Consider the following 72,089-nt stretch of genomic DNA (forward strand, 5'->3'; position numbering starts at 1 on the left):
ATAATGTCTCCAAATCTTCAAAGCAAATACTATGGCTGCTAATTCCAAATCATGAGTAGGGTACTTCTGTTTGTGTGGTTTCAATTGCCTTGACGCATACGCAATCACCTTGTCGTGCTGCATAAGAACACATCATAATCCTTTGTGTGAAGCATCACTATAAATTACGAAATTCCCTTGATCGTCTGGAAGTGACAAAACAGGTGCCGTGATTAATCGTCGTTTCAATTCCTGAAAACTTTCTTCACACTTGTCGTTCCATATAAACTTTTCATTCTTTCGGGTAAGCTTTGTTAATGGTGTGGCAATCCTCGAGAAATTTTGAATAAATCGACGATAATATCTCGCCCATCCTAGGAAGCTTCTTACCTCGGTGGGTGTTCTCGGTCTTTTTCAATTCGTAATTGCCTCGATCTTTGTCGGGTCCACTTTGATCCCTTCATTAGTAACTATGTGTCCTAAGAACTGAACCTCTTGTAACCAAAACTCACACTTCGAGAATTTAGCATACAACTTATTTTTCCTTAAAATCTCCAAAGTTGTCCTTAAATGTTCCGCATGATCCTCTTCCGTCTTTGAATAGATCAAAATATCGTCTATAAATACAATAACGAACTTGTCCAAATATTCTTTGAAAATTTTGTTCATCAGGTCCATAAATGTTGTTGGGGCGTTGGTCAATCCAAAAGACATTACTAGAAATTCATAATGTCCATCCTTGTTCGAAAAGCGGTCTTTGGTATATCCTCTGACTTGATCTTTAGTTGATGATATCCCGATCTTAAATCGATTTTGGAGAAATACTTGGCTCCCTTCAATTGGTCAAACAGATCATCAATTCTAGGTAACGGATACTTGTTCTTGATCGTAAGCTTATTGAGCTCCCTATAGTCGATACATAGTCTCATGCTTCTATCTTTCTTCTTAACAAATAATACCGGTGCTCCCCACGGGGATACACCGGGTCTGATTACTCCTTTCTCTAACAACTCCTGCAACTGCTTCGCTAGCTCTTTCATCTCAACAGGCACCATTCTGTACGGGGCCTTGGATACTGGTTCTGTTCCAGGTGCTAAGTCGATCGCAAATTCAATTTCTCTATCTGGAGGAAGTCCTGGCAATTCGTCGGGAAATACGTCTGGAAATTCATTCACTACTAGAATATCTTCAAGTTTTGCTAGCTCCTGACTTTTGTCAATCACGTATGTTATAAAATGCTTGCATCCTTGTCGTAATAACTTCTTAGCTTGAATTATTGTTAAGAATTTCTTTACTTGCTTCTGTCCCTTGAACGTTACTATCTTTTCATCAGGCGTCTTCACCATTACCTTCTTGTTTCGACAATCTATCTGGACAACGTGCTCAGATAACCAATCCATCCCTAATATAACGTCAAATTCTCCTAACTTAAATGGTATCAAATCTACACAAAACTTACTACCAGAAATCTCAACCTCACAATTCCCACAAACTTGATTCACAGTTACACATTCTTGATTTGCTAATTCCACAGTCATTATTTCATTTAAATACTCAACTGGACAATTTAACTTACTAACAAAATCTTGTGAAACAAACGATCGAGTTGCTCCCGAATCTATTAACACTTTGGCACATAAAGAATTCACATTGAGCGTACCTGCCACGATATCTGTATCCTGGATAGCATCCTTTACTGACATGTCGAAAACTCTAGCCCTTGGAGTCTCATTTACTGCTGGGGTAGATCCCATGATCCTCAATGCATTACTGACTGGGGCTGATATCTTGCAATCCCTGGCCATATCTCCTGGCTTTCCATATTTGAAGCACGTAAATCCAATGGCTGGAACCTTTACTGCTGGATTTCGGATAGGCTGATCCTTATTTGCTGGCTCTCTAGCTGGCTGATTTTGGCACTCCCTCGAATAGTGCCCTTTCTGGTTGCATTTGAAACATACCACATTCAACTTGTTACAAACTCCTCCATGCTTCTTTCCAGAAACTTGACAATCTGGAAAAGTTAATCTCAATTGATTCGGCTGATTCACATTAGCTGGACGGTTGCCCTGGCCTCCGTCTCCTGCATTTTGTCTCCTGAAATTAAAATTTCTCCCTGGCTGGAACTTGCCCTTCTTAAAGTTTGGAAACTTCCCTGGGTGTAACTGACCCTCACTTCCCTCAACCTTCCTTTTCTTGCTCTCTTTCTCCTTCTGTGACATCTCACTTTCGGTCTCCGCAATCATAGCCTTCTGTACAACCCCTGCATAAGTCTCCAACTCAAAAATAGCTACCTTCCCTCTGATCCATGGCTTCAAGCCTTGATGGAATCTCTTAGCTTTCTTTCTATCAGTATCAACATACGACGGCACATACCTTGACAATTCTTCAAATTTACTCTCATAATCTGCCACCAACATAGTTCCTTGCTTTAACTCTAAAAACTTCAGCTCCATCCGATCTTGAACAAACCGAGGAAAATACTTTTCTAGAAATAATTCCTTAAACCTCTCCCAAGTAATAACATCTGTACCTTCCAATGTCTTCACCATCTCCCACCAGTAGGTGGCCTCATTCTTCAAATAGTAACTTGCAAACTCAACCTTCTCTTCCTCCTTCACTTTCACTAAGGCAAATGCCTTCTCTATTTCTTTTAACCACACATTTGCTTCAATCGGCTCTAGGGAACCCTTGAATTCTGGTGGGTTTACTGCCTGAAAAGTTTTGAAAGTTACCTGGGGATTGGTCTGTCTTTGTTGTTGTGCCAGGTGAACTGTTTGTTGGGCCAAGATTTGGAGAATCTGGGCTATTGCTGGGTCCATGGGTCCTGGGTTCACATTTGGATTTGTATCATCTTGGTTGTTATTGTTGTTGGTTTCTTCATTCTGGGTGTTGGTGCGGGTATTTCTTTTGGGAGGCATTTTCTGTAAAGAATCAATCAACTTATTTAGCTTTTGAATCAATTTTTTACATAAAAGAATAGTTTTGCAAAACAGAAATATCTCTTTTTGAAAACAATTATAACTAAGTAAATTGCATGCTTCTTTACAGAATATATAAACAGTTATGGAAAACAGGGTACATGGTATCACAGGGGTATAACTGGTGCAATAGATAAGGTAAAGTAAAACAGGTGCGATAAAGTAAATGCCAGTGCTGGAAAAGAAAAGGTTCTGATATATAGATCAAAAGTTTTAGGGTAGTACAAGCGTAAAGACGCTTCGAAAGTAAAAGCAAAAAGGGTACAACAACCTACTCACTAGTCAGCATAACTAGTCTATAAATACAACTCAAAAGTCTACTGATACACGCTACACACTACTGTACATACTATATAACCATACAACACTGCTCAGTATCTCCATCTCTAAATCTCTGACTCATAGCAAGTCTGGACCTCCAATCTCCTCAAGCTCCTCTAGAACCCACTTAGCCCACTCCACTAGGAAATCAGGGGTGATGTCCTCATGTGTAGCCTCAGCAATCCTCACTGCAGCTATCCTACGAAATGCCTGTAGCCTCTCTCTGAGTCGCCTCTCACCACTCCCAACCACTCTGGTACGCATGATATGTAGTAACTCCTGAATCTGACCCTGAAGGAATCGCTGCTCCATAAGGAAAGCCTCAAACTGATGATATGGGACAGGATAAGAAGAGAACTGAAAAGGTACTCCTGTAACTGAATGACTAGTAAAGCCTGAATCAGCAGGTAGGGGTCCTCTAACAGGTGGCCTCATGCCTGGAGGTGGAATAGCCTCCAGTGGTACGGGCTGCAACACCGGTGGAGGTAGAATAACCACTACTGGTGGAATAACAGGACGGGGATCCGATACTGGTGCTCCAACTGAAGGCTCTGAGTGATCAGCTGATACAGGAATAAAAGAGTCGGCCATCTCTGCTATCTGAAATTATATCGCAATATAAGAATCTCGAACCACGACGCGAATTATACTACTACTGGTTATACCGTAACACTCAACCTCTCAACGTTCTACCATTTTATTCCTTACTTCTAATCCTAACCCTCTACCCATTCCCGTCAACCTAGGCTTGTGTCAGTGACTTATAACCTGTAGCTCTGATACCAAACCTGTGGCGCCCTCCAAACCCGGGTCAGAAGTTTGGGATCCACACACATACCTTATTTATAACCTGCTTATAACAATACTAAAGATAATAATAATATGCAATGACCCTACTTACCAACTACCACGGATCGCAACAGGTTAAAGTATGCACACAAGCCAAACACACTAATATATTACATACCGATTAAATCCCAACCATTTAAACTCAAACTGAGTATTAAACATATTACAAACTTTTACAATTTACATTACTCCAAAAGAAGCCTACTAGCTCAGCTTCAACAGCCTTAATCCCTAGCTCTCGCACTGGACTGGGGATCCTTGCTACCAACTGGTTCCTTTTTAACTGGAAAGAGTATAAACAACATCGCACAAATGAGCTAACTAGCTCAGCAAGTCACAATGACAGAACTGAGAATAATGATCATCAAGTGAATATGGTTATGATATCAAGTGAACAATGTATTATAATTTAGAATTGGATACTATATTTTTATTTTAAAACCAAGGTTAGGCTGCTGATCAGTCACGCACTAACCCCGAGCAAAGCACACAACACTGCTCTAACTACTGGATGCAAGGCACACATTGGCCTAACTTGACCATTAAATGGTCTGACCACGAATCTGGTCCATAATTTTATAAAAGCAATCCAATTCTAACATAATAACAGAATGAACAATAATAAACAATAATCGGAATCAATAATAACAGTGAGTACTTAACAATGAAAGGGTTTCAACCCGTGCATGGATCAACAAGGTACTTTCAAAGCTTGGATGCTGGGTGATGAAAGAATTGGATAACAAAGGAATCAACGTTTCAGGGTTTCAAGGATTTGGTCTTTCAAAGCATAAGATATCATGGGTTGAGTATATAATAATTCAGTTCAGTGTCTGGTATTTAGTTTGTATGTATTTGTGGAGTAGTATCGTAGATTTGTGGTTCGTGTTTGGGTATACAATAATCAATGGCTTAGAAAGAATATGGTTCATGGCTCAAGAACAATAACTGAAATCAGGGTTTAGGTTTCTGTACTTTAAAGCACTTGCAATGTCAACAAGACTATCAAGAATTACAATATCTCGAGAAAGTTCAGAACACTTGCCTGATATTAGCTTACTATCCTGCACTCGCTTCCAATCACAATCGTCTTACTCCTCAACTACCTGTTTCCCTTTCCTACGTCTTGCCTCTTCTGCTCACATATCATAAACATCTATCAATCATCAACTCATAGGATTCTATTCAACACATACTTCTATTTACCCTTCGTTTTATCCAAATCCGATTAACGGATTGAAAGTTATGCAATAACCAAGTAAATACCGAATATATAGACCGATTGTCAATCAACAAGTCACATATAACACATAATACATCACATAATCAATGACATATCATTTATAAAAAAGTCTCGGGTCATAAATAGGCTTTCTTGTATTTAAAAATGATTTTTAAAATATTTTTCAGAATTAATACGAGTCATTGGATCAATTTCGGGTTAATAAACAGGGTTTGGTTGGCCAATTCTAGCTTCAAAACAATTTTGTAATAATTATTGAGCCTTGGAAATAATTTAGAATAATATTTTAAAGCTCAAAACTATTTTTCGGAATTTTTAAATCATTTTTAAATAATTAAATCTAATTAAATAATAAATTAAAATCAATTAATAATTAATTAAATCAATTAATCAATTAATTTTCGAATTAATTGACCAATTAATCAATTAAAAATTAACTGAAATTAATTAACTAATTAATTCAGATTTATTTTTGAATTAAAAATAATTTTTTTGAAATTAAAATAATAATTTTTGGAATTAAAATAATCATTTTCGGATTTTTTTGAAATTAAAAACAATTTTGAAAATAATTTTTAAAAAGAAATCCGAAATTTGTAAGAATGCAAAACAAAAATCCAGAATTTGTAAAATTCTGGAACTTCATGTACTAACTTGCAAAAACGCCAAAAACAACTTGGATTCAGTAATAATTTGGATCAAGACCGGGTCAAACCGGGTTGGAAATCCTAGTCACCAAGAAAAGAAATGGGTCACGAAGAACCCAGTTTTCGGTGACCGGATAATCCTCCGGCGAAGCCCCGATTTCGACCAAAACGACATGGTTTGATGTAATTCGAGTGGGGTTTTCATTCTAAACCATTTCAGGAGTTCAAATCAAGTAACAGATGGACCAAACAACATCTGGAAATGAAAATCCGGCCAAAAGCTTCAAGAACACCGGCGAAACATTCAAGAGATCGATTCGCACAAACCAGGAACCGTCTGATACATACAGATATATGAATCGTTTGCAAATCTTCTCAGGAACATGATTCAATCATCAAAAACAACCAATAACCCCCAGGGCAGAAACGCCCAATTCTCGATTAAGAACATTCATAACAAATAAATCCTAATTTTCGAATCAGAGAATCAAACACAAAATTAAACACGTTATTGAACTCCAAATCGATCATATGACATACCAAAATGATCAGGAAGAAAATATCTACAACATGCAAGCATCAAATCATCCAAACAATACCTCGAACAGAAATTCACACTTTTAATTCTTAATAATTCAAATATAAAATAGTTTATTAGAAAATAACCTTTGATTCTGGGTTGAAATTGATGGCTGAATCAGATAGGAAATTTTTCAGGCTTCGATTCGAGTATATGCACGCCTTAATCCGATATCGGTAACGCCACCGAATTTGTGTTTGATTACGAAGAACAATTTCTAATTATAGTATTTTCTCTGTAAAAACTCTGTAAATACTGTTTGCAAATGATTTCTAATACGAAATAAAATACGGTAAAAGGCTATTTATATTTACGGAAAATTAGTATCCCGTTGGATCATTCCGGATATAAAACGGTACGTTTATTTATAAAAACTGATCCAAACGGTATCGGTTTTCGGGATAATTATCCAAATTAGTACAATTTGTACTGCGTTATTGGTCTCAGCGCCTGGTTACACGTATTACGAAGTGATAATTGTGATAGTTTAATAAAAAGCTCCCGTTTATCGAAAATACGGATTTTATTTGATTTACTGAAACGAATATTGTATCGAAAATATTGCGCCGGGACCCGCGCAGGATAAACCGTACGCCGGATCGAAAAAGTCGAAACATGGAAAATGCTCGGAATATTACAATTAGGTTAGAAAGGAGTTCTCGGAAGAGTTTCGGGTTCCAAAAACGTAACAACGGTTGACGTCGGTTGGTTCCCGTTTGTATAAAATAGATTTTAAATACTCGGAAAAAGATTTTATAAATTTCATATGATTCTTATAAATTCATAAATCAACATAAAAATAATTAGGAAGATATGACAATTATCTATATTTTATTTTGGACATATAAAAATTAAAATACTCAATTAATATTATTTTTGAATATCCAGGTACAAATAACACTTAACAATTAACTCACAGAATAGATACTGAACACACATAATAATTATTTAATAGCAAAATTAATTACACGATATATCCCGGATATTATACTGTATTTTGAAATATCTCATCAGACTTTTGGTACACAGAGCTTGGTGAGGACTTAGCATTCTTAAAGTGATGATTTGCAGTCTCCTCATAGCAGTTGATAAATAAATATATGTCGATGGCTAGAAATTAGCAGTTGACATGTAATTTCTTCATCAATTGCTAGATTGTACATGTAGACTCCAAGTGTTCACTTGACTATCAACTGCTAAAAATATCCACTGATACAGTTAAAAATTGATTTAATCAATCTCTTAATCATCCTAGTTCTAAACATAAATTTCAGATATGAGTCATAGTCTAAACTTGGCTAATAACTATCAAGTGAGATAATTTATCCATTCATGCATATAAAGATCAACAAATAATAATGAATATAATTATTCATAAGACAAACTTCCAGTTTAAGTGTTATGATTATAATTGTCTAAAAGGAAATTAATATGGTAATCTTGTCATGCCAAACTAACCATTCTGCCATAAATTAGACTTCCATCAAAATTCATAAGATATAAGTTGGCTAGATTTAGCACATATTTATTAGAGGTTGAGATACATTTATCTTCAATTTGAACTCTCCATTTGAATCGTCACCCACTTCTAGACACTTCTTCACGTTCCAAGGATATCGATAATCTCCATCATCGTCGAATTGTAGTCTCGAAAGATTCCACAATAGAAGTTTGCAGCTTTCCGGAGTTCCATCTAGCTCAGCACAACCATCTCGAACGAATGCGCCTATCTTAACTTACTCGTTGGTACTATATCCAATAGTCCAACAGGAACTCGATATGAGCTCAAACGTCCTCACATAGCTATACACACTCCTACACACTCTCATTTCTAGTTTACTATAACTTCAGCTCTGATACCAACCTGTAACGCCCCCAAATCCGGGGTCAGAGGATTTGGTCGTCACTATAAAACTTCAATCCAAATTAACCTGTTAAATCAATAAATAAATGCCAGCGGAAGATAATTATCATAAATGACCCCAAACTAATTCAAGATCTTTTAAGGTTACAGTTCTAGAAACAAGGTATCCAAATTCCACTAATAAATTTTCACTTTCTTTTAAAACTCTTTTCAATAAATTCCAATTCAAAACTAAACCCACTAGTATAACTACGAAATGAAGTATACTAGGCCCAAATAAAATATACAACTATAATATAATATAATATAAACAACTTTATACAATAAAACTTACACTAGCCCGCAAACCCTAGACCAACCACCTTCCAAAAGCTTCTTCTTTGCTTCCTCGAATTACGCGGCTAAACAGCAAGCTAATCCTCACTGGATGTTAAATTTAAAAACAGGAAAGTAAGAGCGAAAGAAATGCTCAGCAAGTTCATTATAATATATATATGGTTGTTTTGACATAGAACCGACATCTGCATTAGAGCAGAACATTTAAAATCATAATTGCTGAATTATAAAATTTTAGTTGAGGAATCCCAGAATTGATTCCTTAATTGTATTCAAAACCATTTTGATATTTTTTAACGAAATACTTCAGCAATACTTTGAATCTTGACGAGGATCAAACTCGTAAAACAGTGTTTACGGAAATATCGTTAACCACAATAACATGAAACAATGATTATGGATTGAATCATAAACTTTATTCAAAACCGAACTCTTCAAATTAATACTTATTTTGCTGTCATATCAAATTAGATATCAATATGAACTTTGATGCTCACAACATTCCATACTAAAGTCAACATCATTCATCTATACTAATACCACATTTGATATTTAACAACAACGTGAGTATCAGCATAAATTAGAATCTAAATTAAAACTGCATTTTACCATTATTCCAAAACAGAAATAGTTGACAAATCCTTCCTTATAAGATTATCAAAAGTAATATAATAATATCGATTGGAACCAAATTATGCACTATGCTGTTACTGATGATCAGTCATGAAACAACACCGGTATCCCGCAACCATACCGTTAATATAGGTACTACCCGTATCCCGAAGACATACGGTACGGTACCTATAGGGCACCAGAAAAGGCATAACAAGCCTTTTAAGATATTACACTTCCGTATTACACTTCTGTATAATAGCTCACGCTGGACCGGTGCTTCGGCCTCTTACGCAATCAGTAACCATTCAATCTCAAAACCTTTTATTGAAAAGGGGTCATAATACTCGACACCCGAAATAATTTTATTCCCCCATTCACTTGGGCAGGAATACTTGCAACAAAATCATTTTTCTCAAAACCCAAAACATTTGTAAATCTATTCTGAACATAGAATAGCAGAGGGTACTTGCATAAACAGAATTATTTAATTCAGCGATATATAAAACATTTATCTATCTTGAACTGAGAATAGGAAAAGCAATACTTGCATGATAAGATTTTAAATAAATATCACTTGAACAATAAGTGATGATAGGGATACTTGCCTTTGGGTTTTAGCAGTTAGTCACACTCGCAAAGACGCATCTATTATGACATTCTGTCTCAAAATATCACCGTCCTTCTTTTCAACACTTTACTGATATGTTGCTCCTGCGATTGCTAGAAGCCAGATATCCAATTCCATTCCATCTCACTCTTTATCCAACATCTTGTCCTGATCAACTCGTATGATCTGCATCTATAATTAAAATATATAACTTTAATTGTCTAAACGATAATCACTCGACGAATTACGCATCAAAAGCCTATCGTCTACCCATACAATAGCCCACACATAAATAAAACAGATAAACACAAGACTCTTGATCCATATACACATAATGCACATAGCACATAAGCACATAACTCACGTATCACATAATTCATATCACATATAACTCGGTTCATCAAAACGGTCAACTCGGTACATTTAAAATTGAAATCAGGTCAAAAATATGATTTATCGATCAAAAATCGACTCAAAATGATTCGTAAAACAAGCGACCTTTCGAAACAAAAGAATTCGGGTCTCGAAAGTATTTTTATTGAAAGCAAAATATTTTTCTGAGTCTGTACGCGTTCGTTTCGTATTAAACGGACGAACGGTTGATTTTCTACGAATAAAATACGAATAATTCAATTAATAATAGTATTAATTGCATATTTAATACTCTATAGATATTTTTAAAAGCCCAAAATAATTATTAGGAATTATTTGGCTTAATATTAAATAATTATATTTTATTTAACCATTTATAAATAAATTTAATTGATTAAATGAATTAATCAATCAATCAAATCCATAAATAATTAACTAAAATAAATTATAAATAATTAAATCAAAATTGATTTTTTTTGAAAATAATAAAAGAAAATAATTTTTGGAATTAAAATAATTCAGTTAACTATTTAAAATAATTAACTAAACTAATTTTTGAATTTAAAAACAATTTTTGGAATTTCAAATGAATTTTGAATTATTTTCTGAAAATAATTCCCAGAAACATGTTTTGGAAAGGGGGTCATCTTCTTTGATGGATCAAACAGGATATTGAAGCAGGAAGATGACCGAAAAACTTTGAAGAACTTGTCGGAATCCGGCAACCTTCAATCAGATCCGGCGAGCCTCGTTTTGGTCAAAAACGAGTGCTGACACCACGGTTTTCAATCGTCTTCGATCTACAATTCAACCAGCAGCAACAATAACACAAAAATCATCTCATATCATCCCTGTAGCTCCGAATCAGGCCACCATCACCATTAAAACCGACATGGAGCTCAAGAACTCCGGCGAAATCGCGAAACAAGTCAAAACTCCACCAAATCTTGCAATTTATATATCAAAACGAAGCTAAAATCATGTATAATCTATTCCTATCATCATAATCATCCAACAATTATCATAAAAACTAGAAAATCGAAAAATAAAAACTAACAAAACCAAAAACTCGACTATAGCCCTCCGGCAATAGAACGAACACAAAAATGGTATGAATCGACTCTAAATAACATGTTAAAGCTAATCCTAACATCAAAAACAACCAAAAACTCCTGAAAATCAAGAACCCAATTCGTACTAAAATGATGAACTACGTTTTTTGAGCATTACTCCACCTGAGTTGATGATTCTGGTATCAAAATAACGGGCTCGAAGAGAGCTTCGATTCGACTACTAGATCGTCAAAAAACGGAGCAACGGATCTCCAGATATCGCAAGATTAAGATCAAGAATGGATTGAAACCTCCAAGAACAAGTTCTTGTTTTGTTTTTAATAAAAATAAAAATGAAATAAAAGAATAAATGGGCTATTTATATTTTCTGAAAAATAAATACCCCAAAATCAATTTAGGGTGTTTTTATTCCCTAATTAAAATAATTAAGTCCTAAAATTATAATTACGGGGAATAATTTTAAAAACAGTAAAATGTAAAATTCGTATCAAAATTCCCCAAAAATTGGGAATATTTCAAAATTTTAGAAATACTGGGTATTTGAAATACGATTGATTTTATAAAAATAAAAACACGAATTTTGTAGGGTTTGACGTCCCGGTGGGGTCCTGGTTCATTAATTTTCGAAAAATAAAAACGATACTTAATTTAACCGAAAAACTCGAACACGTATAAAATACATTCACACACATAAAATGAGATAAAACGAGTAACGCTAATAAACACGTATCCAAATTACGGATTGATTCATATAAATACATCTTAACCACGTAACGAGTATCCTATTGGATCATATCGGATCCAAAAATAGGTTACTTAGCCGCTAAGTAAATGTAAAACGATACAATTTAATACCAGAATTGAATAATTATCAACACCGAGCTTTTTATAAAACACCATATACGAAAATAATGTAAAAATATCTCTTCTCTCGAGAATACAGGTTTTATTGATTACCGAAATAACTATCGTATCGAAAATCTTGCGTCGGGCCGCGCACGGGTCAAACCGTAATCTGGATTGAAAAGGTCAAAACACGGGAAATGTCTGGAATTACCAGATTAGGTTAGGAAGGAGTTTTCGGAAGAGTTTCGGGTTGTAAAAACGCAAAAACGGTTGAAGTCGGATGATTCCCGGCTTTATAAAATAATTTTGGTAATTATTCAGAAAATAATTAATAATACATAACTCATTATAAAATCATATAACACTCCAAAATTACCAGAAAAATATCACAATTATCTATATTTTATTCTAGACATATAAAAATTCAAATATTCAAATAATGTCACATCTAAACACCCATACATCAATTTCACTTATCAGATAATTCACCAAAATTCACATAAAATCACATAAATAATTCCAAATAATAATAATAATATTTGAAAATATGGGATATTACAATCTACCCATCTTATAAGGATTCCGTCCTCGGAATCAGCAGAAGAAAGCACTAAGGGTTTTCTAACCAACTTCCCAATCTTGCATATGCAACTTTTCCCAAATTTCCGATAACACTGCAATTCCCTATACCCAAACAGTTACCACGAGAGTTTCACTCTGCAACATTGTTTCATCCACATCCTTTGACCAATTTCTCAATAGAATCATTTTTACTGATTGCGAGAAAGAAGAATAGAAAGAAAGATGGAGAGAAAGAGAAAGGAAAAGAAAGAGAGATGGGGTTAAATAGAGAGAAAAATAAAGAAATAGACTGACTTCGTTATACGCCATTGATATTCTAATTGCATTGCAATCCCACTGTTGCTCTTGATAATCCCATCACATAACCCTGCTTTGACTTGACCAGGATAACTCAGCTTAACTTGATTGGCATACCTTCGAATGTTTGGATTGATAAAATCATGGAATTTCAAAAAGAAAAGAATCTGATGCCATAACGGGACCAAAATCTGAATTTGAGAAAAAGTATTGTTGAAATAAGAGAATAACTGAGAGATCAATATGATCAAATGAACTTGGTATTGCGTGCCCAAATTAAGACACTACTAAAGGTTGTTAACCTTCATGTATTCACAACACACACAAGTGATGGCGTCCCATCCAACCCCTATCACACAGACAGGTATACCTTGTGTCCCCTACAATTAGGGTTGTTCATCTCAGTCAGAATAAAAGAATATCAACGGAATTGAAAATCAAATGAATAAAACTGAAAAGATTTCAAAGATGATATTTCTGAAGGAAATGAAATCCAGAGAACAAAAATTCTGACACCAAATGAGCAAGTGGTGTCACATTACCAGGAAACTACCCACCAAATAAGAAAAGTGGAATTAATTATCATAACTTGACAGAGCTATCAAAACCTGAAAAATAGGCTTCATGACAGCCTCTGGCACATTTAAAACACAATTATGATTGAAAATGAGTGTTAGGGAATATATCCTCTAACAATTACTTCTTTTGAGAGATGTCAAAAGGAATTATAGAAAGAGAAGGTATTGCCAAAGTCTTAATATTTATCTTCAATTTGAACTCTCCATTTGAATCGTCACCCACTTCTAGACACTTCTTCACGTTCCAAGGATATCGATAATCTCCATCGTCGTCGAATTGTAGTCTCGAAAGATTCCACAATAGAAGTTTGCAGCTTTCCGGAGTTCCATCCAGCTCAGCACAACCATCTCGAACGAATGCGCCTATCTTAACTTACTCGTTGGTACTATATCCAATAGTCCAACAGGAACTCGATATGAGCTCAAACGTCCTCACATAGCTATACACACTCCTACACACTCTCGTTTCTAGTTTACTATAACCTCAGCTCTGATACCAACCTGTAACGCCCCCAAATCCGGGGTCAGAGGATTTGGTCGTCACTATAAAACTTCAATCCAAATTAATCTGTTAAATCAATAAATAAATGCCAGCGGAAGATAATTATCATAATTGACCCCAAACTACTCCAAGATCTTTTAAGGTTACAGTTCTAGAAACAAGGTATCCAAATTCCACCAATCAATTTTCACTTTCTTTTAAAACTCTTTTCAATAAATTCCAATTCAAAACTAAACCCACTAGTATAACTACGAAATGAAGTATACTAGGCCCAAATAAAATATACAACTATAATATAATATAATATAAACAACTTTATACAATAAAACTTACACTAGCCCGCAAACCCTGGACCAACCACCTTCCAAAAGCTTCTTCTTTGCTTCCTCGAATTACGCGGCTAAACAGCAAGCTAATCCTCACTGGAGGTTAAATTTAAAAACAGGTAAGTATGAGCGAAAGAAATGCTCAGCAAGTTCATTATAATATATATATGGTTATTTTGACATAAAACCGACATCTGCATTAGAGCAGAACATTTAAAATCATAATTGCTGAATTATAAAATTTTAGTTGAGGAATCCCAGAATTGATTCCTTAATTGTATTCAAAACCATTTTGATATTTTTGAGTGAAATGCTTCAGCAATACTTTGAATCTTGACAAGGATCAAACTCGTAAAACAGTGTTTACGGAAATATCGTAAACCACAATAACATGAAACAATGATTATGGATTGAATCATAAACTTTATTCAAAACCGAACTCTTCAAATTAATACTTATTTTGTTGTCATATCAAATTAGATATCAATATGAACTTTGATGCTCACAACATTCCATACTGAAGTCAACATCATTCATCTATACTAATACCACCTTTGATATTTAACAACAACGTGAGTATCAGCATAAATTAGAATCTAAATTAAAACTGCATTTTACCATTATTCCAAAACAGAAATAGTTGATAAATCCTTCCTTATAAGATTATCAAAAGTAATATAATAATATCGATTGGAACCAAATTAAGAACTATGCTGTTCCTGATGAACAGTCATGAAACAACACCGGTATCCCGCAGCCATACCGTTAATATAGGTACTACCTGTATCTCGTAGACATACGGTACCTATAGGGCGCCAGAAAAGGCATAACAAGCCTTTTAAGATATTATACTTCCGTATTACACTTCTGTATAATAGCTCACGCTGGACCGGTGCTTCGGCCTCTTACGTAATCAGTAACCATTCAATCTCAAAACCTTTTATTGAAAAGGGGTCATAATACTCGACACCCGAAATAATTTTATTCCCCCATTCACTTGGGCAGGAATACTTGCAACAAAATCATTTTTCTCAAAACCCAAAACATTTGTAAATCTATTATGAACATAGAATAGCAGAGGGTACTTGCATAAACAGAATTATTTAATTCAGCAATATATAAAACATTTATCTATCTTGAACTGAGAATAGGAAAAGCAATACTTGCATGATAAGATTTTAAATAAATATCACTTGAACAATAAGTGATGATAGGGATACTTGCCTTTGGGTTTTAGCAGTTAGTCACACTCGCACAGACGCATCTATTATGACATTCTGTCTCAAAATATCACCGTCTTTCTTTTCAACACTTTACTGATATGTTGCTCCTGCGATTGCTAGAAGCCAGATATCCAATTCCATTCCATCTCACTCTTTATCCAACAGCTTGTCCTGATCAACTCGAATGATCCGCATCTATAATTAAAATATATAACTTTAATTGTCTAAACGATAATCACTCGACGAACTACGCATGAAAAGCCTATCGTCTACCCATACAATAGCCCACACATAAATAAAACAGATAAACACAAGACTCTTGATCCATATACACATAATGCACATAGCACATAAGCACATAACTCACGTATCACATAATTCATATCACATATGACTCGGTTCATCAAAAGGGTCGACTCGGTACATTTAAAACTGAAATCAGGTCAAAAATATGATTTATCGATCAAAAATTGACTCAAAATGATTCGTAAAACAAGCGACTTTCGAAACAAAAGAATTCGGGTCTCGAAAGTATTTTTATTGAAAACGGAATATTTTTCTGAGTCTGTACGCGTTCGTTTCGTATTAAACGGACGAACGGTTGATTTTCTACGAATAAAATACGAATAATTCAATTAATAATAGTATTAATTGCATATTTAATACTCTATAGATATTTTTAAAAGCCCAAAATAATTATTAGGAATTATTTGGCTTAATATTAAATAATTATATTTTATTTAACCATTTATAAATAAAATTAATTGATTAAATGAATTAATCAATCAATCAAATCCATAAATAATTAACTAAAATAAATTACAAATAATTAAATCAAATTTGAATTTTTTTGAAAATAATAAAAGAAAATAATTTTTGGAATTAAAATAATTCAGTTAGCTATTTAAAATAATTAACTAAATTAATTTTTGAATTTAAAAACAAATTTTGGAATTTCAAATGAATTTTGAATTATTTTCTGAAAATAATTCCCAGAAACATGTTTTGGAAAGGGGGTCATCTTCTTTGATGGATCAAACAGGATATTGAAGGAGGAAGATGACCGGAAAACTTTGAAGAACTTGTCGGAATCCGGCAACCTTCAACCAAATCCGGCGAGCCTCGTTTTGGTCAAAAACGAGTGCTGACACCACGGTTTTTAATCGTCTTCGATCTACAATTCAACTAGCAGCAACAATAACACAAAAATCATCTCATATCATCCCTGTAACTCCGAATCAGGCCACCATCACCATTAAAACTGACATGGAGCTCAAGAACTCCGGCGAAATCGCGAAACAAGTCAAAACTCCACCAAATCTTGCAATTTATATATCAAAACGAAGCTAAAATCATGTATAATATATTCCTATCATCATAATCATCCAACAATTATCATAAAAACTAGAAAATCGAAAAATAAAAACTAACAAAACCAAAAACTCGACTATAGCCCTCCGGCAATAGAACGAACACAAAAATGGTATGAATCGACTCTAAATAACATGTTAAAGCTAATCCTAACATCAAAAACAACCAAAAACTCCTGAAAATCAAGAACCCAATTCGTACTATAATGATGAACTACGTTTTTTGAGCATTACTCCACCTGAGTTGATGATTCTGGTATCAAAATAACGGGCTCGAAGAGAGCTTCGATTCGACTACTAGATCGTCAAAAACGGAGCAACGGATCTCCAGATATCGCAAGATTAAGATCAAGAATGGATTGAAACCTCCAAGAACAAGTTCTTGATTTTTCTTTTTAATAAAAATAAAAATGAAATAAAAGAATAAATGGGCTATTTATATTTTCTGAAAAATAAATACCCCAAAATCAATTTAGGGTGTTTTTATTCCCTAATTAAAATAATTAAGTCCCAAAATTATAATTACGGGGAATAATTTTAAAAACAGTAAAATGTAAAATTCGTATCAAAATTCCCCAAAAATTGGGAATATTTCAAAATTTTAGAAATACTGGGTATTTGAAATACGATTGATTTTATAAAAATAAAAACACGAATTTTGTAGGGTTTGACGTCCCAGTGGGGTCCTGGTTCATTAATTTTCGAAAAATAAAAACGATACTTAATTTAACCGAAAAACTCGAACACGTATAAAATACATTCACACACATAAAATGAGATAAAACGAGTAACGCTAATAAACACGTATCCAAATTACGGATTGATTCATATAAATGCATCTTAACCACGTAACGAGTATCCTATTGGATCATATCGGATCCAAAAATAGGTTACTTAGCCGCTACGTAAATGTAAAACGATACAATTTAATACCAGAATTGAATAATTATCAACACCGAGCTTTTTATAAAACACCATATACGAAAATAATGTAAAAATATCTCTTCTCTCGAGACAGGTTTTATTGATTACCGAAATAAATATCGTATCGAAAATCTTGCGCCGGGCCGCGCACGGGTCAAACCGTAATCCGGATTGAAAAAGTCAAAACACGGAAAATGTCTGGAATTACCAGATTAGGTTAGGAAGGAGTTTTCGGAAGAGTTTCGGGTTGTAAAAACGCAAAAACGGTTGAAGTCGGATGATTCCCGGCTTTATAAAATAATTTTGGTAATTATTCAGAAAATAATTAATAATACATAACTCATTATAAAATCATATAACACTCCAAAATTACCAGAAAAATATCACAATTATCTATATTCTATTCTAGACATATAAAAATTCAAATATTCAAATAATGTCACATCTAAACACCCATACATCAATTTCACTTATCAGATAATTCACCAAAATTCACATAAAATCACATAAATAATTCCAAATAATAATAATAATATTTGAAAATATGGGATATTACAATTGGGGAGACCAGTCAAGCACATTCAAGTGCCGGTTATTTGCAAGAAGAACAAGGGTTTGAGGCCATGCTACATGACAGTAACCTGGTCAAATCCCCTCCAATTCAAATGGAGGTTTCCATTACTAGTGAACAACCTACTATCACAACCACAGTTTCTACTGTGAGTTCAGCTGTGATTTCAATCACGGGGTTACCTACCACCTCTCAACCCTCCACCTCAAACCAAACAGACATCCCTTCTACCTCCAACCCCACTCAACAACCTTCTCACCTCATCCCACAATGGCCGCATGATGCTCAAACTCATCCAATTCTAATGAATGACATCCTTGTGGACCAACTATCCGACCTTGCAAACATTACCCAACAACTACTCACAATTGACATGTCCAATTAAGATTATCAGGCTATCATGTTGTCATATAAAACAGATGTTGAAGAACAACAACAAAATATTGAAGCTGAACAAGATGGGAATGTGGATGCTTGGTTATTTAAGGATTTCAGCTTGAAAATGGATGAGGTCTTGGCTAGATTCAGAGAATATTATGTCACCATCCTAGGAAGAAATGCCAAGACTCTCAGTCCACAGAAAGTTTATGATGCTATTACAGAAATCTACAAGGCACAGCTCAAGGCTTTTCACCTTATTGGTAAAGAACTACAACAGACACTGAATAGTCATCAAGACAGAATCAAGAGATTGGTGAAAGACAAATTGAACGACCTTGTTCCAACTCAAGTAGAAATTAAGAATAAGTTCAACAAATTTGCTGAGCAAATGGCCAGGTTTGGTGTGACTAGTATGGAGCAAAGCATCAAGAATTTAAACCAATCATTTCTGGCTCTTCATAAAGTTGTCCAAAATTAAATCACTAACAACAATGACACAAGAGTCAAATTGGACCAACTCCACCAAGCCATATATGAACCCTCAACATTATTGATGTAGTGAATCAAGAAATTTGTACAAGACACATTTGGTGCTCCTCTCTCTTCAAGCTCACAACAACTAGTCTCCACCTCAACAAATCTCCAAATCCAGTCTCTACAACAACAGGTCTCTAATCCTCAAGCCTCTAATGATTCACTCACAGCTCAGGTCACAGCTCTCACTACTCTAGTGCATAGTCAACAAAATGACATAAGGACCCTAGTAGACTCCCACAAACATCTATAAATACAAAATTATGTCTTTTTGGGAGCTATTATGGGTGCCTTGAATATTCCACTACTTGCCTTGCCTGAAGCTGTTAGGCCATAAATTCCAAGAGAACCCGACACCTAGAGCTCTCTAAGAAGCCAATAAAATCAAATCGAGTTTGTCCCAATGCAGAGATATTCGATGTCATAGAGAAGTCTGATGTCAACAATTTTTTGGTGATGGATTTGTTCATTTGTGGGATTTGCAATGTACGTGTGTTGATGAATACATCGGGGGTGTATGTGTTTAGGGATACTATTATACTTACAACTGGTATAATGAGTCTATTTAAAAAAACTAAACATATTCACTACTATAGCACTTCATTACCGTTGTATTAGTATTTAAAGATAAATAAAAATTAAAAAATGACTTAAAATCCATTATCATTTATAGCGCTTTCTAAAATCTAAACCGCTATTTAAGTTTTATAAAAAAATATTAAAATTTACTTAAAATACGCTATCTTGCATAACCCGTGCCGAAACGCTATCTAAGTTGTTAATTCTATAGCGTTCCTTGGTAAGCGCTATAACAGTATTTTCCATCTATTTTATAATTATTTTTTAGTATATTATAATAACGTGCATAACATTTTTTGAAAAATGCTATGTAAGCATCTATCTTCAATAATGCATTGAAAAAATGCTAAAAAATGTTATGTAAGCAGCTATCTTCGATAACGCATAGAAAAAATGCTATGTGAGTTACATTTCCCAAGTTCAATTTTGTAGTAGTGTTCTATTCTAATTTTTTTGATCTATTTTTCGTTAAGACTAGGGTTAACCATGAACCAAGTTGTTTGCGAACAAACTCGAGTTCGACTCATTAAATGCTCATTCGGCCTGGATCGTTCAAAAACTCGATCTCAACCTCGAACACATAAACGTGTTCATTAGGTAAAGTGAGCTTGAGCCGAGTTTTAGTATGTTCGGCTCGAACTCGTTAGGCTCGAGCCCGTTCGTTAAAAGCTCGAAAATTATATAACTTCTACCACTTACCTTAAATAGATATATAGATATACAAAAAGAGATAACGAGAGATAAAGACATGAGCTAGTTAACAGATCTTTAATACAACATGCCCAAATAAAAAAAATGTATATTCTAAATCTGCAAACAAATCTGGAAGCTTTGCTGCTGCAACTTATCATTAATCACAATCAACCTTCTCTTTGTCTTAAACGATAAATATGCATACATGATTTAAGCTTCTACATACATAATTATTTGAGCCGTTAACGATCTGCTCGATTAGGGATCGAGCTCTAATCAACTTGTATTTGTTCGTGAACAAGCTCATGTTCGGCTCGTTTGTTAACGAGCTCGAGCTCGAACACGTTTTTATGGTCGGTAAGGAAGCTCGCCTCAGTTCGGTTCGTTAAAAAAATTTAAAGCTCGACTCATCTATGTCAAAACTTGGTTGGGCTCGGTTCGTAACTCAAGACTATACCAGTATTATAAGCGTTATACGTACAGAATCGTGCTCTAATGGAATAACAAATAATGTGTTTTTTGGGATTTAATTATAACCACAATTTTATGTTTTCATCTTAATCTCCCACCATTCAATGGCCTTTTTTAAATCTTTACCTTTCGATATTTTTTATTTCTTGCACATTTGAGCATTGTCTGTAAATTACAAATATTGAATTAACCATCAAATAAGGCCAACCCAATATATAGAGGATGTGGTTGGATTGGATATATATTTTCGGACGAACGGGTATAATTTTTTATGATGAACTAATTACTTTAAACTGTTAGTGTTTGTGCCCTAGAGACAATACTATGTTGCTTTAGTTTAAGATATTTGTATTATTAAAATTTATGTTCTATCGATTATTCTTTTTATAATTTATTAATTCCTAATTTACTGTGATATAAATTATAGATTAATAAATGTCCTTGGAATATGATACGAATTATATATCTCTGAGTACGTGACTTAGAAATGAGATAATGAGAATAGTATCAATATTCCTAAAGGTCCCTGATCGAGCATTATTATTAAGGGACAATAATAATGCATTAAGACTGGTGTGTTTGTTGACGGATGATCACATCTCATTGATCATAGGTATAGTGATACTAAAGTAAAAAACATAGGCATATGTAAATGTACATGATGCTGGACATACCCGATGTGAGATTCTACATGTCTGTTGTATCATAAGTAATTCTCACAGTGATAATGATGTAATGGTCATTAGACCTGGAGTCATTATATTTCTACACGAGAATTAATATACATTGATTCTATTAAAAGTTATCCTTGACTGAGTAATGATAAAAGTGGACATTGGGTATATTATGAATAGTATGAGAAATATAAATTCTCTAGATGGAATTTAACCCTCCTATTTTAGGAGTGATATTATTGGCCTCTTGTGTGAGCTAGACTATGAAATGCGTGGCCACGCTCAAATATTGATTTGATATGATAGTCTACTCATTGATCAAGGAAACTTGGATTAAACTATAACGAGGATGACACATTACATGCCGCTAGTTTAATCTATAATATTTGGTTTAAGAGATTATATTATATTGTACATTATTCACGAAAGGTTTTATCGATCACCCATTTAATTATTATTACTTGGGTAGCAATGATGTATTACTAGATGCCGCTCATTGTTTACGATTTTAAATTAGATTTAAAATTCGTTGTCAACGTAATAATAACCTATAGGATCACACACAAAGAATACATGAAGGATTTTATAATTTAAATTGGGTTTAAATTATATTAAAGTAGTTCGAATTATTTATAATATTAATTAAGTATGACTTAATTAATTAGATAAATAATGATATTCGAATTTACTAATATCAATTATGAAATTCAGTTGTTAAATAATTAAGTGTGACTTAATTATTATATAAATAAGAATTTCGAATTAATAATAACTCCTAATTAGTTAAGAGTTGTAATTCATTTTCTACTCTCTATATAATATCTCTTGTGTGGACGATTTTGTGTGCAAGACTTTTACCAAAAACCCTACCCACCAAGAGAGAAGATTGAGAGAGCAAGAAGAAATGAGTTTGTGCTAGTACACATCTAATCCTTGAGTTCAAGCATTCATGTGGATACCGATAGAGCGTAGATCGCGAGAGCAGGATGCGTGGTGATTTAACAATTTTTGTATCTCCATTATTTAACCAATTTGTAAGGCTTCTTAAGGTAAACAATTTGATCTACGAATTAAATATATGTTTTTCGCATGGATCCTGCGGCGGATTTCAAACATTCTGTTTTTTCACGTTTTTAATTAATGTTTCCATTGTGTTTATGTGCTCGAAACCCTTTAATGGCATCAGAGCTACTTGTGAAAAGTGTTAAATTCATTTATGTGTTTACTGGTTTTATGATGATAACATGTATACAATATTACATGATTGTTATGTATGCGATTTTGTATGTTTTACATGTTGTTATGTTTATATATACGTATGTATGTATATGTTTTGAATATATGATATTAATGAGAGTTGTATGATCATATGTTGATTATATAATCTGTATATACACTAATATATACAAGTTTTGTGTTTGTTCTTATTATATGAATCGTATTTGATACGATTCTGAATCGGATGCAGCGGATTTGCTGAAATCTTTGTTTGGTGTCTGATTTTGGCGAACGAATACGCTATTTCATATGGAATCGGAGAGAGTACATTTGTAATCAGTTTTTATCAGTTAATATAAAAACTGTTGATTCTGTTGAAGCATTGTCGAATTGATTATATTAATTGTATTCCCCCCCCCTCTACAGTTGATTAAGGGCCTAACAATTTATATCAGAGCTTGTTGTTAACGCACAAATAGTTTAAGATATGAAAATCAATCTACAATGGGAGACAAAGAAGAAGAACCACAGAATCCAAAACCACCAACCCCAGCCACATCATGGATAAGCAGCAACATGAGTAGGTATGAAGCAATCAAGGTGCCTATCTTGAAGATACATGAATATTTGTTAGGAATATGTTGTGAACTTGATGATAAGTTAAACAAAACACCTTAGTAGATTTAAATTAGTGAATTTTGTAGCACTCGACGGATGATCAAATATAGTCCCGACGGATGACAATTTGACATCTACGTGAGTAGCTTATGTAATAAATAAGTATTGTAGCACATTTCTGCAAACACTTTTTGTAAATTTTGTAAGAGTATATGAGTCATATTGACTACTAGTGGATATGCAGAATAGGTTAATTAATTGTAAATATGAGATGTCTTGTAATTCTATATAAGTGAAATGGAGTCAAGTGACATATAATTACTCGACAGATGATCAGCATAGCACTCGACGGATGATCAACAAAGCTACCCGACGGATGACAGATCAAATTCAAATATTTGTTGACAGTGACAACACAGTCACATGTATTGAGTGTTTGCAAAAGGAATGTGGCAGCCTGTTTAGCAGTAAATTAAGAACAAAGAAGCATTACCATTTCCATGTAATTGTGAAGATATTCAAAGATGCTAGAATAAAGTATTGAAGCAGCATGGAGTTAGAGTAGATATGTTTTGTTTTATTATCTTGTCTTATTATCATGTAAACTTGGTGATATATAAACCAAGTGTAGCTAGTAGAACAACAACAACTAAGCAAACACATTTAAAGAGAGATAGAAAATGATGTACTTGTTAAGAATTTCACTGTAGTTTGTTTGTTCTACTTGTAAACAGCTGTGAGCTATTCAAGCTTCACAGGGTTCTCATTCGATATATATATATATATATATATATATATATATATATATATATATATATATATGGTGGATACTTTCAAATCCACCAGAAAGTTTTAAAATCTTGTGTATTTATTACTTTGTGTTTTGATTTATATAACTATTTCATTCCGCAATCTGCAAATCAAACACTTATATATTTATCAAGTTAGAACTGTTTTAAAATCTTGAAAAAATAGCCAGAATTATATTCAACCCCCCCCCTTCTGTAATTCTTGTTGTATTGTTAGGGAATAACAATATCCAATATGAAAAGTCAGGATGACCATGTGTTTGGAAGCCACAGATCCTAAATATCTAAACAGGATCTATGATGGTCCTCATAAACCAATGAAAGTAGTTGTTTTTCTTGCAGGGGAACCAGAGAAGATGATAGATAAAGACATGAATGAATTTACTCCTGACTGATCTGTAAGGCATTTGACGTCGTCTAGGCGCTGTAATCTGCGATTTAATGTTATCATATTAAATTTCGAATTTTCTGATTTTTTCCATATTTGATTTTTATGATTAGATCATGATGGGTATGATATGTTAAGATCAGATTATGTGTTCTAACATGTTCTTATGTGTTAATTGAGCATGGTGGATGGTTATGGCTTATGACCTTAGGTTAATGGTTTTGGTTTTTATAAATAGGGCTTGCATGTCGTTCGATCTTTAAATTATTAAATCTCGAATGTAACTCGAGTTCTTCTTGTCAGTTAATTAGAATAGTTTTTTATTTCATTCTCGTAATGTACACGAAGACATGAAGATTTGAAGATCAAGGAAGGGTAATCCCACATGGAGGCCATCCAAGGAAGCAATACAAGAAAGAAGACATGTAATAGTTAGCCTGTATTTATTTTCCACCTTAGATTGACTTAGATATTTGTCATTAGCTTGATAAAGATCACATAGGATGAAGCCATAACCAACCACATTTAATTTATCACACTTTACATATATATGCTCATATGATGAATGTATGTGTAAAGTAGTTTATAAAGATGCATGTTTAATTAAATTAAGGATGTATGTATTAGATACGACACCCATGCCATGCTTGCTAAACAAGATAAAATATGTAACGACTCAAGATTTTAAAATAAATGAACGATTATGAGATTCTCGTGTTCATGAAACACGGAATAAAATACAAATTTTCTTTGTTTCTGACATGGGGCGATTTTGTCAAAAGTGAATTCATTGAACTTGTAAGGTTGTGGGTTTTAAGCGAGACCGTTGTGACTCCCTCACTACTGGAAATCAAACCATTGACGGATATTGATTTGAAGTAGTTTATTCAAGGAAAAATTGAGAATCTCTTTATGATGGGATCATGATCGTTTTAAAATTAACAAAACCCTAAAGTTAATATTAAGTTGATCAGATGCCTTCCAATGAGTCCAATACATTAACCCCTAGATTGACAAGGAGTGGGTTCACCACAGCGAAGTACCCCCATCTATCGTGGGAGATGTGTTGTTGATACTTTTTGACTATTGGGTTTGATTAACTAAGTTACCATAATAGAATTGTGAACTTAGAGGCATAGAGTTACCACCATGATAACCATACCATTGTTGCATAAGTGCATTGATTGAAATTAACCTAAATCAGTCTCTGTGGGAATGAATTAGAAATAATTCTATATTACTTGCGATCGCGTATACTTGCGTGAATATTAGCGCGTGTTTTCGTCCTAACACTTAACCAATATCATAAAGATAGGTTATATCGAAAATGACGATATACTTTAATTGCCACAATATTGATCAAGGTCGAAAATACTTGCACAATCAGAAGTAAACATTTTGATAAGTAAAATATTTAACTATTCCGAAAGTAAAAATAGTGGAGGAGTACTTGCCTCTGGTTATTAGAAATTGCACATGCTCGCAATAACACATTGTCTCAAACCTCCATATCACAACATAAGAAGCTTATGTTTCAATGATCCTTGTGTCCGCCGCTTCTGCCATTTCCCGATATACAGTACAATCCAACTTTACTTCTGATCACGTATTGCCTTGATTGTCTTGATGGACCCACATCTATAATTAAAAGATACCACTTTAATCGTCTACACAATACTTACTCGAATAACTGCTCGTCTAAAACTATATTGTCTACCCATACGATAGCCAATACATGAAAAAACAATTAAACATAATGATCTTGACCAACTTCAGCACATAATTCACATAGCAAGTAAACACATAATTCACGTATCACATAACTCGGTTTTTTAAACAGTTCAGTTTGATATATTTAACACCAAAATCACACCAATATACGACCTTACGGTCAATAGGCGACTCAGAAACGTTCACAAATTGAGCGACCTTTCGATATAAAAGAATTTATGCCTCCAAAGTATTTTTAATAGAAGTGAAATATTTTTCCGAGTCTAGACTCGTTCGTTTCGTATTAAACGAATGAACAATCTATTTATTACGAATAAAATGAGAATAACTCAATTAATAATTATATTAATTGATTATTCAATACCTTTATATATTATTAAAAGCTCGAAATAATTTTTAAACATTATTTGGCTTAAATATATATACTTAGATTTCATTTAACTATTTATAAATAATATTAATTGACTAAATGAATGAATTAATTAATTAAATCATAAATAATTAATAAAAATAAATAATTAAATCGAATTATGATTTTAAAAATAATAATAGAAAATAATTTTCAGGAATTAAATCATTCAATTAATGATTTAAATTAACTAATTAAATTAAATTAAAAATTAAAAATCATTTTTTCTTTTAGAAATTAAAAACAATTTTTGAATTTTTTTAAAAGAAAATCCCAAACACTAGGGGTCCGTTTGGGAAATCTTAAAATAAGTAACTTATGACTTAAATGAAATAAGTGAATAATAAGTGATAAGTTGACAAATGCTTATAAGCTATACAATTGTTTGGATAATTTAACTTATAAGTTAATTTTTTTATTTAAATGAACTAAAATAAATAATTTTTAAATATATTATCTTAATTCTTATATTTTAAGTTTGATTAACATTTAAAAAAATATATTTTAAAACTAAAATTGATAAAATAAATGAAAACGAAAATAAGTTGAGAAAAAGTACGTCATTACTAACATTCAACTTATCAGCTTATAAGTTATAAATTCAACTTATAAATTGGGTCGACAAACACTCATCAATAAGTTGTTGCGGGCTTATAAACCAATAAGCTGGCTTATAAGATTCGCCAAACAGGCACTAGGTTTGAATTGGGGTTAGGGTTTTAGAAGATTAAACTCGGGTCGGGAATTTAAACCCATCAGGTCGAAAGATGGGTAATCGGTTTACCAAGAACTCCATGAACAAGCCGGAAAATAGCAGATTCGACGAGTTCTCCGAGTTCCGGCGAACTCCGTTTGGCCCCAAAATCACTCAGACCCTTCCGTTTCTCAACACCAACACACTCGACACTCATCCAGCAATCCAGAACATGCCATATCACCTGCTACATACGCCGAAATAGAAGTTTCCTGATCGGGAACTCCATTAACATCGACGAGGACCTCAAAGTCCGGTCCAGCCGCGTTTTTACTCGCTTTTAAACCAAAACTCACGATTTATATATAAAAATGAAGCTTATAATACATATAATCAAATCCCTATATTCATATCAATAATTAATCAACGACAAGAACAGAAAATTGAATCAAAATTTTAACTTATTAAATCGAACTCGAACTAGTTATCTTCGTAATAAAATGAAACGATTAAATACTTGAATCGACTCTAAATCAACTCAGAAAGCCGTATCAATCATCAAAACATTTGAAACTCAACATGTATGAAAACCCCAATTCGAAGGTAGAACCCTAAAATCGAATTTAGAAGTTTATCACTCAATCAATGATTTTGAGGGTTGTATTTGATAGAGCACTTTGAAAAGTTCGATTTGGCTACTCAAGCTTTGAAAACAGAGATCAAAATCACATAAAAAGATTGGATTGACACCAAGAACACAAACCCTAATTCTCTGAAAATATTTGAAATTTTGGATAATTATGAATAATAAGAATCTAGTTTCTACTATTTATATTTTAAGAAAAATAACACCCCTGAAATTAGCTAAGTGTATTTTTACTCCCTTATTAAATAATTAGCCCCAAAAATAATAATTATGGGGAATAATTTTTAAAATTAATATTTTCAAATTAATACAATATTTATGTCAAAATTCCCCAAAAATAATGAATGTTTCAAAAAACTAATGGATCTTTGAAATATTCATGATTTTATAAAAATAAAAACATGAATTTTGTGGGCTTTGACGTCCCGATTGGGTCCCGATCCATTAATCATTTACGAAATGAAAACATTTCCTAAATTTTAAATAAACCCCGAAAATAAATATATAATATGCAGATGCCCGCAATATGAGACAAAAAATATAACACATAATAAACTCTATTAAACATGCGTCCAGATAACGTATAATCGCAAATAAATGCATTTAAACACGTAACAATTACCCGCAAATATTCTGGTCCTTAAAGGACCACATATAATATCTACTGCAGGTTAAATCAAAGCAAAAAACAATTAAAAGTAATATGTCACATAATATTTTATTTAACATGTAACTAATTAGTCGTTAAATACGAGTTTTGAGTATTTTCACAACTCACCCTATACTAGGGTGAACTCGGGCAAAATACCAAATAAAATTTCTCCCGCTAGTAAAATATCCACGCGATCCCTAAAATTTCAAAATACACTCAAATTACCGATATTGATAGAACAATCAACTTTTAATAAAACTTTCAAAAATAATAAATTTAAGTAAATATTTTTGGAAAATCGACAGGGATCGATACAACACTACCAATTAGCACATTAAGCCATAAAAAGACACAACCTCATTATCAGAATAAAATATCCACAATTTATTACTTCTAAATCAGAAAATTACATAAACATATTCAAACAATAATAATAATTTCTAAAAATTCGGGATATTACATTTTTAGTTTTATTTTAATTTATAACTTATTATATCATTATAAATCTTATCTTTAATATCTTATTTTAAAATTTTGGTTTGAATTTATTTTTGCGTCATATAATTTTTTTTGCTGTATTATTATGTCGAAATGTTATTATATTTAAATTTTATTAATTATTCACTATAATTAAAATGATTATGATAACTTTTGTTGTAAAAGTATGATTATGAATATATTGTGTAATTAGTGTTTTTATATTGTGTTTATAGCTGTGTAGACCTTCCGTCTCATCAAATTATAATATTAAACCCGACAATCAAACCATATCATATTATTTGTTTTACTCCAACTAGATTTAAATTTTATTAATTATTCACTATTATTAAAATGATTATGATAATTTTTATTGTGAAAGTATGATTTTGAATATGTTGTGCAATAAGTGTTTTATACTGTGTTGATAGTTGTGTAAGCTTTCATTCTATTCTAATTATAATATTAACCCTGACGATCAAATTGTTCCATATTATCTCCTTTACTTCAATTATATATAGTATATAACTTATATTGAATAATTATATTATTATAGATAAAAAGTGATTATTTAAAATATAAATAAATAATATTTAAAACATTAATAAAAAATCCCGAATAAAGTCCGGTCCGGGTAGGCCCGCGAACCTAAAATGGGTCTCATATTTTAAGAAAATTTTGTCCGGTCCGGTTCGCTTCCATCCGGAGATCAAAAGAGGGGATGGAGATCCCTGATTTATGAGGATTTCGATACTCGTTTGTGTTTTATCACATCATGGATTTGCAGAAAGTGGTGGATGGTGGTTTATGGTCATTTGAACAGGTAATGCTGGTGGTACATCAGTTGACGGATCCCGAGGACCCTCATATGGTCACATTACAAGATGCGGAGATCTGAGTTCAAGTATATGACATCCCTGGAGGTTTTTTTATCAGAGAATATTCTTAAGTCAGTTGGATCTTCAATTGAAAGATATGTTAAATCGGATCCAGGGAATTTTAATGGAGCATCGAAACCTTATATTACGGTTCGAGTGGCCATGGACGTTGATAAACCAATTAAACGGAAGATGAAAATCAAACAGGTGGGTGATGAATGGAGTTGTATCAACTTTAAATATAAAAGATTGAGTGTATTCTATTTTATCGGTGGCATAATTGGGCACTCTGAATGTGAGTGTAATGTGGTATATGCTTATTTGTAAAAATACTGCTAGAGCATATGGTCTTTGGCTGCGTGCACCAAATAAGACAGCAAGCATGAATGTGGGTTCCAGATGGTTAAGAAATGTCAATGATGGAATAAATGTCTGGGAAGCATGAACTATCAGACGGGTTCCAAAATTGGGCAGGATAGTGGTGATGGTCGGAGTTCAGCGAAATTCATGAATATTGATGGAGTTATTTGTGACGTTAACATTGAGAGTGATATGATTAGTTTTAAAATGCGTAAAACGAGGGTCGTTGATTTTGAAGATGATACTTAGAAACAGTTGATAATATTCACGGGAGGAAATGATGGAGGAAAGGAAATAGTTGAGACAGAGTCAAAGAGAAAATGCATAGAAGGGATTTCAACAGGAGATTTATCAGGAGGAAATAATTATAACTTGGAGCCTCAATAAATAAGTGGACCAAAAAATGAAAAAAATGGTGGCTTCAGGACTCCAGGCCCACCAGAAATTACGAGTCTATTATGTTGGAACTGTCGTGGGCTGACCAACCCACGAGCAGTTCAATTTCTGAAAGAAATCAACAAACAGTTTAGGCCCGGTCTTATTTTCTTGTGTGAAAATTTAGTAAAAAGAAAAGATTATTGAGAAAATAATATGTAAAGAATTAGGTTTTGCTAATAATTTTTTGGTGGATGCTCAAGAGCATGAGGGTGGATTAGCTTTCTTCTGGAAAAATGAAGGTAATGTAGAAATCAAGTCGAGTTCATTGAACTTTATTGATTTTGAGGTTTCTAATGATCAATTAGGTCGATGGCGCTAAACGGGGTTTTATGGCTACCCTGAGAAGAGTAGAAGAGTGGAGTTGTCGAATTTACTAAAGGAATTGGCTCAAAGATTGATACTATCATGATGTATAATGGGTGATTTTAATGATATAGTGGAATTAAGTGAGAAAATAGGGGGTCGTCATCATCCTGGAGCTTTGATAGGAGATTTCTATCAGGCTTTGGAGGTATATGATTTATCTGATTTGGGTTTGGTTGGAGAGAAGTACACCTGAGAGCGTTTTAGGGGCTTTGACAAATGGATCCAGGAAAGGTTGGATAGGGGATGACAAATACGTAATGGCGGCAGTGGTTCCCTACAGCTGAAGTTGTTGTTTTGGAGGTAACTACTTCTGATCACTTTCCAAATCATCTCTTTAAATCATCAAGTATATAGAGTTTGTGAAAGAATATTTCGTTTTGAGAATGCGTGGTTTAAAGAAAGTTATGCCGGAACATAGTTCGTGATTATTGGAGTATATGATGGGTTAATAATATTGTGGATAAGATGGTTAGGTGTAGTGCTAGACTAAAGGAATGAGGGGTGGTATGTTAAAAGAAATGAGATTGCCGATACAAAATTGTCGAGAGAGCTTAAAAAATTTAGGCCTCGTAGAGATACAGAGGGCGTCTTGAGGTATAATAGAGTTCGGTGAGAGTTTTTACAATTACTAGAGAAATAAGAGATTTAGTGGAAGTAGAGGGCGAATCATTTTTGGCTAAGTGAAGGGGATAAAAATTCACATTTTTTTCACAAGTTTGCTTTGGCTGGGAAGGAACAAAACAATATAAAGAAAATAATGGATGCGAATGGAGATTGGAAAGAGATGGGTGATGAAATAAATAAGGTTATTTCAGAGTATTTTACAAACTTTTTTCATGCAGGAGATGTTAATGAGGGTTTGACGGAACGTGAGAGAATTCATGTTGTGTCTGAAGATCAGAATACAAAGCTTATGATGCCGGTGCTAGTCGAGGAGGTCAAGGCAGCAGTTATTGTAATGTATCCTGATAAATCCCGGGTATTGATAAATTAAATCATGTCTTCTTCCAGACAGACATATTGGGATATTGTACATGAGGATGCAACTCGGTTTTGTCAAGTATTTGTGGAGTCGGGAGAATTACCGAGAGGTTTGAACCGTACGTTAATATGTATAATTATAAAAGTTGAGCAACCAAATCGGACCTTAGACCAATATCTTTAAGCTATGTTCTTATGAGGATCTTGTCAAAGGTGATGACTAATCGGTTAAAGCTTTGTTTTAAATTAATTATCTCTGAGAGTCAAAGTGCTTTTATTGAAGGTTGATTGCTAACAGGTAATGTTATGATATCATTTAAAATAAATCATTATATCCATAAGAAAACACAAGGGAAAAAATGGAGTTGCTGGATTGAAAGTAGATATATCCAGGGCTTATGATCGCTTAAAGTGGAATTTTTTGAAACGAATGCTAAATAAATTTGGTTTCAATCAGATTTGTTTCATGGGACTGATGTCACTTGTTACTAAAATGTCATACAGTTTTATGCAAAATGGAAAGATTTTTGGCGAGGTTATACCATAGAGGGGGATTAGAAAAAGAGGCCCAATCTCTCCTTTTTTGTATATTCTATGGCGGAAGGATTGTCTGCGATCATCAAGAAATTATAAGCAAAATGGCTTGGATCATGGTTGTAAAGTTGCACAGGGAGCTCCAAGTGTGTCACACCTTTTGTTTGCAGCTGATGTATACTTCTTCTCCAGAGCGACACAAACAGAAGCCTGAACTATGAAGTCAATCCTAAACATGTATGAGACAATATCGGGCCAGGCTATAAATTATACTAAGTATAATATTGTGTTTAGCCCGAATACTATGGACATAGAGAGAAGAATGGTGTGTGATAGTTTGGAGGTGGGGGAAGCTAGCAGGCCAGTAAAATACCTTGGCATGCCAATATATGTAGGTAGAAACAAAAATGAGGTGTTTGGATTGTTAACTGATAAGGCCCGACATAAATTGCAGAGTTGGTTGAATAAGGAGCTCTCAAAAGAAGGTAAACTCACTCTCTTGAAATCAGCTACACAATCGGTGCCAAATTTTTGGATGTCCTTGTTTTAAATTCTAAAGGGTGTATGTGAAGAAATAGAGAGGTTGATGAAAGGATTTTGGTGGGGGAGGGGAGCCAATGGTAAGGGTATTAGTTGGATGGTGTGGGACAAGCTTTGTGCTCCAAAGGCTTGTAGAGGCGCGGGTGTTAAAGACCTTAAGAAGTTCAACACTTCAATGTTAGCAAAACAGGGGTGGAGGATTTTGAATAATATTAATCCCCTGGTGATCGCAATAATGAAGACACGATACTTTTCCAATACTGATTACCTGAATGTATAATTAGAAACTAATCCTAGTTATGTATGGCGTAGTTTGTTGAGTGCTCATGATGCAATTAAAATGGGGTATCATAGGAAAATTAGTGATGGTGAAAGTACGAGTGCATGGGATGTTCAGTTGCTCTCAGATCTAGAAAACGGGTTTATGACTACGGAAATGCCACAACAATTTCAGCATAGTACAACGGCAGGTCTTATGATTACAGATGGGAAAGGATGGGATCATGATGGTATACAGGATGTCTGCAATAATATGGATTTTGATCTCATAAAGCGTATTCCAATCCGAACAGCGAGGACAAGAGATTTATGATTTTGGATAAGGGATGAGAAGTGCCTGTTTACGGTTAAAAGTTGTTATAGAGGGTTGAAAGGGGAATTTGAGACTGGGAATACGAGATTTTGGAATCGGCTATGAAATTTAAAGGTGCTAGGCAAAGTAAAAAATTCCTTTGGAGACTTTGTAGGGGTTGTTTGCCGACAACAAGTGCTTTGGCCATGAAACATGTGGATATCCATATTATCTGTCCTTGGTGTCATAGTGGAGTTAAGTTCGAATGCGATTTTTGCACGCACTATGTGGCAATGCTCCGAGGTGAAGCCATGGATTCAGATCTTACCAGGTGCTTCGATTTTTGACCTTTTTATGCACTGTTTCTCTATTTGTCATTAAATAAGTATGTGCTAATTGAGATGATTTGTTGGAGTTTGTGGAATAGAAGAAATAAGTGAGTGTGGGATAAGGTAAATAGGTCGGTGTTGGTGTATATGCAGCAGGTTGTAACTTGTTAAATGTCTGGAAGGAAGCTCAAAAACTAACAAACATAGTGACGAACCAAAGAAGAACAGTGTCGACAAGAGGTGGACTAAACCTCATACGAAACTCTTTAAGGTGAATTGTAATGCGTTTGAGTTGGTTAATGGATGAGTCGACATTGGATGTATTATTCATGATTCACATAGGTCGTTTGTTGCAGTAAGATCAATAATAGAAAGTTGTCTCATCAATAAGGTGAATTGTGATGCGTTTGAGTTGGTTAATGGATGTGTCGACATTGGTGTATTATTCATGATTCACATAGGTCGTTTGTTGCAGTAAGGTGCTCGCGTATTAATGAAAATTGGCAGACAAGGGAGGCTGAAGCTATCAGCCTTAAAGAAACATTATGTTGGGTTAAAGCACTGGGATTAAAACGATGTATATTTGAGATAGATTCAAAAGTGGTGGCTATGGCTTGCAAGAAGAATGAAGGCAAAGCTTATTTTCATACTTTAGTTAATGAATGTACTCCGAAATTTATGCACTTTGTATGTGCTAGTAGATTTTATGTATAGGTCTGAGAATTGTGTGGCTCACTTGTTTGCGAATACTGCACAATTTATGTTAGGGTTTTGAAGACATGTCATTATTTTGAATTTTCTTTATCATGTATTCCGAACTGATATTTGTTAAGTAATGCAAGTACGAGTTATTTCAAATAAAAACACGACGCTTCGTTTCTCCAAGACCGGTAACTTTTCCTTTGCTACCGAAGCATTCGATAGAAAAAACATAAAATTAAAAATTTCAAATCAAAGTCGCTTTTGTTGTAATATAGTGATTGCCATGCATGTGGTCAATGAATCAAATAGTAGGGCTATGATTTATAGGAGTAGAATTTGTGTATGCATTTAATGTTCTTGGCTTCTTGCAAATTCACATTGGCTATAAATAGCCACACTCGGTAATGAAGAAAGATGCACCCGAGCTTTCTTTCTATGCTCAGCTTCTTACCTCCTTCTGTTAAATTTAGTAGCTCTCCGGTTGTTCTTTTATAGCTAGGATATTACAATACGTTATCAGCACGAAGCCCTGCCGGAACTAAGAAGGTATAATTTTATTTAAATGTACATATATATGAGTAGACGTGGTTACACCCTCTACTAATATTTTAACTACATATGGCCGGAGCACCGCCTATTTACGGTACCATATAATTTTGGGTAATACCGAAATATAGTGGGAACCTTGATTTATAAATTGCCTGCCTATCGGATAATAATTCTTTTGTGCCTAACTAACTTATGCAGGATTTTCCACTTAAATATATTATTGGTTGGAGATAACCTGTATACGCAGACGTCCGTATGGCGGGTGAAAATCCATTTGTCATTTTATATATAGATCTATTTATAATATCGATGATAATAATGATGTACACATTTATTATTGCTTACTTGTTAACGCACCAGATTCAGTAGGATTGTATGTAATATTTATATTGAAAATTTAAGTTAATAATTTTGGTGTTAAATTCAGATTAAAATGACAAATCTTACAAACTTGTCGTTCGTTGCATTGGACATTTCTGGGGAGAATTATCTATCGTGGGTACAAGATGTAAAGTTGTATTTGGATTCAAAGAAATTAGGCAACACAATAAAGGCAGAAAACACATCCACAATTGAAGAAAATTTTACCTCTATTATTTTCCTTCGACACCACATGCATGAAGATCTAAAATCTGAGTACCTAGAAGTCGAGGATCCCTTTATTTTATGGGAAAATCTAAAGGATAGGTTCGATCATCAGAAACTAGTTTATCTACCTGCAGCTGAAAATGATTGGGCTAATCTAAGGGTTCAAGATTTTAAGAGTGTTCGGGCATATAGCTCAGCACTATTCAAAATAAGTTCTAGGCTCATTATGTGTGGTGAGATTGTTACTGAGAAAAGAAAGATCGACAAAACATTATCCACTTTTCATCCCAATAATATCAACTTAGCCGAGATGTACAGGGAGCGCAAGTTTACCAAGTTTGGGGATCTCCTTTCAACCCTCCTTGTTGCCGAGCAGAATCATGAATTGGTGATTAAGAATCATCAATCCCGTCCAACGGGATCTGCCCCTTTACCAGAAGTAAATAACACGACATTCCAGCAGAATGTACGTGGAAAAGGGCATAGAGGTGGACGAGGCCATGGTCGCTACCGTGGACGAGGCCGTGGTCGTGGGCATTTTCGTCCTTATTATAGCTTTGGTCACCAGAAGTGGCAACCTGAAACACAGAGCAAAAGAAAGGCACCACAAGGAGGGAAAACTAACAATTTATATCACAAGTGTGGAATGGAAGGGCATTGGTCACGTAATTGTTATATCCCACAACATCTTGTTGATTTATATCAGTCATCTAAAAGATCAAAAGGGAAAATGGTGGAAACCAATTTCGCCAACAACTTAGATGATTCTCTTATAATATCAACCGGGGGAATAAGCGTTAATGGTCCTAATGAGACTAACGAAACTCCCATGTGGGAGGCTGAGGATTAGTTTTCATAAAATTATTAGTAACCGGAGGAATGAGCATTAATGGTCCGAATTACTATAGTTACTAGTGCGTACTGTGTGCTTTATTTTATCTATGTAATGTGTTATGTTCTTATCAAATAAATCATGTATCTTAATTATATACAGAATGGATTCTGAAGATATATGCATTGCTGATTGTGGTACAACTCATACGATTCTACAAAATAAAAAATACTTTACCCATATAACCAAAACTGAAGCTCAAGTTGGAACGATTTCTGGCGTATCTAATATAATCGAAGGTTTTGGAAAAGCTAGTTTCGTCTTACCTAATGGTACACACATACATATTCCAAATGCATTATTTTCTAGTAAGTCCACTAGAAATCTTCTTAGTTTTAAGGATATCAGATTTAACAATTTTCACATCGAAACCACTTCTGAGGCTGGTAAAGAATATCTCCTTATTACTTCTGCTAATTCTAGCAACAAAAAAATCTTAGAAAAGTTTCAGTCACTTTCCTCAGGATTATATATGATGAAAATCAGAACCATTGAGTCACACAATGTCATTGCTTCCAAACTCATAGATCCAAAATCATTTACCCTTTGGCATGAAAGATTAGGTCATCCTGGAGTCTCTATGATGCGTCGTATTATAGAGAATTCTACCGGACATCCTCTTAGAGATCTTAAAGTTCTTTCTAAAAATGACCTTCCATGTTCGGCATGTTCTTTAGGAAAATTGATTACTCGGCCATCTCCTACTAAAGTTAAGCTTGAAAGTCCAAGTTTTCTAGAAAGGATACAGGGCGACATATGTGGACCGATCCACCCATCATCTGGTCCATTTAGGTACTTCATGGTACTAATAGATGCCTCAACTAGATGGTCTCATGTTTGTCTTCTCTCAACTCGTAATGATGCTTTTGCAAAATTACTTGCCCAGATAATCAAGTTGCGAGCTCAATTCCCAGACCATTGTATTAAGTCAATTCGTTTAGATAATGCCGGTGAGTTCACATCTGCAACCTTTGTTGACTATTGCATGTCTGTAGGAATTCCAGTTGAGCACCCAGTTCCTCATGTACATACACAAAATGGGTTAGCCGAGTCCTTTATCAAAAGACTTCAACTTATTGCAAGACCGTTGTTTTTGAAAGCCAAATTACCTACATCTATTTGGGGTCATGCAATACTTCATGCTGCTAATCTTATAAGGATTAGACCAACTGCCTATAATCAACATTCTCCACTACAGATGGTACTTGGTCAAATCCCTAATATTTCTCATTTCAAAATCTTCGGAAGTGCTGTATATGTACCGATTGCTCCACCACAGAGATCGAAGATGGGAGCTCAAAGAAGAATAGGTATCTATGTTGGTTTTGATTCAACATCTATAATTAGATATCTTGAACCACTAACTGGAGACTTATTTACTGCACGATACGCAGATTGTCATTTTGACGAATCTTTGTTTCCTCCCTTAGGGGGAGATAAACATGTGAATAAGATTAATCCTGACATAACATGGAATACATCGGGGTTACATTTTCTAGATCCACGTACCGGTAAATGCGAACTTGAAGTTAAAAGAATCATACATATGCAAAATATCGCAAACCAAATGCCTGACGCATTTAACGATTCTAGAAATGTAATTAAATCTCATATACCTGCAGTAAATACTCCAGCTAGAGTAGATATACCAATTCAAAAATCAAGTACAAATGAATTGGTTACAGATTCAAAGCCACGCCTGAAGCGTGGTAGACCGGTCGGTGCGAAAGATGTTGCACCAAGAAAAAGAAAGACAAAGAAAATTGCCCCTGAAGTGGCACATGCTCCAGAAGAAGCAAATACCCCCGAAGTGGTATTATCTCCTGAAGAGATTCCCGTCCCTGAAGATTCGGGATTAAACAATCATGAAATTTCAATAAATTATGTGCATGATATGAAATTATGGGATCGAAGTAAAGCCATAATCGATGATGTATTTGTGTATTCAGCGGCATTGGATGTCGACATAAATTCTGATCCTGAACCACAAAGTGTGGATGAATGCCGTCAAAGAAAAGACTGGCTAAAATGGAAAGACGCAATTCAAACAGAATTAAATTCATTGCGCAAAAGAGAAGTATTTGGACCTGTTGTCCAAACACCAATCGGTGTGAACCCTGTTGGGAATAAATGGGTATTCATAAGAAAAAGAAATGAAAAGAATGAAATTGTGAGATATAAAGCCCGACTTGTAGCACAAGGGTTTTCTCAAAGGCCTGACATTGATTATCATGAGACATACTCGCTAGTAATGGATGGAATTACTTTTCGTTTTATATTAGGTATGGCATCTAAAGAAAAATTAGAAACACGTCTTATGGACGTTGTTACTGCATACCTATATGGATCACTCGATAGTGATATTTTTATGAAAATCCCAGAAGGATTAAAAATGGATGAGTTCAAGAAACCTCGTCATATATACTCCATTAAACTTCAACGATCATTGTATGGATTGAAACAATCTGGTCGTATGTGGTATAACAGACTTAGTCGTTATTTATAAAAGAATGGGTATATTAGTAATCAAATTTGTCCATGTGTTTTTATCAAAAAATCACAATTTGGTTTTGTGATTATTGCTGTATATGTGGATGATTTAAACCTTGTAGGAACAGCTACAGAGGTTGATGAAGCTGTCATATATCTAAAGACAGAGTTTGAAATGAAAGATCTTGGGAAGACAAAATATTGTCTTGGTATACAAGTCGAGCACTTGTCATCAGGAATTTTCCTCCACCAATCTACATATACAGAAAAGGTTTTGAGCAGATTTTACATGGATAAATCTCATCCGTTGACTACTTCAATTGTGGTTAGATCTTTAGAACCAGATAAAGATCCATTTCGACCACGAGAAGATGATGAAAAAGTTCTTGGTCCTGAAATCCCATATCTTGAAGCAATTGGTGCACTTATGTATCTTGCGAATAATACAAGGCCAGATATTGCCTTTGCTGTCAATTTATTGGCTAGATTTAGCTCTGCTCCGATGGCCAGACATTGGAATGGGATCAAGCATATATTTCGTTATCTTCGTGGAACCGTTGATTTTGGGTTATTCTTTCCAGAAAACTCGACATCTCAGTTGATTGGATATGCAGACGCTGGATATCTGTCAGATCCTCATTTTGGAAAATCACAAACTGGATATGTATTCACATATTGCGGTACAAGCCATTTCATGGAAATCCACGAAGCAAACTACAGTGGCAACCTCAACAAATCACTCAGAACTAATTGCAATTCACGAAGCCAGTAGAGAATGTGTTTGGTTGCGATCTATTATCAAGAACATTCAAGAATCATGTGGATTGCCGGACATCACGAGAAGTCCTACTGTTATGTTTGAGGATAACACTGCATGCATTGATCAACTCAAAGAGGGATACATCAAAGGAGACAGGACGAAGCACATTTCACCAAAATTCTTCTATACTCATGAGCTTCTAAAGAATGGAGAAATTGATGTACAACAAATTCAATCATGTGACAACCTTGCAGATTTATTCACAAAATCATTACCAAATTCAACCTTTGCAAAGCTGCGACATAACATTGGAATGCGTCGACTCAAGAATATGCTGCAACAAAATTTCAGTGATTGATGTTTTCTTCCAAGGGGAGATTGTACTCTTTCTCCTTCGTTAAAGTTTTTATCCCACTGGGTTTTTCTTTGACAAGGTTTTAACGAGGCAATTGATGATCCACACTATCATGACAATCAAAGGGGAGTGTTGTAATATAGTGATTGCCATGCATGTGGTCAATGAATCAAATAGTAGGGCTATGATTTATAGGAGTAGAATTTGTGTATGCATTTAATGTTCTTGGCTTCTTGCAAATTCACATTGGCTATAAATAGCCACACTCGGTAATGAAGAAAGATGCACCCGAGCTTTCTTTCTATGCTCAGTTTCTTACCTCCTTCTGTTAAATTTAGTAGCTCTCCGGTTGTTCTTTTATAGCTAGGATATTACAATAGCTTTTTTAAGATAAACAAATATACCATTTTACAATCTCTCCGCCAAACCTCACCTCTTTATTTTCACACATCTACTCACCCCCTCGTATACATACAAAAACACACCACCGAGTACCTAGCGCTCTCAAACAGATCTCTCTCTCCCCCCCCTCAGAGAGAGTGCGCGAGACTTCGAACAGATCTCACAGCATTGCAGTCGCCAATCCAGTTCTGATCTCAACTACTCGCCGTCGCCGCCATGGCCACCGCAAACGCGCCGATCACCATGAAGGAAACCCTAACCGTGAGTCCCTCTCTACAATTTCACTCTCTTTCAGCGTTTCTTACTCAATTCATTACTCAGTTGCATCATTTTATTGTTCATTGAACTCATTCTGCACATTCCATACTGTATTGTATGTGTATATGTCGTAGTGTATGTATGCATATTTCGAGTTCTCGTAGTTGAAGCGTTTTTGTTACTTACTAGTGCTTGACTTAGAAGTGTTATTGACTTGTTGTATTGTTTATGAACTGATTGTACACATTTTTAGATATATATATATATATATATATGTGTGTGTGTGTGTATATGTGTGTTTTGTTGTAGTTGAAGTGTTTCTGTTACTTAATAGTACCCGACCTAACATTGCGATTTATCATTATTGTGTAATTGGTTTTGGATCTGTAATGTAGGTTAGTAGCCTGTATTTAGAGTTAAAAATAGTGATATGTGTTTATAGTGGCGACAAAGTGTTTTGGGGTTTTGACCTGTAGTTTAGTTGTTATAAGGGTATGTGCCATAATGTATTTATATATGTATATTTATGTTTTGTTGCAATTATTGTAGTTGACGTGTTTTTGTAAGGAGTACCTGAATGAGAAGTATGCTTAATTTTTTTTGTGTAATAATGTGATTGGTTTTGGATCTGTAATGTAGGTTCTTATTTTGGAGTTTAAGCAATTTTGTTTGTGAATTTGACTTTGAAATGATGGTTTGTTTGGGGGTTTTGAACTGTAATATTGTCGTGACTAGTTTTTCTGGGTTGGTTGTTTTGCAGCTTCCAAGTATAGGGATTAATCAGCAATTCATTACGTTTACAAATGTTACTATGGAATCAGAGAAGTATATATGTGTTCGTGAGACGTCTCCTCAAAACAGTGTTGTGATTGTTGATATGAGCATGCCAATGCAGCCTTTGAGGAGGCCTATTACTGCAGATTCGGCGCTCATGAATCCAGATTCTAGGATTCTTGCTCTTAAAGGTATATTGATTAACCAGATGTTTTATGATTGATTTCTTGTGTATACATGTAAATTTTGTGTGTATTGCGTGATTCTAAATTTATGTTATTTGCCTTAGATGTGGTTGGAAATGTTTTCTGTTATTTATTTGGCAAGGTCTTAAGGAGTAATGAGAATTGAGAAGTGATATGAACCAAGGATTTTGTTGGTTGACGTGTGATTAACCAGAGGAGCATATGTTATATGTTGATCCCATTATATTATAATCTAAATAATAGCTGCTATTTTTTTGTAGCTTCACTTCCTGGAACTAATCAGGACCACTTGCAAATATTTAATATTGAATTGAAAGCAAAAATAAAGTCATATCAAATGCCTGAGCAGGTGCGCTTCTTTCCTTTACAAATATCTCCTCTTTGCAGCTATAGCAGGTAGCTGATACTTGTTGCTTTTTCCAGGTTTCCTTTTGGAAGTGGATTACCCCAAAGTTGTTGGGTTTAGTAACTCAAGCATCAGTGTACCATTGGTCTATTGAAGGTAAGTTGCCTATTCTTTTGCCTGAAGCCTCAAGTCCATGAATACCAATTTAAGTTATTTCTACAAGCTCTTGATTTGATTTTATCTGTTCATATATTGATTTTATTGTAGGCGAATCTGAACCTGTCAAAATGTTTGATAGAACTGCTAACTTAGTAAACACTCAGATTATCAATTATAGATGTGATCCTTCAGAGAAGTGGTTGGTTTTGATTGGAATTGCTCCTGGCTCACCAGAGGTAGGCACTTTCTTCTGTTCGGTGGTGCTTGTTTACGTATAATGACTATATATGCACACAATTATCTGGCTGGAATCAGTGTACCTTTTTCATTAATTTTGTATTCGGGTTGGTGTAAACCGTGTTGCAAGTTTTAATGTTATATTAATGATATGCATCTTAAGTCAACAGTTACGATGATATCTGTAGTATTCTGGCATAATATTTATGTTCTGCATCTATATTTGTTGTCCTAGTTAATTGTGTTTGTTTGATCAAATTCCATAACATATTTTATACTGCATACATTGTATCTTATTTCACTAGTCTGTTGAAATTTGGTTTATGAACAACTATTTTTGTATGTTTATAGAAGCCCCAATTGGTCAAGGGAAACATGCAACTATTTTCTGTGGATCAACAGCGTAGTCAAGCTCTTGAAGCACATGCTGCATCATTTGCCTCATTTAAGGTGTGTTTGATTTGTGATCTGCATATAAATTGTTGCTATTATAAATGGTAAATTACCGTATACCACTCTTGAACAATTTTTTTACGATAGTTTCTGCATCATATTAGGTTTCGGGTAATGAGAATCCATCAATTCTTATATCTTTTGCAACAAAAAGTATTAACGCGGGGCAGGTGACATCGAAGTTACATGTCATTGAACTTGGTGCCCAGCCAGGTTTGTTTGCACATCACATATCTATTTATACTTTTATTTTTGTCTCCTTGATTCTGTTCCATCTGTTCATGTCAGTGCCATATGGGAGGAAATAACAAACAGCCCAGTTTTTTGTGAATCAGTTTTTTCTTTTTACATATTTTTCCTTATATAGCTACTTGGCTACCGGATCATATTCATGTTCATTTGTCTTTTTTTCCTTCTATGTGTGTATGTAGGGAAAGTAGCTTTTACGAAGAAACAAGCAGATCTCTTCTTCCCTCCTGAATTTTCTGATGACTTTCCCGTGGCCATGCAGGTCTGTAGTATGGAATTGCCTCTTATAAAGTGTATTTTGGGCTCTTTGCTTACTTTACATTCGGTTTTTTATTTGGCAGATATCCCATAGATATAGCTTGATCTATGTGATCACCAAGCTTGGACTTCTCTTCGTTTATGATCTTGAAACAGCTACAGCTGTCTATAGAAACAGGATTAGTCCAGATCCAATTTTTTTAACGTCTGAAGCATCATCCGTTGGGGGCTTCTATGCCATCAACCGAAGAGGTCAAGTGCTGCTAGCCACTGTAAATGAATCAACTATCGTGCCTTTTGTTAGTGGTCAGGTAAGTTTCTGAGCTTCATTTTCATCAATTTGTGATAATTACTTGTCCCTGACCTATCTTGATTACCCTTGCAGTTGAACAATCTTGAGCTAGCTGTGAATCTTGCCAAAAGAGGGAACTTACCGGGTGCAGAGAATCTGGTAAAATAGTTCCAGTTTTATTCTGTAGTTCCTATATTTTGGAAAAAAGATGTCAATTTTTGAATGCCAAGTATTATCTTTAGTGGTAGGAAGTAGTTTTGGGTGATTCTTTAATGGGTTTAATGCATACTGAAGCTAAGCATGTTTTGGTCCCCCGTTGTTCTGTGTGTGGCTGGTTGGTACTGTTATTTCAATGCACACCTCAATCGTAGTTGATAAGATAATAAATAGTATTATATTTTAAAGTGAGCCTATAAAGGTACATCAGAGAAATGGAAGATTGAATTTGGCTTGGTAATTGCTTGTTCCGTCTCTATTTATTGCTAGTTGCCACGGATTAGCAATAGATAAGCCGATAATGTTAACATTAATAGTAAGTTATATAAGTCCGCTTTTGCAAAATTTATGTGAGCATTAAACATATTATTGTATGAAGACAGTCGTTGGATGTCACACTACTCTGAAACACCTCTATTTTGTGGTAACTTGTAGTCCTATCCCATTGTTTTTGACTTCCCCTTGAATTTTGTCAGCTTGTTCTTGCGCACATTGTTTGGCATGAGATACGGACTTTTAACTTTCATGTTGATTATAATACCCACATCATATAGAGTTGGTCATTACTTGTATGCATCCTGAAATAAGTTCCGTTGTTGTGTATGTCTCAGGTTGTTCAGCGTTTCCAAGAGTTGTTTGCTCAAACTAAATATAAAGAGGCTGCTGAACTTGCTGCTGAATCTCCTCAGGGCATCCTACGTACCTCTGACACAATTGCCAAATTTCAGGTATTATTTGTTTGTATTTTCATTAATCCAAGTGACTGAATTTTTCTCTGGCACTACTAGCAGCTTAGGAACATGTAATAAATTAACTCATGCTCCTTTGGTTCCTGATAATTACGTTAACTTGCTTTCCTTTTGGCTGATTGTACTATATCAAGCTCAAAATTATCAGTATATGATATATCTTACACAGTAAGCTACAGCGTGAATAAACAATACCTCACTAGTGTAGGTGTCAGTATTCGTAAAATTTTGATCTTCTATATTTGTAAAACTAAGACAGCATAACAAATTCTGTTATGTTATTGAAATAGGAATGTGAAGTATGGGTTGTATCAGTTTAGTAGTAATTTTCAAAATAATATCGTTTGCCTATTTTCCGTAAACTACAGATATAGTTTAGCAGCATCCCTGGATGTTTTCCTTCAATTCCAATAAATGATTTCAAGGTGTTGATATCATCAATTATTTGATTACTTTAGGCTTTTGGATATGTTTTTCTTTTTCACTTTAATTCTTAAATCATTAATGGTGTCATGTCGACACTTGCAATTGCTTGCATGAATATCCTTAAAGTGTCTTGAGCGGAAGGGTACGCACCATGGCCTTGACACAGTGTAATAGCCACGATGATGGTGAATTTCTCCTTTTAATCTTCAATTAAAGAAACAAATACTATATTCCGTTTGAACACCAATTGAATTGTTCATTACAAAATCGGATAATATTAGGGTACTTTGATACAGAAGATGAATGTAATTAGCTGCATCATCTGGATAGCAGCGGTAATTTGGCAATAGAACAAAAATAAGTGTAGGTAATTTGGCATAACAAATTCTGTTATGTTATTGAAATAGGAATGTGAAGTATGGGTTGTATCAGTTTAGTAGTAATTTTCAAAATAATATCATTTGCATATTTTCCGTAAACTACAGATATAGTTTAGCAGCATCCCTGGATGTTTTCCTTCAATTCCAATAAATGATTTCAAGGTGTTGATATCATCAATTATTTGATTACTTTAGGCTTTTGGATAGGTTTTTCTTTTTCACTTTAATTCTTAGATCATTAATGGTGTCATGTCGACACTTGCAATTGCTTGCATGAATATCCTTAAAGTGTCTTGAGCGGAAGGGTACACACCATGGCCTTGACACAGTGTAATAGCCACGATGATGGTGAATTTCTCCTTTTAATCTTCAATTAAAGAAACAAATACTATATTCCGTTTGAACACCAATTGAATTGTTCATTACAAAATCGGATAATATTAGGGTACTTTGATACAGAAGATGAATGTAATTAGCTGCATCATCTGGATAGCAGCGGTAATTTGGCAATAGAACAAAAATAAGTGTAGGTAATTTGGCATAACAAATTCTGTTATGTTATTGAAATAGGAATGTGAAGTATGGGTTGTATCAGTTTAGTAGTAATTTTCAAAATAATATCGTTTGCATATTTTCCGTAAACTACAGATATAGTTTAGCAGCATCCCTGGATGTTTTCCTTCAATTCCAATAAATGATTTCAAGGTGTTGATATCATCAATTATTTGATTACTTTAGGCTTTTGGATAGGTTTTTCTTTTTCACTTTAATTCTTAGATCATTAATGGTGTCATGTCGACACTTGCAATTGCTTGCATGAATATCCTTAAAGTGTCTTGAGCGGAAGGGTACGCACCATGGCCTTGACACAGTGTAATAGCCACGATGATGGTGAATTTCTCCTTTTAATCTTCAATTAAAGAAACAAATACTATATTCCGTTTGAACACCAATTGAATTGTTCATTACAAAATCGGATAATATTAGGGTACTTTGATACAGAAGATGAATGTAATTAGCTGCATCATCTGGATAGCAGCTGTAATTTGGCAATAGAACAAAAATAAGTGTAGGCGGTTGTTTTATTAACAACTCTTATTTTTTTTTTTTAATTTCTTTGATCACTATTTCTGTTGTTTATTGCGAAGATGTGCTGTTGGTTGCATTGTGTTTGACATACTGCCAAACAACTAGGCCAACAGTTAACCCCATTTTTACACTTTTACTTCTGTAAGAGTTTATGGTGCCATTGGCTTTTCAGTTAAAGCACCAATGTATGTATTTTTTGGACGTCACTTTGCAGCTTAGTGAGAAGCCACACATGCTCTATATTGGCCAGTTTGCAGACTACAATACTGGCCATATCTTAATTATTCCTTTGTACTAATTAATTTTCTTAATTATTCCTAAAAATGCATTTTCATTGAAAAGAAAAAATTGCCTAGATGATAATTAGTACATTGTAATTAGTACGTTGCAACTTCTTGAATGGAAGAGATGCAGGTCAACATCCAACTGTTTCTTGTGTGTTCTGCAGACTGTTCCTGTTCAAGCTGGACAAACTCCGCCCTTGTTGCAGTACTTTGGAACTCTTTTAACTAGGGGAAAGCTCAATGCTTTTGAGTCATTAGAATTATCCAGACTGGTTGTGAACCAGAACAAGAAGAATCTTTTGGAGAATTGGTTGGCTGAAGACAAGCTGGAATGCACTGAGGAACTTGGAGACCTTGTGAAGGTGAGGCTTGATGCCTAAAACATTATGAATATTTATAAATCTATATATGCTAGTCATGGTATTAGCTTAGCATATTACATTTGACAAATTTTATGTTTTCTCTTAGACTGTGGACAATGATCTCGCTTTAAAAATCTATATTAAAGCCAGAGCAACTCCGAAGGTAGTAGCAGCTTTTGCTGAACGACGGGAGTTTGACAAAATTTTAATATACTCAAAGCAGGTTTGTGACCTTTAATGTAGTGGACTGTGGCACTAAGTAATATAGTGCCGATCTACTTATTGTATATATATGCTTTTTAAAGAGAAAAGTTCATTTCCCCGAGATTCTAATTATCCGAAACCAACTCTTTTCTTCCCCAGGTCGGATATACCCCTGATTATCTGTTTCTTCTGCAAACAATTCTTCGGTCGGATCCTCAGGTAGGCTGTAGGAAAATAATGTTTATGAAGCTGAAGCATGTGCAAAACGTTCTCAGATAATTGTACATTGTTGTTTTATCGTCATCCTCAACTCAAGTATATTAAATCAGTACTCTGATATATTATATATTTTTTTAATATATATATCCTCAACCATATTTCCTTTAATTTTGGGAAAGTTTATGTTATAAATTTAGCTTGCTTAATATAATTTAATTGTAGTATGCTCCCCGGGAGACTTTGAATATATTCTTTCGCTGCAATTCACTTCGTTGTAGGGAGCTGTTAATTTTGCGCTCATGATGTCTCAAATGGAGGGAGGCTGTCCAGTTGATTACAACACCATAACTGACCTTTTTCTCCAGGTTCCTACAATTAGTGTCTTTCTCCTTGATAAACATACATTTGATGTTTCTATATTTAAAAAAAGAGACGTCTCCCTTGAAACATGGAATATGCAAGATCAGTATTTCACAAATCATTAATTCTCTTGCCCCTTTATGTTCTATTTCTTTCAGAGGAACTTAATAAGAGAAGCCACAGCTTTTCTGTTGGACGTCCTGAAGCCCAACTTGCCGGAACATGCTTTCCTGCAAACTAAGGTTGTGCTTTTATAATTGATTGATACTAACGAATTCGTGAAGTGAGATCCTAATAAACATCATGGATTTTTTTAATGTATACAGGTTTTGGAAATTAATCTTGTAACGTTCCCGAATGTTGCGGATGCTATTCTAGCGAATGGCATGTTTAGTCATTATGACCGTCCGCGCATTGCTCAACTTTGTGAAAAAGCTGGTCTTTATGTTCGAGCTCTTCAGGTATTCTCCCAGTTCCAACTTTTAGTGAATTTTAGAGGAATTCTATTTTAGAAATTGATGCTCAATCTAACATGTTGCCTACTTGCAGCACTATGCTGAGTTGCCTGACATCAAACGCGTCATTGTGAATACTCATGCAATCGAGCCACAGGTCCTCTTTTCTTACCATGTGCTTTAACTAAAAGCATTGTGTATTCCGTGTCTAAATATTCATTTTCCCATTTCAGTCTCTAGTGGAATTCTTTGGAACTCTATCTAAGGAATGGGCTTTGGAGTGCATGAAGGACCTGTTACTTGTTAACCTGAGAGGCAACCTTCAAATTATTGTCCAGGTATCAGATTCTGACATGCTGTCATTTGATATGGTTAAAAATAGGCATATTTTATTTTGGTGTTCTAATCCTTAGATTTTATGCCAGACTCGATATTAAGTAGGAAACCATGCCTTTGAGTCGTCAGTTTCCCTTTAATTTTAGTAACCAAAACTATTATTTTTGCTAAGTTAATAACCAAAACTAGTCATATGCTTAATTGCAGGTCGCCAAAGAATATTCTGAGCAGTTGGGGGTCGATTCATGCATAAAAATATTTGAGCAGTTTAAGTCTTATGAAGGATTATACTTCTTCCTGGGATCATACTTAAGTTCCAGGTACAAGTCTCCCATATATATATGTATATGTATATATGTATTCTCCTGTATAAGATTCTGCCTTCTGAAGTTTGGTACTCATCATTATTTTATGCTTGCAGCGAGGATCCTGACATTCACTTCAAGTATATAGAGGCAGCTGCCAAGACTGGACAGATCAAGGAGGTGGAGCGTGTGACAAGGGAATCAAATTTTTATGATGCTGAAAAGACCAAGAACTTTTTAATGGAAGCCAAGCTTCCAGACGCACGACCACTAATTAATGTGTGTGACCGCTTTGGTTTTGTTCCAGATCTTACCCACTACCTGTATACCAGCAACATGCTTAGATATATTGAGGGCTATGTGCAAAAGGTATGACGTAGTTGTGACTTGTGAGCCTCACAGTTTTCCTAGAATTACTTGTTGATATGATGTTTGGACTAATTCGTAATCAATTCTGTTATTAGGTCAACCCTGGTAATGCTCCATTAGTTGTCGGGCAGCTGCTAGATGATGAATGTCCTGAAGATTTTATCAAGGGGCTTATCCTATCTGTACGTTCCCTACTTCCTGTTGAGCCCCTGGTGGAGGAGTGTGAGAAAAGGTATTAATTTTTAGTAAAATCAGGATTATGGTCTGGGTTTTCATTTTATGGGGTGAAAGTTTCCACGCCCCCATCTCCCAACAGCCCAATTTTACTCTCCTAAGATTTGATTGCTTTTTTCGTATCTAGAGGGCAGTCTTTGTGGTTTTTTAGTACATCTACTCGTATCCTCACATGTTAGTTGTGCTTCCAGGAATCGGCTGCGGTTACTTACCCAGTTTTTGGAGCATCTTGTGAGTGAAGGGAGTCAAGATGTACATGTGCACAATGCTTTGGGAAAGATAATAATTGATAGCAACAACAATCCTGAGCACTTCCTGACTACCAATCCGTATTACGATTCACGTGTTGTTGGTAAATATTGTGAGAAGCGTGATCCCACACTTGCTGTGGTTGCGTACCGTAGAGGGCAATGTGATGATGAACTGGTTAATTGTACAAACAAGAACTCTTTATTCAAGCTTCAGGCCAGGTTTGCAACATTAGTTATTTAGTTTTTGTTACGTCATTATAATAATTAATTATAGAGGTACAAACTTAAACACTTGTGGTCTTGTTTTAGGTATGTGGTTGAAAGGATGGATGGTGATCTCTGGGATAAAGTTCTTAATCCTGAAAATGAATATAGGCGACAACTTATTGATCAAGTTGTTTCTACTGCCTTGCCTGAAAGCAAGAGCCCTGAGCAAGTTTCTGCAGCTGTTAAAGCTTTCATGACTGCTGATCTCCCTCATGAACTAATTGAGCTTCTCGAGAAGATTGTGCTCCAAAACTCTGCATTCAGTGGGAACTTTAATCTGCAAAACTTGCTTATCTTAACGGCAATCAAGGCTGATACATCTAGAGTAATGGATTACATTAATAGACTAGATAACTTTGATGGACCTGCAGTTGGTGAGGTGGCTGTGGAAGCCCAATTGTATGAAGAGGCTTTTGCGATATTCAAAAAGTTCAACCTTAATGTCCAGGCTGTTAATGTTTTACTGGATAATATCCAAGAAATTGCTCGCGCAGTGGAGTTTGCATTCCGTGTTGAAGAAGATGCTGTTTGGAGCCAGGTGGCTAAAGCTCAACTTAGAGAGGGATTGGTAAGCGATGCCATTGAATCATTCATTCGTGCTGATGATGCAACTCAGTTCCTGGATGTTATACATGCTGCTGAGGGTGGGGATGTATATCATGACTTGGTTAGATACCTTCTAATGGTTAGGCAGAAGACAAAGGAGCCTAAGGTAGACAGTGAACTCATTTACGCGTATGCGAAAATTGATAGGCTTAGTGATATTGAAGAATTTATTCTTATGCCCAATGTTGCTAATCTGCATAATGTCGGTGACCGCTTATATGATGAAGCTTTATATGAGGCAGCAAAGATCATTTATGCTTTCATTTCTAATTGGGCGAAATTAGCTGTCACCCTTGTTAAGCTAAAACAATATCAAGGTGCTGTTGATGCTGCTAGAAAAGCAAATAGCGCCAAGACATGGAAGGAGGTTTGTTTTGCCTGTGTTGATGCTGAGGAGTTCCGCCTGGCACAGATTTGTGGACTCAACATTATTGTACAGGTAACTTTATTAGTTGATGTTAATTCCTATTAGAAAGTAGAAGCCGTGAATTTACCATCTATCTCAATTCCTTAGTTTGGGAAATGAAATCGCAGAAGAAATTGTTGAATTCCATATATTGTTAAATCTCTCACTTTATCGAAATTGTTCTGGGGCAAACTTCCTTGGACTGGCAATTTACTGTTTTTTGTTGATTTATTGTTTATAACTTAGTATAGAATGCTGAATAGCAAAGGTATATTGGTTTTGTTTGGATTTGCTATGATTGTCGGATGTCAAGTTTTTTTGGTTCACCTCTGTAATTAGGCCCTGCTAAAGCCCATTTCCATTATTGGTGGCAGTAAAAAGTTCACGTGTACAAAGATTAATTATTCCTTCAAATTTTCAGCTATGATACATTGTCTGATTTGTTTCATGCTATTGGTAGGTGGATGACCTGGAAGAAGTCAGTGAATATTATCAGAACAGAGGATGCTTTGATGAGTTAATTTCTCTTATGGAGAGTGGTTTAGGTTTGGAAAGGGCACATATGGGAATCTTTACAGAGTTGGGTGTGCTGTATGCTAGATATCGTTATGAGAAGCTCATGGAACATATCAAACTCTTTTCGACCCGTTTGAACATCCCCAAGCTAATTCGTGCATGTGATGAACAACAGCACTGGAAGGAACTAGTCTATCTGTACATTCAATATGATGAGTTTGACAATGCTGCTACAACTGTCATGAATCATTCCCCAGATGCTTGGGATCACATGCAATTCAAAGATATTGCTGTCAAAGTGGCCAATGTGGAGCTTTATTACAAGGCCGTGCACTTTTACTTGCAAGAGCATCCTGATCTTATTAACGATGTTCTCAATGTTCTTGCACTTAGAGTGGACCATACTCGTGTGGTAGACATAATGAGGAAGGTACACACTTAATTTTCTCTTAATTATGCCCCCCAAAAAAAACAAAAAAGAAAAAGAAATATGCGTCCCTCCTCTTAGTAATATATTTCATTTATGGGCTTCAGGCTGGTTACCTGCATCTTGTGAAGCCGTACATGGTTGCAGTTCAGAGCAATGATGTATCCGCAGTGAACGACGCTCTACATGAGATCTATGTTGAGGAGGAAGATTACGATAGGTTGCGTGAATCAATTGATTTACATGATAACTTTGACCAGATTGGCCTTGCACAGAAGGTGAGGTTTTATGAGTTTCATCCTTGTTTAGTTTTCTTCTATTACAGCCTAATGTATGGAAATCTGTGATTATATTTGCGTGCAGATTGAGAAACACGAGCTTCTTGAAATGAGACGTGTAGCTGCTTATATTTACAAAAAGGCTGGGAGATGGAAGCAATCAATTGCACTGTCTAAAAATGATAATCTTTACAAGGATGCCATGGAGACTGCTTCACAATCTGGTGATCGTGAGCTTGCCGAGGATTTGCTTGTTTATTTCATTGAGCAGGTGATTATAAAGAAATGAAATTGTATATGTTTTCACTTGAAACCTCTAGAGGCTCAGATCTCACACTGGATCCTTTTGTCATTCACATTGTTATTTCATAATTCGAAAACCCAATATAAATATGTTCGAAGATGCGAGTTACCGGTTGAAGCCTTGAACATGCTGCATGTTTTTAGTAGAAAAAGATTAGAACATATTATACTTGAAGAGGGCAGACAATTTGAAGATACTGTCATGATTATAAGTGATACTTGTCCATGGTTAATTAGTCATTTTTTTTTGCTTTTACAGGGAAAGAAGGAATGCTTTGCTTCGTGCCTTTTCGTCTGTTATGATTTGATTCGAGCAGATGTTGCTCTTGAGCTGGCATGGATGAACAATATGATCGACTTTGCCTTTCCATATCTGTTGCAGGTGCTTAACTTTCTTGATGTCCCTGTTATTGATGATTGTGTTGATGGTTAAATAGAAGAAACTTATGGGAAATAGTGTTTGAGTAATAGCCTTGTAAAACTTAAAAGAGTATCTGTTAATATTTCATAATAGATTAACTTTTGATATGTTTGGTTTCTTAGTTTTTCCTTCTTACTCCCTTTTCCATTTGCCTAACCTGAGTGTTGGATGCTGACATCTTGACCCTAAATAATATATGGGCTAAGTTGACATTGTGGGGTTAACCTAGTTGTAACTAATAGCTTGGTGGTGGTCACGGCACTGTTTAATAATATCAAACTTAAAACGCTGGCTTTCTAGGATGAAGCTTAACCTGGTGGCCTGTTGATCTAACATTTATCTCAATTCTTAGTTTTTGATGGGCAATCTGACTCTGTTCCTCAAATGCAGTTCATTCGTGAGTATACAAGCAAAGTTGATGAGCTGATCAAGGACAAGATAGAAGCAGCAAAGGAGATGAAAGCTAAAGAGAATGAAGATAATGATGTAATTAAACAACAGGTAATTTTCATTTTTGTAAATAGAAAGCAAGTCCAATGCAATGCTATAAGTGGTGCCATTTCTATAATTTGAAACCAAATATCAAAAATTTCAACTCCAAAGGGGTTCTATACTGGATGCAAATATGCATTGCATCCTTGGTTCTAAATTTGAAACCAAGGATGCATTTATGCATCTAGCCATGTCATCAAACTACTACAAATGAGATGCATGTTGTTGTGCTTTAAATGAAACTTAAGGGAAAGTGACAAAATTTAGGTAAATTAGGAAATATCTGGTGTCAAAATGCATCCAGCATTGGAGTTGTAGTTTTATTTTAGAACCAAAAAGTTTTATTTTAGCACCAAAAAATACTTTTTGGTGTCAAATTATAGCAATAGCTATAGCTATTTTGCATGTTGCATTGGACTTGTGCTTAGCAATTTTTTTCTAAAATTTTGGCCAAAAAGGAAAAAAAAGAGCTCTTGATTCATCAAGCCGCTGAATTATTCTTGAGAAATGCTAGAGCTCCCAATTCCCAAAACATTTTCCAAAAAGGTTATCAAATGACTATGTGTCAATCAGCTACTGGTTATTTTTTCATAAATATAATGACCTCGTGTGTAATTCGGGAACATTTTTGGGATCTATATAAGGACCCCTAGCACTCCTCCTTAACTTTTTACCTGTATTACTCTGTATTTGAAACATGGAACTTCTGATTTTACGTGAATTGTGTGCAAGTTAGATTTATTTGAATTGCCAGTTCTGCTCATAATTCAAAATTTGAAGCTTGTTATATGATTTTTAATTGTTTTTGCTGCAGAACATGTATGCTCAGCTGTTGCCTCTTGCTTTACCTGCACCACCGGGTATGGGAGGAGCTGGGTTGAGTGGGCATGGTATGGGAGGCTACGGTCCCCCACAACCACCACCTATGGGTGGAATGGGGATGCCTGCAATGCCCCCCTTCGGCATGCCACCAATGAGCTACTGATTTTTAGTCATATAAGATGGTGAAAATGTGCACAGATTAGATGTTTATTGACAAAGCGGTAAACTAAATGTTCTGTTCATTTTGGTGCTTAGTAGAGGTGTTCACCTAAAGATATAATACTTTCTCCATGCAGATATTATATAATAGGCTAAAGGGAAGGTGTCCTGAAATAATGTCATTCTAGTTTTGGATGCCATGATGTCCATATACGTAGAACTGTAGAAGTATAACTTGAGTAGCAGAGGCAGATTTTGGTAGCTTATAGGCTTAACTTCATGATAATCTTGTGTTGTATCAAAAGGACCAGGCCTATACAATATGCAGAATTGTACTGATTTCAAGTATTTTTAAGATGATTAGTGTAGTGACTTGTTACAGGACGAGCTGTTGACCATGTTTCTTCTATGTGCTGTGCCAGAATAGTAAGTATTATATTACACTTTAAAGCTGAACCTTTCCCTTCGTATTTTGTTGTACTGGAGTGTCTTTTAATTATTAATTTGTCTAGTCCAAAATTTGGAAAACTGTTTCTCCTAGCATGTTGGACACTTAGTCCAGCATGGTAAAATTGAATCATTTATTGATACTGATCCAGTTTTGAAGTAGCTTTAAACTAAGTCTAAATATCGGTACGCTGAGAATAAAGAGTATGCATGTAATGCACCGTTGTATAAGATTAGTACACGATTTTATCAAACTGATTTAACTGAATTCTGTATTTTGTATTTGGTTTTATTTTCAGAAACGGAATGAATGTAAAGTGAAACCAATTTAAAACTACAACCCCCCTGTCATTAACTAAAACCCTGAAAATCGATCTACAACAGAAGTACCATTATCAGAAAAGCGATTCGCATCTTGAAGCTGCAACCTACAACTACAGAAAAACAGATGGGTATAATAGCAGGAATCGGGGTATTATTACCATTCCCATTTTATTACTATCTCTGGAACAATATACAGAAATGGGTTGATTTATGTGCCAAATCAGGGAAAGACCCTTCAAGAGCATGGGCCGTTTCGGTTCGGTTTTAGGGTAAAACCGGAACCGGAACCATAGATCCCCGGTTTCTAAAATCGAAAGCCGCAACCACCGGTTCGGGTTCGGTTTCGGTTTCGGTTTCAAAACCCCGGTTCGGTTTGTAACGGTTCGGTTTCGGTTTTAAAACCGGATGAAAATAAAAAACAAACCTCATCACGGGAAAGGGAAGCGGAAAGAACCTTCCAATAACATGAATGAAGCTGGTAGTTTTGTCTATTAATAATTTTCATTATCATTCTCACTTTACTGGGACATTGCATTGATTTGATAAATAGTTTAACTTAAACGTCAATATAAATCATGGTCATATGTGGTTTATTTTAATTTCATCTCTTATGCGTGTATAGTCTTTCTGCCTCTTTTCTTGTAAATTGTAATTTTCGTATATAGTATTATAATATTATGTTACAGTATAATCACTTTTTAAATACCTCTAGGTACCTACACTGCATCACTCACTAGCTTGCAACTTACAACAACAATAATAATAATAATAATAATAATAATAATAATAATAATAACAACAAGAAGTATTAATTTTAAGAATACATATAAATTATATAAATTATATATTTATTTATTTATTTTAATAATCGGTTCGGTTCGGTTTTAGTCGGTTCGGTTTTAACCTATAACCGGAACCTGAACCGAAAGTCTCGGTTTTTAAAAATTAAAAACCGCAACCGCCGGTTTGGTTTCGGTTTCGGTTTTTTCGGTTCGGTTTTGGCCGGTTTCGGTTCGGTTTCGGTTTTTTGATCGCCCCTTCAACTGTCATGGCTTCCGTGTCTCATTTCTGGAAGCTTCTTCAGTTTATTGCTGTCTTCTCTGTCACTACTCTTTCTTGGCCCCCTCTTTATTTCTGGTCTCTCTTTTTGTTTGGTCAGTTGCTCAACTTCCGAAATTTGTTTGATGGCCAGCGTGCGGTTATTCAGAGGTTTCCCGGTTCAGAACAAATCCAAGAGTGTACTAGCAAATACCCTATAAATATTATAAAATATAATGTCCTAGTGATTTAAGACAAAATTTTTGCACATTAAATCCAACAACATGTCTTATTTTTATGCCTTATTATTAAAATAATAATATATTTAAATAATAATTGGAGGGAAAATGAAAAATATGAGAAGGAATTGATGTTCAGAAAAGGAGGAAAACAAATATTTTATTGATAGAAATTATATAGGGCATCCAAAGTGGTACCTTATAAATAAGGCACATCATTGTTATCGTAGTGTTTTAAGACACCACTGAGACATTGTTGGAACACTCAATTATTCAAAATGTCTCAAAACTTAGTTTATGACACTCTTGGACTTGCTCTAAGGTCGTTTGACACAAGTTTTTACTTGGTCATCCATTTATGCACTAGATGTTAACTTCCTGCATCAACCCTTGAACCCCAAACTAAACAAATTCAAATCTCCCAAAGTTTCTGAAAATTCGGACCCTAATTTCTCCAGCCCTAATTCAAAATTACTTGAACAGAGAAACTACACCAGGATTTGCTATCGTCGATTTTGAAGTGCATGAGATTCATGGTTCATTTTTCAATCTTCAAAACAATTATCTTCTTCCCCATAACAGTTATTTCCAGGTATTTGAAATATGTTAATTATATTTGGCATTAGGTAAGCATTAGGTAAACCATATGTGAATAATACCACATGTTCAAACCTATTTTTTAATTTATGCCATCAACTTTTATTATTTTATTTTTTAGTTAAAATTTTACACTTTTTATATACTGTGCACCTACAGACACAAGCCGGCTTATTTCGGAAACAACCTCTTCATTCTCATGAATGAGGGGGCTGCGTACATCTTACTCTTCCGGACCCTGCGAAAGCGAGATAAACCGGGTATGTTTGGTTTGTTTTGGAATAAATTAAAATGTTGTAGTATCTAAGTAAGTCGTGTCATTGGAGATTCGTGATTTCATTCGTTCAGTCTTTTCAATAAGTTGTCTTTCTTCTCATTATGGATTTTACGAGAGATTTGATACAAGCTATGAATAGTGTGACGTTGGAAGAGGAAAAGAAGGTACGGTGATATTGCAGTCGATGAATGTGCAGAAGAAACTGATGCATTGTAAGGATTAAATCCCAAGTTGTGCTTGATGGGCAGATTCTTAACAGAGGGGGTTGTGGATTTTACCGCAATGAAGCATACTCTTGCATTATTGTGGAAACTAGGTAGAGGGGTTTACGTTAATGAGATATAAGCCAATTTGTATTTATTTCAATTTTATCATGAGATTGACATTAAGAGAGTGGTGGATGGCAGCCCATAGCCCTTCAATCCCAAAGCACTGATTATTGCTCGTATGAAAGATGGGATAATTTTGAGGAGTGTCAGTCTGAACCAGTTGCATTTATGGGTCCTAATTCATGATATGCGCACTGGTTTCATGTCAGAGAATGTACCAAGAGAGATAAGAAATTATATTGGAGTACATGTTGCGTCATGTCCTAAAAACTTTTCAGGCGTGTGGAGAGAATATATGAGAATTAGAGTGTGAATTGATTTGTCAAAGTCGTTGAAATGAAGGATGAAGTTTAGGAAGTCAGGCACGGAATGGAGCTGGGTTAACTTTAAGTACAAAGTTATTCCAATGTTTTATTTTATTTGTGGCATTCTAGGCCATTCGAAAATTTTTTGCAGTAAGCTTTTTGATACTCCCGACAGTGAAATAGTTAAACCCTACGGGGCATGGATGAGAGCAACATCAGAATAACTTAGTTGGTGCAATATGGTTAAGGGAAAGAACGGAAAAATATGGGCGTCCGGAGGAAGGTGACTGGAATTCAGTCAACGGGGAGAAAGGTGTGTTGTCCAAGAAGGCGTCAGTTACTCCAGGAAATCAGGGTTTTGGTGGAACAACTGAAAAGGCGGGGAAGGAGATAACTGGTAGTTTTAAGAACCGAATAAACCAGTGTAAAAAGATCACGAGAAAGCTGAAACACAGGAGAGATAATAGTTCAGTAGAAATTTATAAAGCAAAAGCTCACAAACTAACAGATGCCTATAATCAACAAGAAATTTTTTGGCGTCAGAGGTGCAAGCAACTTTGGTTGCTTGAAGGTGATAGTAACAACAATTTTTTTCATACATCAGCTAAATCTCGGAGAAAAGCGAATCACATTCAAAGTCTACAAAACGATAATGGTGAGATGGTGGATTGGAATTCTGAGCTACAAGACACCATGGTCAAGTATTTCAATGATTTATTCAAGGCTTCAAACACAAATTGGGGAGATCTCATGAACTGTATGGAGGAAAAGATTACAGCAGAAATTTGAGACTTCTTACTCCGATAGAAATAGAGGAAGTGAAAACTGCTCTTTTTTGTATGCATCCCGATAAATTCCCAGAACCCGATGGCATGAGTCCTGGGTTTTATCAGAAGTATTGGAGTATAGTTGGAGCTGATGTAGTTGATGTGGTAAAACAACTTTTTAATACAGGTACTTTTGATGATAACATCACTGAAATGAATATCGTGTTAATTCCTAAAAAACATAATTCGTAGAGAATGGTGGAACTTAGACCTATTTCTTTATGTAATGTCATTTATGAAGTGGTGTCGAAGGTTATAGCCAATAGATTGAAGAAGGTGTTAAAGGATATTATTTCAGAAACACAAAGTGCATTTATCCCGGAAAGGCTAATAACGGACAATTTTATGATATCATTCGAAGTTATGCATTACATGAAGCGTAAAACGGGCAAAACAGGTTGGATGGCATTAAAACTGGACATGAGTAAAGCATACGACCGGGTGGAGTGGGGTTATTAAGAGGCAATATTGAATACATTGGGATTTGATCGAAAAATTGTGAAATTATTCATGGAGTGCATATCGTCGGCAAAATACCAGATCAATTATGCGGGTAAAGAGTTTGGGAGTATTCTTCCGGAAATAGGTATTCGTCAAGGGGATCCCCTATCATCTTATCACTTTCTAATTTGTATGGAGGGTTTTACTGCTCTTATTCATGATTACGAAAGAAAAAAACTATTGACTAGTATTCAAATGGCTCGTTTTGCTCCGTTTATATCTCACATATTTTTTGCAGATGATAATATATTTTTTGTAAAGCAGGAGAAGAAGAAGCTGATAGAGTGGTTGGCCTTTTTAACACATTCGAAAGAGTTTTGGGATAAAAAATAAATGCAGTCAAGTCCCCGATTTTTTTAGTCGTAAGATAGACCCCACAACGAAACACAATATCTGCAACACTATGCAATTCAAGAGGCAGATGAAAATATGACCTATCTTGGGCTTCCAAATTGTATGGGAAGGAATAAAACAGCTGTATTTGGATATCTCAAAGATCGTGTTCGGGATAAAATTACAATTTGGGGTAAGAAGATAATGTCGAAAGGTGGTAAAGAAATTCTGATAAAAACGATCGCTCAAACTATGCCTAATTATGCAATGAAATGTTCCTAATCCCCAAGCAAGTTTGTAGCGAATTAGAGAGTATGATGGAAAAATTTTGGTGGCAGGATTCTAATGAGAAAAAGAAGGGTATCGGGTGGAGAAGTTGGGATCAAATGTGTAAGAGAAAATCTCACGGAGGCATGGGGTTTCGAAAGCTGTTCGACTTCAAATAGCCGTAAACAGGGATGTAGACTCATAACAAATGAGGATAGTCTAGCCAACAAAGTGTTTAAAGCAAGATATTATCCTCATGGTACCTTTCTTATGGCAGAAATTGGTCACAATCCTAACTACATATGGAGGAGTATAATGGAAGCCCAAGTTCTGCTAAAATAAGGTGCAGTAAGGAGAGTAGGAGATGGAAATAAGCTAAGCATCAAAAATGATCCGTGGCTCCCGAGTGAAGGCAATCATAATTATATTCAATTAGATCACCCAACGTTGGAGAATAATGTGGTATCTAATTTGTTTATTATAGACCGTCAAGAATGGGATACTGATATTCTAAATGACATTTTTGAAGAGCGTGATGTCAATCTTATTGTATCAGTCTATATTCAACAGGAGGAAAGAGACTCGTGGTACTGGAAACTGGAGAAAATAGGGAAACACACTGTTAAGAGTGCATATAATCAGCTGCAGGAGGGAGGGATTCAAAGTAACATTATTGAATTTTTATCAGTATGGAATCGCATTTGGAATGTGAAGATCCCTCATAAGGTTAATATTCTTATAAAAAGCATTATCAGAGTGCCTCCCAACAAAAGACCAGCCGCGTATAAGAAAAGTGGTGTAATGTCAGTTTACTGTTTCGTGTTGGGAGAAAGTGAACGTGACTATACATACAGAGATTACGGACTTTATGCAATGGTTAAGGGATATCATGGATCAACATTCAAAGGAGAAGTTTGATGTAGTTAGCATGATAGCATGATCTATATGAAAAAATAGAAACAATATAGTTGGGAATCAAAAAGGCATAAGGATCTCAGAGGTAGTAGATTTAACTTTTCTCTGTCTTAATCAGTGGAGAAGTGGTCAAGACCGATCATTTGATAATTACTTGGGTTTCATGACTCAGGCAGATGGCATGGAGCACTGGAAGCAACCACAGTATGGAACGATTAAGATCAATATTGACACTGCTATTTTCTCAGATTCAAAATAGTACAGTTATGCTATGGTAGTTAGAGACCATTAGGGTGAACCAGTAGAAGCTGCTGCTTCGTGTAAGCAAGGAGAGTTGAATCCAATGATGGCTGAAGCGATTGGCGTTCATGAAATTTTGAGTTGGCTGAAGGAAAGAGATTATATTGGTGCAGTTTTTGAAACGGATTCCCTAGCCCTGGTACAAGCAATCCGATGCTCATCTACTAACTTATCCTACATAGGAAGGGTGGTGAATGAGTGTAAGCATTTGGTTGATAGTGTGAAAGAACGTAATATTACATTGAATTTTGTTAAACGTTCAGCGAAAAAGGTTACTCATTTCATTGCGAGGAACACTAGTTCAATATCTGATCGTATCTGGAAAAAAGGGAATGCCCTTCCAGATTTTTTATCATGTAATGTTGAATGATTTGAAGTTTTAATATACTCTCTCTTTTCTGGTAAAAAAAGAAATGGAATAAATTTAATTTTAGCATATTTTCTAGATGTTGTTGGAGGAATTTCGTAACAACACGAAATCGGAGGGTTACTGGAATATTAGAGCGATTTGTATGTAATTGTGAGATTAGGGTTTATGAAAAGGAGAGGCTGGACTTGAAAGGTGTCTCGATTTATCTCGTTGTATCGGATCCATTTGCCAAAATGCTTGCGTATCAATTTATATTGGATCAAGTCTACGCAGTTTTGTGAAATTTGGGTTTATCCCTAAGAGAATTTAGGGATAAATTTCGTTAATGTGGTAATTACCGATTTTATCTGATTTAGTATGAGCGTTGTGATATCTTCCTGATTTGAAGAATATCGTTGAGATATATTTTTCATTATTGATTTACTGAGATTTAATCTTTACTCGTTTCAGAGAGAGTATAATTTGGGTCTTAAGTAATTAATTATTAATCATAATTAATAATTAATAAATTATAGAATTATTTAAAAGTATTTGACATGCCAAAACGTGCATATACGACACTTGAATTTGGTTCAAGAATGGCCAACAACTCTGAACCGAAAATAGTGTTCGCTACAAATTTCAATATCCAAACGGACCAAACCCCTGCACGAGAGATTTCAATTAGAAGGAAGTTACGGATACGGCTAGTTTCCACAAAAAGTGTTTAAAAAAGTGCATGTTCTACTTGACAAAAATAAATTTTATTAATATTCTTAAAAAATTCAATTAAATACCAGAGAATAAAAACAATTGAACAACTATCATAATTCATAGTGTTACATTTGACATGAAACATATCCTAATTGTCGTCCGTCAATAATCCTTCCACAAAGGGGATAGTAGTATAAGGCAACCAAGTATCCCCCAAGGTGAGATTAAACACAGTGAAATTCCAGGCTTGAGTAGCATTCAGTTGTCCATAACCAGGCCATTGAACTCTACTACTAGTGTTTGCTCCGGGTCCATAATTCCTGTACTCGCCGTAATACAACGTGTCCAATCCCACTGTGCCATTCCATTCCAGCCATCCGTTCGGGGTAATCAAATCTCCGATATACGATTGCATGAACACGGTTCTCGAATATTGTTTCCAGGGTCGACCGAGATAATTCTTGGTCGTGCCATTTACATCCAATGCCAAGTCCGGAGCAGCTTGAATGGTGCAGTTGTGGATTGAAATGCCTGTCTTCTGATTCGGGTCTGTTCGGCCTTGAGCCGTGATGGCGGTCTTTTGATTAGCCATTGGTTTGCGGATATATATGTTGCATTTTTGGAAAACGGAAGCTGAGTTTCCGAATATGAAATCTACGGTTCCGTAAATGTCACATTCTCTGTAGAATTGTCTGAGGGAATGAACATATAGAGTGTCTTGATAACCTTCGAAACTACACCGATAAAACGTTGAAAGATCGGCATTGTTCCTCACTGCCACTGCTTGGTGCTTCTCCGGTCCAGCTGTGTTCTTGAACGTTACATCGATTGCAACAAATCGTTCCCCAGAAACAACTGTCAATTTCAAAATGTACGTTATAATAAGTACGAATTACGTAAAGGAAAACGTTAGGTACCCCAAAAATTTTCCAAAATTTTTTCGGTACACTACTTACTAAAGGTAGCAGAATTGAAGGTGGACCATCCATCAACAACACTATGATTTCCGGTGATGATGGTGCGATTAATTCCGACTCCGAGCAACATTATATTTTTCTTATGCTTAGGAATGGTGATATATTCTTCGTAAATTCCTTCCATTGCGTAAATAATGAAGTAGCCATCTTCGACTTTTGAGTTGAAAGGCGCAAACTCGACGGCTTGGTTGATGCTTGTGAAGTTGCTACCTCCAAATGGGCTTACTATAACCACGTTGTTAACCACAATGCCGCCGCTGTTATCTTTGTCGTCGGCCAGGTTTCTTCCGGCCTTTTGAGCTCCTCTTGCGTAGTATCCATTTAAAGCCTGTAAGTGAATGACCCGTGCATATTTAACTACTTGAATGTCATCATACGATAAATTTATATATCTACATTTGGTTACGAAGTCGAAATAGAAAAATGTTAATTGACGATTCAAATGTACGAGACAAAGAAATTTATTTACATATTTGAGCAAATTATATTAACATCGCAAAACCTGATTTCGAGTGGACAAGTTCTTACAACACAAACACTTATATTTTGAGTATGATTTGGGGTTTTGTCTTTGATTTTATTTTTTTCGATAGTTAAGCTCAAAATACTAAGAACCCCTTATATTTATGAAAAAAAACAAGATTTCAAGCACTGACCGGCCCTTTTGGTGGGGATTTTATAAATGTTTTCACTAAAAAATAGATATAGATATGAAAGTGATAACACGTCAATTAGATAAGTTTTAAAAATGACCAAAACATGTTAATGGCTAAGGTCCCAAATATTTTTTTTTAATTTTTTATTTTATAAAACTGAGGTGTTTGTTTGTTAATATTGGCTGATTTGGCATAAATACAAAGCACTCCATGTATATTAATATGAGTTCTAATAATTAAAATAATGTGTGTTAGAAAGTTATTTTGGTAATGGTAACATTAGTCTTTGAATGTTATTGTTAATATACTTACATCAGTGGTCAATACATGTACTTAAAAGATAAACACACGCGATTGAATCACCGTATAATACGCACTAGTGAATTGCTCAGGGTGGGCGTGCAATGTGCAGATCATGTGCTTATTATCAGGAAATGTTACATAAAAGACAAGTTGTAAAGCTTTTGTAAACATACAATCCTAAATTCCTAAAGAATAAAAGAAGTAGCAAGATTAAATTTAATAAGTAACAGGTGTGTGACGATTATGTACAAACTCTGCAACAAAGATGGTTAGATCTTAGATCACATGTTGGATTGCTTTCAAAGATCTGCTTGACCCTTTCTACTAATAATAAATTATAATAATGTAACTGCCGACACACGGAGTTGACAAGGTGGTCACCCATGCATCGAATCCAAGTGCACATTAACATATATATATAGTCAGTTACGTACTATTATTATAGCCCTTTTTATATCAAATTGCACAAAAAGTTATAAACAACAATACCTTTTATTATAACAAACGCACGTCTTAATTATACATTGTTCCATTTATATTTTTGTGCCCTCGTCATGAAAAAACAAACTTACCCAAGTCTGTCTTCGTATTCATTATACCCTACATTAGCTGATTTGTCACAAGGGAGTAGGCCTATCAATGGATCGGATTTGGATCGGATCGGCCTAAATCCATATCCAAATCCATTTATTTTTTCGGATTCGAATTCGGATTCGGATCGGATCGGTTCCAGATTTTTTATAGGCCGATCCATATCCAGATCCGTTCGGATCACGGATTTCGGATCGGATATCCGCTCCATTTATGTATATTTAATTTTTTACCTTTAGTTATTACAAAATCTATTTAAAATTGACAATTTCGAAAAATATTAAAATACAAGTGAAATATAACGAAGTCCAAAAATAAATTGCGAACTAAAATTCGCTTTTTGAAACAAAAAAACTATTAGAATGTATAGTATTTTAATTCTAAAAATGAAAAAAGTTGATGTTGTAAAATGAAAGTATTATATGAATTAAGACTTGGGTTATGCAGCTTTAAAATGTAAAAAAATTAAGGTTATAGAAATGGACATTGTAGAGATCGAACTGAACTAAATATAGATCATGAGACTTGACTCGAGTATAACGGGACTTGACTTGGAAATTAAAGTGTTATATGAATTGAGATTTGGGTTATGCGGCTCCAAAAGGTAAAGAAACTAGGGTTATAGAAATGCACTAGACTATAAAGACCGAACGGAAGGAAATATAAATAATGGTATTTCACTCGAGGATAATACGTTTAAAATTAGAATTATTAAAAAATATTTCAATTACATTATATATATAAACCGGATCGGGTTATTAATGGATCGGATCGGCCTAAATCCATATCCGCTCCATTTATAATCGGATTTTTTATATCGGATCGGATCTCGGATCGGATTTTTAATAGGTCGATTCATATCCACTAAAATGGCCTCGGATCGGATCGGGTCGGATCGGATTTTTGCTCCATTAACAGGCCTACAAGGGAGTGACCTTCCTCCAGGTTCACATATGTTGTTGTATACGGTTTTCATATACCGTAAAATTTTTCTTTTACGGAAAATAAATCATCGAATTGACAATATAAGGTTAACAACTTCCGCTACAAAAAAAATGATCAAATTAAATCAAATATATTTAATATAATTCGCTTAGACCGGCTCTGAGAAAAGTAAGATGTACCCTGCCCTACTTCTATTACAAACAATACGAAGGCTTTTTCTGTGAATAGCTCAATTTAGCGCAATATAAGATAAATGTGCACATGTACGATACCTGAACCAAAAACCTGGTAAAAATTGCTCAATTATTTCCTACCAACACAACCTCTTGTAGGAATTACTCCAGGCGGACGCATTTCCTAGGTTTGCGTGAATAGAAATGATAGTTATATTTTTAGTGTTGATAATATTCTAATAAAGCTACTTAAACAATAGTTAGTATAAAGAGCTAGCTAAACAAATAATATTATCATAAACAGATACACTAGCTAGCTAATTAAAGAACGCAAAGAGTCGACGCATGTAAAACAACGCAAAGAGATGATGTACCTTCTTTAATTTCGACGAACTAAAGATCGCCGGGAAACCTTCTCCGCCGAAAACCTTGCCCTTTCTGGGGCCACGCTTCCGGTCACGTGCAATAGCATGCGTAACCAAACCTAATGAAACGCTATACAAAACAGTAGCATTAGAAAGAGGCTCTTTCAACAATGTAGCCAAGCTACTACCACTCTCCACAAGACCATCGTAGCATGTGTCCTGATTTGTCACAACGCCGCTCAACAACGTCTCGATTTTACCAATAAGTCCGTCGGTCATAGCCGGGGCAGTCTTCAACTCTAAGGTGATCATTTCCAAGTATCCCTCGGTTAGATCAAATAGTTGTTCGCAATCTTGTAGTGCATTTCTTTCTTCTTGGCTAATTGTTTGTTTTGATCTTTTTAAGTAACGGTTGATGGTTTTGGTAAGTCTTCGAGCTTGTTTGAGGCTTTGTTTTACGGAGAATTTGCCGTAGCTGGAAGGGTTTGTGGGGGAGAAGCGAAATGCGGAGAGGACTGAGCGACAGAGTCTAGGGTAGAGACTTGATTTGCAAGCAATGGAAGGTGGTTGGGGTGTTGATTTGGGTTGTGCATGGATGACTACGAATAAAGCAAAAAGAACTACAAAGATGAAGGCTGTTTTGCTTTTTGGTTGAGCCATTTTCAGTACGATAGGGAGAGAGAGAGAGAGTAATGTGTTGAGAGAGTAGAGGAAGGAGTAATGTGTTGGTTCGAGAGAGTGTGGGAGTAAATATAGGGTTCCCGGGCTTGGGAAAAACGGAAGGGCGTTGATTTAAGTTAAATAAATATAAACACAAGCAGATCATTACGCTGAAGATGTAATTGGTGCAACGGGAGGATATTGTCCTATCAATTACGAATAATATAATTTAGCTTCATAATTAATGTTCATGTCAGCATGATATTTAATATTGTGAGCGGATTCCAATTTTATTTGGTGCTCGGAGCTTACATCATTTCTAGTCCTATATACATGTACTCGGTCTCTAATCCCATTCATTTGTATAGAGTTTTCTTAATGTTAGACATGTATTTTAAGTTGAATAAAAATTATACTTTTATAATTTATTTTTAATTTTTTTTATATTAAATTTTAAATATTAAAATTTTATTTTAAAAATAAAATAAAATAAAATAATTTATATAAATATATTATAAATAAACATTAAAATACGTGCCGGTTTGGTACTAAGTGGAGACTGAGGCAGCATAGATTAAGAAGGACGTCATATTTGAATTGATGGGATTCTTATACGCTTTTACCCAGGTATACCAAGTGATAGCCCAGCCCAATAAACGTCAAAAAGAAGTGATAGACCAATAATTGTTAGGGATGGCAACGGATCGGGTTCGTAAAATCCAAATCTAAATCCAAATATTTTCGGGTTATCCAAATCCAAATCCGTTGGGTTCCAGATTGGATCGGGTATTTTTCGGATATCCAAAATTACGAATAATATAGTCAAATTTAATATTATTTACACATACAAACACTATTAATCACATTTATATGATAGCTAAAATTAAAATATATTAACTATAAATAGTTAAACACATTATATTGCACGGGTTTACATGGTGAGTAATATCTAAGATATGTTAATAACATAATATTTAGTATTTTATCATAAATTATTATTTTTATAAATATATACAAAGTACATCTTACATTATAAAAGCTGATTTTGATATAAAAAGTTATAATTCACTAAATAAGTGTTGACAATCTTGATAATAATCTATTTTTACACAAATAATAAAAGAAAACTATGTAAATTATACGTATTACATCTAAAATATTACATATAATCTATAATAAATGTGTCCGGTTTTAATCGGATTTCAGGTTTGGATCGGGTTTGGATTGAATTTCGGATTTCGATCGGGTATCGGTTTGGTATAGTTGAAATCCAAATCCAAATCAAAATCCAAAACTTCGGGTTCGGTATATCCAAAATTTCGGATCGGATATCCGTCGGATCAGATTAATTTGCCATCCCTAATAATTGTCAAAGTGTCAAAGTAAAAAATCCAGCTTATCATTTTGGGGCGGACCCGACTTCAAGGCATCTTGTGAGAATAAAAAGTAGGGGTGTACAGACGAACCGCTCAACCGCATCCAATCGCTCAACCGCTCGCAACCGAACCGCATTTTGCGGATAATCGCGAAACGCGGGTTGGTTGTAGATTTAAATTTTAGAAACTGCTCATTCGCGGTTTGGATGCGGTTTTAAATATTTAAAAATCGCAAAATCGCAACCGCAACCGCAACCGCAACAGCAAATCGCAACATATATTTGTAATAAAATATATTTCCAAAAATCTAGTTGATATCATATAAATAGGGCTGAGCAAAACCGAACCGAAACCGAAAAACCGAACCGAACCATGCTAATTCGGTTCGGTTCGGTCCTAAAGTTTTCAGATATTCGGTTTATTCGGTCCGGACCGAATAGACCGAAATAAAATTCGGTTCGGTTCAGTTCTTTTCACAAATATTTCGGTCTGGACCGAATAGACCGAATAAACCAAATCATAAATACTATAATTTTGTATTATATATATTTTACATATATCTTAAAAATTATAATCAAAATTTTTAATTTATAATTATATTTATGGAGTATTAGAACTCTACATATCACATTACTTTAATTATATTTTAAAATTTACAATTTATGATTTAATTTTTAATAAAATTGTTTTTTTGAAAAAAAATTTCTGTCTATTCGGTCCAAAATCGGACCGAACCGAATTATTTCGGTTCGGTTCGGTCCGGTCCATAATATAACTTCGGTCCGGTTCGGTCCAAGAAAAAATGACTATTCGGTTATTCGGTCTATTCGGTTCGGTCCGGTTTTGGACCGAACTTGTACCGAACCGACCGAATGATCAGCCCTACATATAAATTAATAAGTATACACATTTATTAACTAATCTTAGGTTAATGTTAGGATTTCGTTCATAAGATTCACAATAATTAGAAGATATATAATTAAACAAATGGAAAATGTAATCAGCATATATTTTTTTTTATTATTTTCTTTTTTCTTTTCTCTCACCTCCATATTTTTGTATGTTTTTAATATCCTTGCTACACACAGAGTATTAGTTTGTATTTTATTTTTCAATGTAAATTTATCACGTAACTTAAACTTGAATTTATTAATATTCCGAATTTAATTTTTTATAAATTATTAATTATTTTAAAATAAGTGGTTGAACTGCAAACCGATCCGCAATAACCGCAAATTCGCAACCGCAATAGACGCGGTTAACCGCAACCGCAAATGCGGTTGCAAATGACAATTTTCTAAAACCGCTCTACGCGGTCTGGTTCGACTTTTATCCTAAAACCGATCCGATCCGAACCGCGTACACCCCTAATAAAAAGCATATGGTTTCAAAAAAGATGAGTAGGAAAAATGATAAATGACACCAAGGGTGGAGAGATGTAAAAAAGCCCATCCGGCCGGGTTTTATTCGGGTTTTAAAAAATTTATTTTTTTAAAAAACGGACCGGGTTGAGCTTTTTTAAAAATCGGGCCTGACCGGACCGGGCTTTCTAAGAAATATAAGGCCCGTTTTAGGTCCGCGGGCCGGGCCGAACCGGGCTTTATCCGGACTTTTTATTTATATATTAAAAAAATATTTTAATATTTTATAATTCGAATTATGAGTAGTTTATATACCGAAGAAAATAATATCTTGATATATCAGATAGACTAGTTTAGACACCGAAATAAATAATATAATATATAAATAATCAGATATACCTTAATTTCTTCTAACATTATAATATAATATTTGAAAGATCATAAAAAATATTGTATATTTTAAAATTTTATATAAAAAATTTGGATTTTTAATAGGGCTTTTCAAAAAGCCTGGGCTTTTATCCGGGTCGAACCAGACTTTTATCCGGACTTTTTTAGATCCGGACTTTTATCCGGATTTTTTTAAATCCGTGCTTTTAAGGCTTCGGGCCGAGCCATATTTTTGAGAAAAAAAGAGGTCCATTTAAGGCCCGCGGGCCGGGCCGAACCGAGCCGGGCTTTTTTCAGGATGGGACTTTTCGGGCTTTTTTCCGGATAGGATCGGATCGGATTTCGGGTTTCAGATTTTTTGAACATCTCTAGGTGGAGTATCCCGGAAACGAATATAGGCGTTTGTGAATAATATTCGGGATTAACTTGTTTAAATGAATTTGCTTTGATTTTTTTTTTTAAAATTAGTTGATTTTTAATATAAAAATAAGTTTGGATAATCAAAAAAAGTCAAGCTTGACTTTTCAATTATTTGACTCGTTTAACTCTGAATGGCTCGAACTCGGTTTACATGACTCGGCTCGGTTAAAATATATATTACAAATAATTAATTATTACTAATCACTTAAATATTTTATTATTAAATTTTTCTCATCATTTATTAATAATTTAATTAATTTATAAAATATTGTTCATATTTCTAAATTAAACATTTAATTTTTTGTAAGTAGATTATCAAATATTGTGAGTATCAAATATTATTATCACGGTCAATTTGTCTCCAGTTCTTCACATTTTCATAAATACAATTAAACAATTTATAGTTAAAAATACTAAATCTATCTATTTATTATATATATAATAAGCAACTAGGGGGTTTATGCGACATTTTATTCATATTAAAAATACTATTTTCCCCTCATATTATTAAATTTTAATGATATTGTATTTAATGTCCATGCATTAA

General features: G+C 34.7%; 2 protein-coding genes across 2 annotated transcripts; one reads left to right on the forward strand and one right to left on the reverse strand.

Moving 5' to 3' along the window:
• Window positions 1-41,415: 41,415 nt before the first annotated feature.
• Window positions 41,416-56,043, forward strand: LOC141677985 (clathrin heavy chain 1-like). Its single transcript, XM_074484155.1, has 30 exons — window positions 41,416-41,656; window positions 42,414-42,618; window positions 42,894-42,982; window positions 43,057-43,135; window positions 43,247-43,374; window positions 43,727-43,825; window positions 43,933-44,041; window positions 44,260-44,339; window positions 44,419-44,646; window positions 44,721-44,786; window positions 45,455-45,571; window positions 47,936-48,133; window positions 48,240-48,356; window positions 48,497-48,556; window positions 48,835-48,921; window positions 49,075-49,158; window positions 49,243-49,377; window positions 49,466-49,528; window positions 49,605-49,709; window positions 49,915-50,027; window positions 50,129-50,381; window positions 50,477-50,613; window positions 50,807-51,085; window positions 51,176-52,178; window positions 52,606-53,091; window positions 53,196-53,366; window positions 53,452-53,637; window positions 53,929-54,051; window positions 54,481-54,591; window positions 55,397-56,043. The coding sequence occupies exons 1-30, from the start codon at window positions 41,612-41,614 to the stop codon at window positions 55,565-55,567; spliced, it is 5,127 nt and encodes a 1,708-aa protein (XP_074340256.1). The 5' UTR covers window positions 41,416-41,611; the 3' UTR covers window positions 55,568-56,043.
• A 7,377-nt stretch (window positions 56,044-63,420) lies between these two features.
• On the reverse strand, window positions 63,421-68,045 carry LOC141678700 (putative pectinesterase/pectinesterase inhibitor 47). The gene is made up of 3 exons (XM_074485062.1): window positions 67,345-68,045; window positions 64,282-64,630; window positions 63,421-64,180 (listed from the first exon to the last, which is right to left on the reverse strand). Exons 1-3 carry the CDS (start codon window positions 67,993-67,995, stop codon window positions 63,474-63,476), a joined length of 1,707 nt encoding a protein of 568 aa, XP_074341163.1. The 5' UTR covers window positions 67,996-68,045; the 3' UTR covers window positions 63,421-63,473.
• Window positions 68,046-72,089: the final 4,044 nt, after the last annotated feature.

The sequence above is a fragment of the Apium graveolens genome, chromosome 8, assembly GCF_009905375.1.
Source record: "Apium graveolens cultivar Ventura chromosome 8, ASM990537v1, whole genome shotgun sequence".
Taxonomy (NCBI): Eukaryota; Viridiplantae; Streptophyta; class Magnoliopsida; order Apiales; family Apiaceae; genus Apium; species Apium graveolens.

Bases quoted from the DNA above. Each gene is read 5' to 3' on its own strand.
- LOC141677985 (XM_074484155.1), top strand. From the start codon at position 41,612: ATGGCCACCGCAAACGCGCCGATCACCATGAAGGAAACCCTAACC. The intron at 54,052-54,480 runs GTGCTTAACTTT...CCTCAAATGCAG, and splicing joins CCTTTCCATATCTGTTGCAG to TTCATTCGTGAGTATACAAG. The intron at 54,592-55,396 runs GTAATTTTCATT...TTTTTGCTGCAG, and splicing joins ATGATGTAATTAAACAACAG to AACATGTATGCTCAGCTGTT.
- LOC141678700 (XM_074485062.1), bottom strand. From the start codon at position 67,995: ATGGCTCAACCAAAAAGCAAAACAGCCTTCATCTTTGTAGTTCTTTTT. The intron at 64,631-67,344 runs GTACATCATCTC...ATTCACTTACAG, and splicing joins GTTCGTCGAAATTAAAGAAG to GCTTTAAATGGATACTACGC. The intron at 64,181-64,281 runs GTAAGTAGTGTA...TGAAATTGACAG, and splicing joins CTTCAATTCTGCTACCTTTA to TTGTTTCTGGGGAACGATTT.